Source organism: Triticum aestivum, chromosome 1D (genome assembly GCF_018294505.1).
Source record: "Triticum aestivum cultivar Chinese Spring chromosome 1D, IWGSC CS RefSeq v2.1, whole genome shotgun sequence".
In the NCBI taxonomy this organism is placed as follows: domain Eukaryota; kingdom Viridiplantae; phylum Streptophyta; class Magnoliopsida; order Poales; family Poaceae; genus Triticum; species Triticum aestivum.
In genome coordinates, this window is record NC_057796.1 from 59,017,109 (window position 1) to 59,089,197 (window position 72,089).

The following is a 72,089-nucleotide window of genomic DNA, read 5'->3' on the forward strand; positions in this document are numbered from 1 at the left end:
TCTCTCTCTTTGGATCTCAATACAAAGTTCTCCTCGATCTTCTTGGAGATCTGTTCGATGTAACTCTTTTTAGGGTGTGTTTGTCGAGATCCGATGAATTGTGGGTTTATGATCAAGATTATCTATGAACAATGTTTGAATCTTCTCTGAATTCTTTTATGTATGATTGGTTATCTTTGCAAGTCTCTTCGAATTATCAGTTTGGTTTGGCCTACTAGATTCATCTTTCTTGCAATGGGAGAAGCCCTTAACTTTGGGTTCAATCTTGCATTGCTCGATCCCAGTGACAGTAGGGGAAACGACACGTATTGTATTGTTGCCATCGAGGATAAAAAGATGGGGTTTATATCATATTGCTTGAGTTTATCCCTCTACATCATGTCATCTTACCTAATGTGTTACTCTGTTCTTATGAACTTAATACTCTAGATGCATGCTGGATAATGGTCGATGTGTGGAGTAATAGTAGTAGATGCAGGCAGGAGTCGGTCTACTTGTTGCGGACGTGATGCCTATATACATGATCATGCCTAGATATTCTCATAACTATGCTCAATTCTATCAATTGCTCGACAGTAATTTGTTCACCCACCGTAATACTTATGCTATCTTGAGAGAAGCCACTAGTGAAACCTATGGCCCCCGGGTCTATTTTCCATCATATTAATCTTCGTCAACTAGCTATTTCTGGTGTCGTTTATTTTGCAATCTTTAATTTCAATCTTTATCATAAAAATACCAAAAATATTATCTTATCATCTCTATCAGATCTCACTTTTGCAAGTGGCCGTGAAGGGATTTACAACCCCTTTATCGCGGTTGCAAGGTTCTTATTTGTTTGTGTAGGTAGAAGGGACTTGCGTGTGGCCTCCTACTGGATTGATACCTTGGTTCTCAAAAAATGAGGGAAATACTTACGCTACTTTGCTGCATCACCCTTCCCTCTTCAAGGGAAAAACCAACGCATGCTCAAGAGGTAGCAATCACCCAGTTGGAATATGTGCCGTACTCTTTAGGGAGTTCAACTTCTATCCCTTCAGCGACAAAGTCAGCGAACACCTGGGATTTAATAGCTTGGCGTGGCTTGTATGTTATTTCAAATGGGAAGAGCTCGATAGCATATTTTGCAATGCGGTCGGTGGCGTCTCGATTGTTTATGATGTCATTGAGTGGTACCTCGGAGGCCACCGTGATCGAGCACTCTTGAAAGTAGTGTCACAGCTTCCGAGATGCCATGAAAACCGCATATGCTATCTTTTGATAGTGCGGGTATCGGGATTTGCATGGTTTGAGAACCTCCGATACATAGTATACTGGTTTTTGGAGTGGGAACTTGTGTCCCTCTTCCTCCCGTTCAACGACGAGCACAACGCTCACGACCTGGTGAGTTGCAGATATGTACAGTAGCATAGGCTCGCCGACGTTAGGTGCGGCAAGGATTGGGTTGTTTGCTAATAAAGTTTTTATTTCTTCCAACCCGGCTGTTGCCGCGTCCGTCCGCTCGAAGTGGTCGGTACGTCTGAGCAGTCGATACAGCGGCAGCGCCTTCTCTCCCAATCTGGAAATAAAGCGGCTCAAGGCTGCCACACACCCAGCTAGCTTTTGGACCTGTTTTAGGTCTGTTGGTTTTGCCAACTGTGACAAGGCTCGGATTTTGGCCGGATTTGCTTCAATTCCTCTATTGGAAACAATGAACCCGAGCAGCTTTCCGGCCGGGACGCTGAAAACGCATTTTTCCAGATTGAGCCGTATGTCATATGTTCGAAGGTTGTCAAATGTGAGGCGTATGTCATCCACCAATGATTCGACATGTTTGGTTTTGATGACCACAGAATCTACATATGCCTCCACCGTCTTGCCAATTTGTTTTTCCAGACATGTTTGAATCGTGCGCTGGTAAGTGGCGCCCGCGTTTTTGAGTCCGAAAGGCATAGTGTTGAAGCAAAAAGGCCCGTACAGAGTAATGGATGCCGTTGTGGCCTGATCGGATTCCTTCATCTTAATCTGATGGTACCCGGAGTATGCATCGAGGAAACACAGTGAATCGTGTCCTGCTGTTGCATCAATAATTTGGTCAATGCAGGGCGGTGGAAAGGGGTCCTTAGGGCAAGCTTTATTGAGGTCTTTGAAATCGACACAAAGGCGCTAGGATTTTGTCCTTCTTTGGCACCATGACCAGGTTTGCTAGCCAGTCCGGGTGTTTTATCTCCCAAATAAACCCGGCTTCAAGTAGCTTGGCTAGCTCCTCCCCCATAGCTTGTCGCTTGGGTTCGGAAAATCTCCGCATCGTTTGCTTAATTGTCTTGAACCACTTTATTATGTTGAGGCCGTGTTCGGCCAGTCTGCGTGGGATTCCTGGCATATCCGAAGGGTGCCAGGCGAAGATGTCCCAATTCTCGTGCAGGAATGCTCTTAGAGCGGCGTCGATCGTCGGATCCAGCTGTGTTCCAATGGATGATGTTTTATTAGGATCCGTCGGGTGGACTTGGAATTTGACTATTTCGTCTGCTGGCTTGAAAGAAGTGGACTTAGGCCTTTTATCGAGGATTACGTCGTCTCTATCCACTGTGGAATGCAGAACGATGAGCTCCTCGGCCGCGAGGGCCTCTGATAGTGCCTCGAGGGCCAGGGATGCAGTTTTGTTTTCGGCGCGAAGTGCTATGTCCGGATCACTGGTGATAGTGATAACTCCGTTGGGCCTGGGCATTTTGAGCTTCATGTACCCGTAATGATGTATGGCTTGAAAGCGTGTGAATGCATCTCGCCCCAACAGGGCGTGATATCCGTTGTTGAAAGGTGTTACCTGGAAGATTAACTCTTCGGACATGTAGTTCTCAGGCGTGCCGAATACCACATCAAGTTTAATTTTTCCCGAGCATCGTGCTTCTCGACTGGGGATAATGCCTCTAAAGGTTGTACTGCTCTGCTCGATGCGGCTGTTGTCCATTTGCATTTTATCGAGCGTGTCCTCATAGATGAGGTTCAATCCGCTGCCACTGTCCATGAGCACTTTAGTGAGCTGAAAGCCGTCCACAACTGGGTTTAAAACTAAAGCGGCTGGTGCTCGGACTGATCGGGCCCGTGGTTCATCAGTAGCATTGAAGGTTATCGCCATATCGTTCCAAGGATTTATTGCGGCTACTTGGTTGACTTCGGTGAGGTCGTGGAGTGCCCTTTTGCGCCGATTATTTGAAGAAAAGGTCTCGTAGACCATAAATACGTTGAGATCGTTATCCTCCGAGGAGTACTTCTCTGGGGTAGTGTTGGTGAGGATGGCCTCGCCGCTCTTAGCCACCTGCCGGAGTATCCAACATGCGTGAAGGCTATGTGTTGGTTCAGAATTCAGCACCATGTGTATCTGACAAGGCTTGTCGAGCCATTCATCAAGGATAGTTTTGTGTCCTGTTAAGGGCTTAATTTTCTTGTCCGTGGAGTGATGATCAGGTGTTCCATGAGGGTGCATCCCTTTTTCCCGACCGGTGGGTGGCTTAAAGGCCGGTGGTTCCCACCGAGCTGTCTGGGCTTTCCAGGCGCTTTCCATTGCGCAGTACTCCTGTACTATGTGTGCTAAATCTGCAAAGTGCAGTATGCGTCGTCGGCTGGGGGCATTCAGGATCCCCTCGTTCGTACAGTTGCGGCAAAAGACTGAAATCGCATCGTCGTCGCATCAACCTTTGATCTTGTTTTTAACAAGTAGGAATCTAGCCCAAAAGTGATGGACTGTTTCCTGAGGTTGCTGCCGCACATACATTAAGTCGCATATGTCCGGGGGACCGGAATTTCTTGGAGAGTATTGCATGTGGTGGGTGGGTGGGTTTAAATCCAAACCCTGACCCACTGTGGAATCCAGAATTTGAAGAATTTCTGAGGTCATCGGCCCAGAATCCGGGGTGTCCTGGGGGTTTTTAGGCTCAACGTCTAGTTCTATGGTCGGAGGACAGAGGGTCTTTTCCCAAAGATAGGTATCCGGCTCGCAGGGCTCGGAGATCCGAACATAGCTTGTTCTCATCACAGGGGGAGAAGTATCTTTGGCTTGTTCTTCCACAACCGCTACCAGATGGGTGATCGATGGGGACCTGATTTCCCTCTTGTCGGGTTTAAGCCCGATCAGATCATAGTCTGTTGCGACCCCCAGGGCGGCGATGCAATCTAGCAGTTCATTCAAAGATGCGATATCTGCCAGATCCATCTTGTCGGAGTGTTCAATGCTAATGCGGAGATGATTTTCGGTAGTTTGGGGGACCGGCTTTGGCTTAATGGCCGAGCGGGCGCCCATGGTAAAACTGCCAAGCTGGAGGATCTGCCCAGGAGCTAGGGCCCTTCCAGAGGTGATTTTGTCGTTGAAGACAAGGCGAGCCATCGATCCTTTTATCGACGACACAGAGGAACTCTCAATGAAAGCACCAATGTCGGTGTCAAAATCGGCCGATCTCGGGTAGGGGGTCCCGAACTATGCGTCTGAGGATCGAAGGTAGCAGGAGGCAGGGGGCACGATGTTTACCCAGGTTCGGGCCCTCTTAATGGAGGTAATACCCTACTTCCTGCTTGATTGACTTTGATGAGTATAGGGGTTACAAGAGTTGATCTACCTCGAGATCGTAATGGCTAAACCCTAGATGTCTAGCCTGTACGATTATGATTGCCTCCATGGACTAAACCCTCCGGTTTATATAGACACCGGAGGGGCCGAGGGTTGTATAGAGTCGGTTTACAAAGAAAGGAAACTACACGTCCGGCCGCCAAGCTTGTTGTCCACGCCACGGAAAGTCCCATCCGGACACGGGGGGAAGTCTTCTATCGTGTATCTTCATGGCCCATCAGTCCAGCCCATGTCACATAGCCCAGATGCCCGAGGACCCCCCTTATCCAGGATTCCCTCAATGATCCCTCACTCAAATTTCAATGTATAAGTGTTATCCCTGACTATGCACCGTTGCGATAGTTTGTCGTGCGGAGACACCACGTGATGATTGGGTGTGATAAGCTTTACGTTCACATACAACGGGTGCAAGACAATTTTGCACATGCAGAATACTCAGGTTAAACTTGACGAGCCTGATACATCTCCAACGTATCTATAATTTATGAAGTATTCATGCTATTATATTATCCATCTTAGATGTTTTATATGCATTTATATGCTATTTTATATGATTTTTGGGACTAACCTATTAACCTAGAGCCCAGTACCAGTTTCTGTTTTCCCTTGTTTTTGAGTTTTACAGAAAAGGAATACCAAACAGAGTCCAATTGACGTGCCAATTTTTGTTGTTTTTTCATGGACCAAAAGAAGCCCCTCGAGCAAAAGAGTTGGGCCAGAAGAGTCCCGGGTTGTCCACGAGGGTGGGGGGCACGCCCACCCCCTGGGCGTGGGCCCCTCCCTCGTGGACGACTCGGAGACCCCCCCTGACGTGAAACCAACGCCAAAAATTCCTATAAATACAGAAACACCCAGAAAATAACCTAGATCGGAAGTTCCGCCGCCGCAAGTCTCTCTAGCCACGAGAAATCAATCTAGGCCCTCTCGGGCACCCTGCCGGAGGGGGTCGTCATCGCCGGAGGCAATGGAGGACGATCCCGGAGGGGCCATCATCGCCATGAAGGCCAAGGACCAGAGGGAGAACCTCTCCCCATCTAGGGGTGAGGCCATGGAGGAGGAAGCACAAGGGGGAGAACCTCTCCTCCTCTCTCTTGGTGGCACCGGAGTGCCATTGGGAGGGGAATCATCGCCGCGGTGATCGTCTTCATCAACATCACCATCATCATAACCATCCTCATCTATTTTATGCGGTCCACTCTCCCGCACCCCGCTATAATCCCTACTTGAACATGGTGCTTTATGCCCCATATTATGATCCAATGATGTGTTGCCATCCTATGATGTTTTGAGTAGATATCCTTTGTCTTTGGGTTGATTGATGATCTTGATTGGTATGAGTTGTATGATTTATCATTGGTGTTGTCCTATGGTGCTCTCCGTGTTGCGCAAGCATGAGGGACTCCCACTGTAGGGTGTTGCAATACGTTCATGATTCGCTTATAGTGGGTTGGTGAGTGACTGAAACACAAACCCGAGTAAGGGGGTTGTTGCGTATGGGATTAAAGAGGACTTGATGCTTTAATGCTATGATTGGGTTTTACCTTAATGATCTTTAGTAGTTGCAGATGCTTGCTAGAGTTCCAATCATAAGTGCATATGATCCAAGATGAGAAAGTATGTTAGCTTACGCCTCTCCCTCATATGAAATTGCAATAGTGATTACCGGTCGTATTAACAATTGCCTAGGACAATTCCGCACACCGATCCATCATTATTCCACACTCGCTATTTATAATATTTAGTAGTATATTCTAACTTTATGATAACAGCACCTACTTTTATATTTTAGCTCTCTGATACCATGCAAAGTTATCCTCTTCATACCCACAACGTAGTTTTATTTCTCGTTTCTAGTTGGAAGCAAACGTTCGGTGTACATAGAGTCGTATCAGTGGCAGATAGGACTAGAGATAATATTGATCTTACCTTTAGCTCCTTGTGGGTTCGACACTCCATACTTATCACTTCCACCTTTGGGAATTGCTACGATGATTCCCTACACTTGGGGATTATCAAGCTCTTTTCTGGCGCCGTTGCCGGGGAGCAATAGCGTGGGGTTGATATTCTCGTGTGTGCTTGTTTGCTTTCTTCACTAAGTAGATTTTGTTTTTCATTTTTGTTTCAGTTTAGTTGTGGGTGAACATACAAAAAAATTTCAGAATGAAAATACAAAAAAAAAATTACTTGCCTAAAAAGTTTTTCAAAAAGAGAAGTGATTGGAAAGTTATGCATTGAAGAAGTGAGGGTCGACCTTGAGCACTTGTGTTCATGCTCACGGAAACAATGTAGAATTTTTCATGGAAGTTTCTCTGTAAATAATTATCCCTTGTATATATCCTTTGTATTATAAAAATAATGTGCCAAGCTTTGGTTTTAGGATGATTAGATTGCTTGTTTACTATGTGCAGAACAAAAACAGAAACTTTGGCTGTAGCGCGTGATTTTACATTTTTTACTGGAAGGTCAAATGGGTCTGAAACTTTTTGCACTTTACTTCTGTACAAAATTTTCAAATTGTCAAATTTATTTCATAATGTTTTGAGTTACATAATTTACTAAACTTCCTGATTACTACAGACTGCCCTGTTTTTGACAGATTCTGTTTTCTATGTGTTGATCGCTTATTTTGATGAATCTATGGGTAGTATCGGGGGGTATGAACCATGGTGAAGTTAGAATACAGTAGATAAACTGCTAATATGAAATTGGAATGAGTTTGCAACATTACCTAAAGGTAGTGATTTGCTTTAGTATACTAACGGATCTCACAAAGTTTTTGTTAAGTTTTTGTGGATGAAGTGTTCGAAGAATGAGGAGTTACCGATGTGAGAAGAATAAAGAGAGGCAAGAGTTCAAGCTTGGGGATGACCAAGGCACCCCAAGTAAATATTCCAAGGATACTCAAGCATCTAAGCTTGGGGATGCCCCAGTTGGCATCCCATCTTTCTTCTTCAACAATTATCGGTATACCTCGGTTTTTGTTTTGTTCACATGATTTGTGTCCTTTGTGTTTTTCTTTTTCTTTAAGAACCATGCTAGTATGAGATGTCCCTTCATCAATTTATAGAATGATTCATGTGCTTCACTTACATCTTTTGAGTATGACCTTATAGAATGCTCTTTGTGCTTCACTTAAATCTTTTGAGTATGGTTTTATAGAATGCTTCATGTGCTTCACTTATATATTTTGAGCTTGGATATTGGTTAGTCTATATTAATTGTACAATGCTCCATGAAATTCACTTATATATTTTGGAGTATGAATAATACTATCATCTAAAGCGGGTTTGGAAGAGTGTCAACTTTAGGAATTAGTGACCCCACTATTCCGAATGAGAAGAATTTTGCTTATGTGGAGAGTAGAAAATTCTCTATGCTTGTAGATCATGAAAAGAATGCTTTATGTGATGGTTATATTGATGAATTCATTCATGATGCTACTGAAAAATATTATGAGGGAGGAATATATGCTTGTAGGAGTTGCAATAATATAAAGTTTCCTCTCTATGTGCTTAAAGTTTTTAAGTTATACTTGTTTTGCCTTCCTATGCTAGTTGATTCTTGTTCCTATGAATTATGTTCTCAAAAAATCCCTAGGCATAGGAATTGGGTTAGATTTAAATGTGCTAGTCATATTCTTCATGATGCTCTCTTTATGTTTCAATTCTTTTCTTTTATGTGAGCATCATTGAAATCATCATGCCTAGCTAAAAGGCATTAAAGAAAAGCGCTTGTTGGGAGACAACCCAATATTTACCCTTACTGTTTTTGTGTGTATACATGATTTAGCTACTGTATTAATAATGTTTGATAGCTTTTGTTTCAATAAAGTGCCAAGTAAGACCTTTGGGAAGACTTGGGTGAAAGTTAATTGTGATCTTGCTGTAAAAAACAGAAACTTTGCACTCATGAGATTAGCCGTCATTTTTTACAGAAGAGTGATTTTGAGTTGATTCTTTTTGCAGAAGATTAATAGACAAATTCCTCACGTCCACAAATTTATTTCATAATTTTTGGACTATCATAAGTATGGTTGCTGTTCAGATCATTACAGACTGTTCTGTTTCTGACAGATTCTGTTTTCATCGCATAGTTTGCTTGTTTTCTAGTTTCTATGGCTTATATTTCTCAATATAAATTGTAGAAATGATATGGTACAGTAGGAATTGTGTGAGAACAATTATGAACTTTGTCTTTGACAGTACCAAAGTGAATGGTTTGCTCTTTATCATACTAACCTATCTCACAAAGTTCCGTTAAGTTTTGTGTGATTGAAGTTTTCAAGCTTTGGGTGAGATATCGATATGAGGAGAATAAGGAGTGGAAAGGCCCTAAGCTTGGGGATGCCCAAGGCACCCCAAGTTAATATTCAAGGACGACTCAAGCGCCTAAGCTTGGGGATGCCCCGGAAGGCATCCCCTCTTTCGTCTTCAAAACTATCGGTATACCTTACTCGAAGCTATATTTTTATTCGTCACATGAGATGTGTTTTGCTTGGAGCGTATTTTCAATTTTACTTGATGTTCATTGGATCTGAAATCTTGAATGAAATAGAATCCTCCCATGGCTAGTTAATTATTTGCCTACTCAGTGTTCTTCACTTATATCTTTTTGGAGTAGTTTGTCATTTACTCACGTGCTTCATGTACATCCTATGAGTAAATGGTTGAATGAATTGAATAGTATAAATCTGAATTTATATATGTTTCATATGCTTATAACATGGGGAGTAATGACTTCACACATAATAAGTATAGGTAGTAAACTTATTGAAAGTTAGCAAATGCAGAATTGGTCACTTGAACAATTCATGAAAGAATATTGAAGGAAGAGATATTTCACATATAAATATACTATCTTGGACATCTTTTGTAATTGTGAGCACTCATTAAAATATGACATGCTAAAAGGTTGATGTTGGACAAGGAATACAACGTAGGGTTATGTTTTCTTATATCCGAAATAAAGTATATTGTCATGGATCATCCAACATGCTGAGCTTGCCTTTTCCCCTCATGCTAGCCAAATTCTTTGCACCAAGTAGTGATACTACTTGTGCTTCCGAATATCCCTTAAACTAGTTTTTCCATGAGAGTACACCATACCTACCTACGGATTGAGTAAGATCCTTCAAGTAAAAATTGCTCTCTAAATATGTATGATCTATTAGTGCGAAGAAAATAAGCTTTATACGAACTTGTGATAGGGAAGAAATAAAAGCGACGGACTGCATAATAAAGGTCTTTATCACAAGAGGCAATATAAAGTGACGTTCTTTTGCATTAAGATTTTGTGCATCCAACCATAAAAGCGCATGACAACCTCTACTTCCCTCTGCGAAGGGCCTATCTTTTACTTTTACCTTCTACCCTTATACAAGAGTCATGGTGATTTTCACCTTTCCTTTTTACACTTTTTCCTTTGGCAAGCATTTTGCGTTGGAGCGATCCGGATATACATATCCACTTGGATGTAGGTTTTCATAAATTATTATTGTTGACATTACCCTTGAGGTAAACGGTTGGGAGGCGAAACTATAAGCCCCTATCTTTCTCTGTGTCCGATTAAAACTTTGAACCCATAAATATCACATGAGTGTTAGCAATTGTGAAAGATTAAATGATAGTTGAGTATGTGGAGTTTGCAGAATCAAAGCTCTTACATCGAGCCTTCCCGAAAATAAGATGAATTGCAATTGTTTGATGACTAAGAGCACTGTTTGTTAGTTTTCAAGAAAGTTTATGATCTAAACATGTGAATAGCTTGTTACTTGATCATCAAAAGTTTTATGAGATGAGCTACTGTTATGACATATAATGATGCTAGAAAAGGTGATTGAAATTATCATTGATCAAACTTGTGCACCTGCTAGCATTCACACTTCATAAATTATTTCTTTTATCATTTACCTACTCGAGGACGAGCAGGAATTAAGCTTGGGGATGCTGATACATCTCCAACGTATCTATAATTTATGAAGTATTCATGCTATTATATTATCCATCTTAGATGTTTTATATGCATTTATATGCTATTTTATATGATTTTTGGGACTAACCTATTAACCTAGAGCCCAATGCCAGTTTCTGTTTTTTCCTTGTTTTTGAGTTTTACAAAAAAGGAATACCAAACGGAGTCCAGTTGATGTGCCAATTTTTGTTGATTTTTTATGGACCAAAAGAAGCCCCTGGAGCAAAAGAGTTGGGCCAGAAGAGTCCCGGGCTGTCCACGAGGGTGGGGGCGTGCCCACCCCCCTGGGCGTGGGCCCCTGCCTCGTGGACGACTCGGAGACCCCCCTGGCGTGAAACCAACGCCGAAAATTCCTATAAATACAGAAACCCCCAGAAAATAACCTAGATAGGAAGTTCCGCCGCCGCAAGTCTCTGTAGCCATGAGAAATCAAACTAGGCCCTCTCTGGCACCCTGCCGGAGGGGGCCATCATCACTGGAGGCAATGGAGGAGGATCCCGGAGGGGCCATCATCGCCATGAAGGCCAAGGACCAGAGGGAGAACCTCTCCCCATCTAGGGGGGAGGCCATGGAGGAGGAAGCACAAGGGGGAGAACCTCTCCTCCTCTCTCTCGGTGGCACCGGAGTGCCATCGGGAGGGGAATCATCGCCGCGGTGATCGTCTTCATCAACATCACCATCATCATCACCATCCTCATCTATTTTATGCGGTCCACTCTCCCGCACCCCGCTATAATCCCTACTTGAACATGGTGCTTTATGCCACATATTATGATCCAATGATGTGTTGCCATCCTATGATGTTTTGAGTAGATATCCTTTGTCTTTGGGTTGATTGATGATCTAGATTGGTATGAGTTGTATGTTCTATTATTGGTGCTGTCCTATAGTGCTCTCCGTGTCGCGCAAGCGTGAGGGGCTCCCGCTGTAGGGTGTTGCAATACGTTCATGATTCGCTTATAGTGGGTTGGTGAGTGACTGAAACACAAACCCGAGTAAGGGGGTTGTTGCGTATGGGAATAAAGAGGACTTGATGCTTTAATGCTATGGTTGGGTTTTACCTTAATGATCTTTAGTAGTTGCGGATGCTTGCTAGAGTTCCAATCATAAGTGCATATGATCCAAGATGAGAAAGTATGTTAGCTTACGCCTCTCCCTCATATGAAATTGCAATAGTGATTACCGGTCCTATTAACAATTGCCTAGGACAATTCCGCACACCGATCCATCATTATTCCACACTCGCTATTTATAATATTTATTAGTATATTCTAACTTTATGATAACAGCACCTACTTTTCTATTTCAGCTCTCCGATACCATGCAAAGTTATCCTCTTCATACCCACAACGTAGTTTTATTTCTCGTTTCTAGTTGGAAGCAAACGTTCGGTGTACGTAGAGTCGTATCAGTGGCAGATAGGACTTGAGAGAATATTGATCTTACCTTTAGCTCCTTGTGGGTTCGACACTCCATACTTATCACTTCCACCTTTGGGAATTGCTACGATGATTCCCTGCACTTGGGGATTATCAGAGCCTAGCATGTACGGACATGGCCTCGGAACACTGGAGACCGAAAGGTCGAACGTGAATCATATAGTAGATATGATCAACATAGAGATGTTCACCATTGAAAACTACTCCATCTCATGTGATGATCGGACATGGTTTAGTTGATCTAGATCACGTGATCATTTAGATGACTCGAGGGATGGCTATCTAAGTGGGAGTTCTTAAGTAATATGATTAATTGAAATTAATTTATCATGAACTTAGTCATGATAGTATTTGCATATCTATGGTGTAGATCAATAGCTCATGTTTAGCTCCATGTTTTATTTTTGATATGTTCCTAGAGAAAACTAAGTTGAAAGATGATGGTAGCAATGATGCGGACTGGGTCCATGATCTGAGGATTATCCTCATTGCTGCACAGAAGAATTATGTCCTTGATACACCGCTAGGTGACAGACCTATTCCAGGAGCAGATGCCAACGTTGTGAATGTTTGAAAAGCTCGGTATGATGACTACTAGATAGTTTAGTGCACCATGCTTTATGGCGTAGAACCAGGACTTCAAAATGTTTTGAATGCCACGGAGCATATGAGATGTTCCAAGAGTTGAAATTGGTATTTCAGACTCATGCCCGGGGTAAGAGGTATGAGACCTCTGACAAGTACTTTGCCTACAAGATGGAGGAGAATAGCTCAGCTAGTGAGCATGTGCTCAGAATGTCTGGGTACTACAATCGCTTGAATCAAGTGGGATTTAATCTTCCAGATAAGTTAGTGATTGACAGAGTTCTCTAGTCACTATCACCAAGTTACTAGAACTTTGTGATGAACTATAATATGCAAGGAATAACGAAAACGATTCCCAAGCTCTCCGCGATGCTGAAATCGGCGAAGGTAGAAATCAAGAAATAGCATCAAATGTTGATGGTTTAACAAGAAACTTGTTTCAATAAAAAGGGCAAGGGAAAGAAAGGGAACTTCAAAAATAATGGAAAGCAAGTTGTCACTCCCATAAAGAAGCCCAAAGCTAGACCCAAGCCTGAAACTGAGTGCTTCTACTGCAAAGGAAATGGTCAACGGAAGCGGAGCTGCCCCAAATATTTAGCGGATAAGAAGGATGGCAAAGAGCACAAAGGTATATTTGATATACAGGTTATTGATGTGTATTTTACTAGTGTTCATAGTAGCCCCTGGGTATTTGATACATGTTCAGTTGCTAAGATTAGTAACTCAAAACAGGAGTTACAAAATGAACAGAGACTAGTTGAGGGCGAGGTGACGATGTGTGTTGGAAGTGATTCCAAGGTTGATAAGATCACCATCGCATACTCCCTCTACCTTCTGGATTAGTGTTGAACCTAAATAAATGTTATTTGGTGTTTGCGTTAAGCATGAATATGATTAGATGATTTTTATTGCAATAGGTTATTCATTTAAATCAAGGGAATAATTGTTGTTCTGTTTACATGAATAAAACCTTCTATTGTCATACACCCAACGTAAATGGTTTATTGAATCTCGATCATAGTAATACACATATTCATAATATTGATGTCAAAAGATCAAAGTTGATAATGATAGTGCAACATACTTGTGGCATTGTCATTTTGGTCATATTGGCGTAAAGCGCATGAAGAAACTCCATGCAGATGGACTTTTGGAATCACTTGATTATGAATCATTTGATGCTTGCGAACCATGTATCATGGGCAAGATGACTAAAACTCCGTTCTCCGAAACAATGGAGCGAGCCACTGACTTATTGGAAATAATACATACCGATGTATGCGGTCCGATGAGTGTTGAGGCTCGTGGCGGGTATCGTTATTTTCTGACCTTCACAGATGATTTGAGCAGATATGGGTATATCTACTTGATGAAACACAAGTTTGAAACATTTGAAAAGTTCAAAGAATTTCAGAGTGAAGTGGAGAATCATCATAACAAGAAAATAAAGTTTTTACGATCTGATCGCGGATGCGAATATTCGAGTTACGAGTTTAGCCTTCATTTAAAACAATGTGGAATAGTTTCACAACTCACGCCACCTGGAACACCACAGCGTAATGGTGTGTCCGAATGTCGTAACCGTACTTTATTAGATATGGTGCGGTCTATGATGTCTCTTACCAATTTACCGCTATCGTTTTGGGGTTATGCATTAGATACAGCTGCATTCACGTTAAATAGGGCACCGTCTAAATCCGTTGAGACGGTACCGTATGAATTATGGTTTGGCAAGAAACCTAAGTTGTCGTTTCTTAAAGTTTGGGGTTGCGATGCTTATGTGAAAAAGCTTCAGCCTGATAAGCTCGAACCCAAATCGGAGAAGTGCGTCTTCATAGGATACCCAAAAGAAACTGTTGGGTACACCTTCTATCACAGATCCAAAGGCAAGATCTTTGTTGCTAAGAATGGATCCTTTCTAGAGAAGGAGTTTCTCTCAAAAGAAGTGAGTGGGAGGAATGTAGAACTTGATGAGGTAACTGTACCTTCTCTCGAATTGGAAACTAGTTCATCATAGAAAACCATTCCAGTGATGCCTACACAAACTAGAGAGGAAGCTAACGATAATGATCATGGAACTTCGGATCAAGTTACTACCGAACCTCTTAGGTCAACCAGAGCACGTTCCGCACTAGAGTGGTACGGTAATCCTTTTCTGGAAGTCATGTTACTAGACCATGGCGAACCTATGAACTATGAGGAAGCAATGATGAGCCCAGATTCCGCAAAATGGCTTGAGGCCATGAAATCTGAGATAGGATCCATGTATGAGAACAAAGTGTGGACTTTGGTGGACTTGCCCAATGATCGGCAAGCCATTGAGAATAAATGGATCTTCAAGAGGAAGACAGACGCTGATGGTAGTGTTACTATCTGCAAAGCTCGACTTGTCGCAAAAGGTTTTTCGACAAGTTCAAGGTGTTGACTATGATGAGATTTTCTCGCTCGTAGCGGTGCTTAAGTCTGTCTAAATCATGTTAGCAATTGCCACATTTTATGAAATCTGGGAAATGGATGTAAAAACTGCATTCCTTAATGGATTTACTAAAGAAGAGTTGTATATGATGTAACCAAAAGGTTTTGTCGATCCTAAAGGTGCTAACAAAGTGTGCAAACTCCAGCGATTCATCTATGGACTGGTGCAAGCATCTCGGAGTTGGAATATACGCTTTGATAAGGTGATCAAAGCATATGGTTTTATACAGACTTATGATGAAGCCTGTATTTACAAGAAAGTGAGTGGGAGCTCTGTAGCATTTCTAATATTATACGTGGATGACATATTATTGATTGGAAATGATATAGAATTTCTGGATAGCATAAAAGGATACTTGAATAAGAGTTTTTCAATGAAAGACCTCGGTGAAGCTGCTTATATATATTGGGCATCAAGATCTATAGGGATAGATCGAGACGCTCAATAGGACTTTCACAAAGCACATACCTTGACAAGATTTTGAAGAGGTTCAAAATAGATCAGTCAAGGAAAGGGTTCTTGCCTGTACTTTAAGGCGTGAAGTTGAGTAAAGACTCAAAACCCGACCATGGCAGAAGATAAAGAAAGAATGAAAGTCATTTCCTATGCCTCAGCCATAGGTATGCCATGCTGTGTACCAGACCTATTGTGTACCTTGCCATGAGTTTGGCACGGGGGTACAATAGTGATCCAGGAGTAGATCACTGGACAGCGGTCAAAATTGTCCTTAAAGGACTAAGGAAATATTTCTCGGTAATGGAGTTGATAAAGAGTTCGTCGGAAAGTGTTACATCGATGCAAGCTTTGACACCGATCCGGATGACTCTAAGTCTCGACCTGCATACATATTGAAAGTGGGAGCAATTAGCTAAAGTAGCTCCATGCAAAGCATTGTAGACATAGAAATTTGCAAAATACATACGGATCTAAATGTGGCACACCCGTTGACTAAACTTCTCTCACAAGCAAAACATGATCACATGTTAGTACTCTTTGGGTGTTAATCACAGAGCGATGTGAACTAGATAATTGACTCTAGTAAACCCTTTGGGTGTTGGTCACATGGCGATGTGAACTGTGGGTGTTAGTCACATAAAGATGTGAACTATTGGCGTTTAATCACATGGCGATGTGAACTAGATTATTGACTCTAGTGCAAGTGGGAGACTGAAGGGAATATGCCCTAGAGGCAATAATAAAGTTGTTATTTTATATTTCCTTATATCATGATAAATCTTTATTATTCATGCTAGAATTTTATTAACCGGAAACTTGATACATGTGTGGATACATAGACAATACACAGTGTCCCTAGTAAAGCCTCTACTAGACTAGCTCGTTAATCAAAGATGGTTTTCCTAACCATAGACATGAGTTGTCATTTGATGAACGGGATCACATCATTAGGAGAATGATTTGATGGACAAGACCCATCCATTAGCTTAGCATAATGATCGTTAAGTTTTATTGCTATTGCTTTCTTCATGTCATATACATATTCCTTTGACTATGAGATTATGCAACTCTCGGATACCGGAGGAATACCTTGTGTGCTATCAAATGTCACAACATAACTGGGTGATTATAAAGATGCTCTACAGGTATCTCCAAAGGTGTTTGTTGGGTTGGCATAGATCAAGATTAGGATTTTTCACTCCGAGTATCGGAGAGGTATCTCTAGGCCCTCTCGGTAATTGATAACCCACAAGTATAGGGGATCAATTGTAGCCTCTTTCGATAAGTAAGAGTGTCGAACCCAATGAGGAGCTAAAGGTAGAACAAATATTCCCTCGAGTTCAATCGACCACCGATACAACTCTACGCACGCTTAACGTTCGCTTTACCTAGAACAAGAATAAAACTAGAAGTACTTTGTAGGTGTAACGGGATAGGTTTGCAAGAATATAAAGAGCACGTAAATAAAAACTAGGGGCTGTTTAGGTAAAGAAGCAATAAATTTAGTATAGCGAGTGTGGAAAAGTGGTGGTAGGAGTTGCAAAATTGTCCCTAAGCAATTGACTACTTTAATAGACTGATAACAAGTTTTATGTGGGAGAGGCCACTGCTAGCATGTCATCCCTGACTTGGAATTCTATAAACTTGTGATTGGAACTATTAGCAAGCATCCGCAACTACTAACATTCATTAAGGTAAAACCCAATCATAGCATTAAGATATGTTGGTCCCCCTTCAATCCCGTATGCATCAATTTCTATGCTAGGTTGAAGCTTCTGTCACTCTTGCCCTCCAATACATAGTCCTATCAACATACAACTAACCCTATGGTGTGATCCACGCGCGCGCTAATATGATGGGCACCAAAGGACAGCAACATAACCACAAGCAAATTAAATCAATCATAGCAATTCACCAATTACCGATAGGACAACGAAAATCTACTCAGACATCATAGGATGGCAACACATCATTGGATAATAATAGGGATAATTAATTTGGTGCCCTTAGTTGTGTCCCACTCGGCAGGTTTACCCCTAGTTTCCGAAAACACTTGTTCCTACCCAAACCACTTTGCCCCTCTTATGCTTTTGCCCTTTGACCGTTTGACCATCACTTTGAAAACTTCGTAAAAAATTCATACTAACTCAGAAAAATTCAAATAAGATATCAAAATGTTCAGAAAAGCATCACCTATATGTGCATGTCATTTGCATTCATGAAAAAAGTGCTGGCTAGTCCCCATCTAAGTTTTAGCTCATATGATCTTAGCATGAACAGTAAAATCTAAAATAATTCTAAAAATTCTAAAAAAAAATTGGTGGCAAACTTTCACCAATGTTTTGAGTGCTTGCCAAGTTTCATAAGGGAATGGCATTCGTGGAAGTCGTGGTAAAAAAAGAAATTTTGGACCATTGATTTTTGTTTTTTTGCCATGACTTCCACGAATGTCATTCCCATATGAAACTTGGCAAGCACTCAAAACATTGGTCAAAGTTTGCCACCAAATTATTTTTAGAATTTTTTGAATTTTTTAGATTTTACTGTTCATGCTAAGATCATAGGTGCTAAAACTAAGATGGGGACTAGCCAACACTTTTTTCATGAATGTAAATGACATGCACATATAGGTGATGCTTTTCTGAACATTTTGATATTTTATTTGAATTTTTCTGAGTTAGTATGAAGTTTTCAAAGTGATGGTCAAACAGTCAAAGGGCAAAAGCATAAGAGGAGCAAAGTGGTTTGGGCAAGAACAAGTGTTTTTGGAAACTAGGGGTAAACCTGCCGAGTGTGACCCAACTAGGGGCATAAGATCAATTATCCCATAATAATATGAAGCATAAAGCACCATGTTCAAGTAGAGGGTACAGCGGGTTGCGGGAGAGTGCACCGTTCTAGATAGATGGGGGAAGGTGATGGAGATTTTGGTGAAGATGACGCAGGTGTTGGTGTAGATTGCGGTGATTTTGATGGCCCCGGCGGCGTTCCGGCGCCACCGGAAGACAGGGGGAGAGGGCCCCCCCTTCTTCTTCTTCTTCTTCCTTGACCTTCTCCCTAGATGGGAGAAGGGTTTACCCTCTCGTCTATGGCCTCCATGGCGGCGGAGGGGCGAGAGCCCCTCCAAGATTGGATATGTCTCTCTGTCTCTCTCTGTTTCTGCGTTCCTGATTCTGCCCTTTCACCGTTTCTTAAATTCCCGGAGATCCGTAACTCCGATTGGGCTAAAATTTGGACACGATTTTTATTCGGATATTGTCTTTCTTGCGGCGAAAGAAGTGCACCAACCGCCTTAGGGGTGGCCATGAGGGCCCAGGGCGCACCTGACCCCCTGGGGCGCCCTCGTGGGCCCCTCGGGCATTGTCTCGCGTTGATTCCACTTCCCAAAATTCACATATGTTCCAAAAATAATGTCCGTCAGTTTTTATCCCGTTTGGACTCCATTTGATATGGATTTTCTGCGAAACAAAAAACATGCAACAAACAGGAACTGGCACTGGGCACTGGATCAATATGTTAGTCCCAAAAATAGTATAAAAAGTTGTCAAAAGTATGTAAAAGTTGTAGAATATTGGCATGGAACAATCAAAAATTATAGATGTGATGGAGACGTATCAGCATCCCCAAGCTTAATTCCTGCTCGTCCTCGAGTAGGTAAATGATAAAAAAGATAATTTTTGATGTGGAATGCTACCTAGCATAATCTTGATCATGTAATCTAATCATGGCATGAATATTAAGACACGAGTGATTCAAAGCAATAGTCTATCATTTGACATTAAGACAATAATACTTCAAGCATACTAATAAAGCAATCATGTCTTTTCAAAACAACATGGCCAAAGAAAGTTATCCCTACAAAATCATATGGTCTGGCTATGCTCCATCTTCACCACACAAAATATTCAAATCATGCACAACCCTGATGACAAGCCAATCAATTGTTTCATAATTTTGACGTTCTCAAACCTTTTCAACTTTAATGCAGTACATGAGCGTGAGCCATGGACATAGCACTATAGGTGGAATAGAATATGATGGTGGAGGTTGTGTGGAGAAGACAAAAAGGGAGAAAGTCTCACATTGACGCAGCTAATCAACGGGTTGTGGAGATGCCCATCAATTGATGTTAATGTGAGGAGTAGGGATTGCCATGCAACGGATGCACTAGAGCTATAAGTGTATGAAAGCTCAAACTGAAACTAAGTGGGTGTGCATCCAACTTGCTTGCTCATGAAGACCTAGGGCGTTTGAGGAAGCCCATCGTTGGAATATATAAGCCAAGTTCTATAATGAAAATTCCCACTAGTATATGAAAGTGATAACTCAAGAGACTCTCTATATGAAGAACATGGTGCTACTCTGAAGCACAAGTGTGGTAAAAGGATAGTAACATTGTCCCTTCTCTCTTTTTCTCTCTTTTTTTCTTTTTTTCTTTTTTTTTCTTTTTTTTTCTTTTTTTGTAGGCTTCTTTGGCCTCTCTTTTTTTGGGGGCTTCTTTGGACACTTTTATTTTGATAACCTCACATGGGACAATGTTCTAATAGTGATGATCATCACACTTTTATTTACTTACAACTCAATATTACAACTCGATACTAGAACAAAGATATGACTCTATATGAATGCATGTGGCAGTGTACTGGGATGTGCAATGATCTAGCGTAGCAATGACATCAAAAAACAGACAAGCCATGAAAACATCATGCTAGCTATCTTACGATCATGCAAAGCAATATGACAATAAATGCTCAAGTCATGTATATGATGATGATGGAAGTTGCATGGCAATATACCCTGGAATGGCTATGGAAATGCCATGATAGGTAGGTATGGTGGCTGTTTTGAGGAAGATATAAGGAGGCTTATGTGTGATAGAGCGTATCGTATCACGGGGCTTGGATGCACCGGCGAAGTTTGCACCAACTCTCGAGGTGAGAAAGGGCAATGCACGGTACCGAAGAGGATAGCAATGATGGAAGGGTGAGAGTGCGTATAATCCATGGACTCAACATTAGTCATAAAGAACTCACATACTTATTGCAAAAATCTATTAGCCATCAAAACAAAGTACTACGCGCATGCTCCTAGGGGGGATAGATTGGTAGGAAAAGACCATCTCTCGTCCCCGACCGCCACTCATAAGGAAGACAATCAATAAATACCTCATGCTCCAACTTGTTTACATGACGGTTCACCATACGTGCATGCTATGGGAATCACAAACTTCAACACAAGTATTTCTACAATCCACAACTACCCACTAGCATGACTCTAATATCACCATCTTTATATCGCAAAACTATTGCAAGGAATCAAACATATCATATTCAGTGATCTACAAGTTTTATGTAGGATTTTATGACTAACCATGTGAATGACCAATTCCTGTCATCTCTCTAAATAGATATAAGTGAAGCAAGAGAGTTTAATTCTTTCTACAAAAGATATACCCACGCTCTAACAAGTATAAGTGAAGTAAAAGAGCATTCCACAAATGGCGGTTTTCTATGTGAAGAGAAACAGGCAATCCAAACTTCAAATGATATAAGTGAAGCACATGAAGCATTCTATAAAGCCATACTCAAAAGATATAAGTGAAGTGCAACCATTCTATAAATCAACCAAGGACTCTCATATCGGTACTTGTTGAAGAAAGATGGGATGCCTTCCGGGGCATCCCCAAGCTTAGACACTTGAATATCCTTGAATATGTACTTGGGGTGCCTTGGGAATCCCCAAGCTTAAGCTCATGCCTCTCCTCCTTCTCCTCACATCGAGACCTCCTCGATCTTCGAACACTTCATCCACAGAAAACTCAACAGAAAGCTCGGTAAGATCCGTTAGTATAATAAAGCAAATCACTACTCTAAGTACTGTTGCAAACCAATTCATATTTTGTTTTTGCATTGTATATACTGTAATATAACTTTTCCATGGCTTAATCCACTGATACAAATCGATAGTTTCATCAATACAAGCAAACTATGCATCAAAAACAGAATCTGTCTTAAACAGGACAGTCTGTAGTAATCTGAACATTCACCATACTTCTGTTACTCCAAAAATTCTGAAAAAATTAGGAAAAATAAAAATTTGAATAGAAAGATAGTGCAAAAAGTTTCAAAATCGTTTGATGTTCCAGTAAAAAAGGTAAAATCGCGCACTATAGCCAAAGTTTCTGTTTTGCACCGCACAAACCAACAAGCAATGTAAACATCCTAAAGGCAAATCTTGGCACATTATTTTTGTATTTAAACTTTATAAAAGCACACAACAGAAATAAATGACTCTCTAAAACTTCCAGGTTGTCTCCCTGGCAGCGCTTTCTTTAAAGCCATTAAGCTAGGCATATAGTGCTCAGGTAATGGATCCACCCGGATCCCAAGGTATATCAAAGCCAATTTTAATTAACTATGATTTGTGATTTAGTAGTGAGCACAAAGTAACATATATCATGCAACAACGAAGTCTAACTCTCTTCCTATGCATCGGCATGTCATAAAATAACAATTCATGCCCACATAGTAAAGGCCAATGCATAGTATAAACAGTTTCTTGCAATTTTATCATATTGGAAACATGGAGAGGCGGAGATGTAGTTCCTCTCTCATAATAATTGCAAGTAGGAGCAGCAAGCACATGCATATTATATCTATCAGAATTATCATGTGTAGTAGTAAAATGCAACCCATCAATATAATCCTTAATAAGGGCAAACTTCTCCGATATAGTGTAGTCGGGAGAATTCAAAAAGATAATAGGACTATCATGCGTGGGTGCAATAGCAACAATTTCATGTTTAACATAAGGAACTATAGCAAGTTCATCTCCATAAGCATAATTCATATTGGCATCTTGGCCACAATCATAGCAAGCATCATCAAAAAGGGATGTTTCAAACGAATCAACGGGATCATAGCAATCATCCTTCGGTAGGAACGAAGGGAAATTAAACAATGTATGAGTTGAAGACTTACTCTCATTAGAAGTTGGGCACGGGTAGCTAATCCAATCTTCCTCCTTTTGTTCTTCGCTCTCCTCATCATCTTTTTCATCCAATGAGCTCACAGTTTCATCAATTTCTTCTTCCATAGACTCCTGCAAAATATTAGTCTCTTCTCGGACACCGGAGACTTTCTCAATAAATTCATCAATATCATAATTGTATTTATAATTCTCATAGCAATATTTAAGTATAGCGAAATTTTCAGGTCTGTAAACATCATCATCAAGATTTTCACACTCTTTAAACAAAGATTCAATTTCATAAGCACCCATAAAAGCAACGAATTCTTCTATTTGTTCCACATCATAGTAATCATATATACCATTAGCATAAGAAGCCAAGGTTTTATCATCATTAAATTTGCATGAAAAGGGAAGGTGTGGAGCCTTCATCCTAGAGCAACAAGTGTAATCATATCTCAAGCATAATTGCCGAGCATATCAATGCAACATATAAATTTGATCCCATAATAGTTTCCCTTTTTAAGTCAAGCGATAATCCCTAAAGTATTCACGTTGATCCAACGTATCTCCCATAACATAATTGAATGGGGTTTTCTCAGGATTATTAAAGTAGTACATAATATCTTTCACATAATGAGCATCGAGGGTTTTAGGAGGTTCCCCATCTCCATGAGTAGCAAGTAAACCTATTTTTTTTGGTATTTTTTGTTCCATATCCATAACTAAAGATAGAGAACAACTTAGAACAGCAAATAAAAATTACTTAGCGATAAAGCAAACAAGCACACACGAGAATATTCACCCCACGCTATAACTCCCCGCCAACGGCACCAGGAAAAGGTCTTGATAACCCACAAGTATAGGGGATCAATTGTAGCCTCTTTCGATAAGTAAGAGTGTCGAACCCAACGAGGAGCTAAAGGTAGAACAAATATTCCCTCAAGTTCTATTAACCACCGATACAACTCTGCACATGCTTAACGTTCGCTTTACCTAGAACAAGTATAAAACTAGAAGTACTTTGTAGGTGTAACGGGATAGGTTTGCAAGAATATAAAGAGCACGTAAATAAAAACTAGGGGCTGTTTAGGTAAAGAAGCAATAAATTTAGTACAGCAAGTATGGAAAAGTGGTGGTAGGAGTTGCGAAATTGTCCCTAAGCAATTGACTACTTTACTGGACCGATAGCAAGTTTTATGTGGGAGAGGCCACTGCTAGCATGTCATCCCTCACTTGGAATTCTATGCACTTATGATTGGAACTATTAGCAAGCATCCCCCACTACTAACATTCATTAAGGTAAACCCCAATCATAGCATTAAGATATATTGGTCCCCCTTCAATCTCGTATGCATCAATTTCTATGCTAGGTTGAAGCTTCTGTCACTCTTGCCCTCCAATACATAGTCCTATCAACACACAACTAACCCTATGGTGTGATCCACGCGCGCGCTAATATGATGGGCACCAAAGGACAGCAACATAACCACAGGCAAATTAAATCAATCATAGCAATTCACCAATTACCGATAGGACAACGAAAATCTACTCAGATATCATATGATGGCAACACATCATTGGATAATAATATGAAGCATAAAGCACCATGTTCAAGTAGAGGGTACAGTGTGTTGCGGGAGAGTGGACCACTATAGATAGATGGGGGAACATGATGGAGATGTTGGTGAAGATGACGGAGGTGTTGGTGTAGATTGCGGTGATGATGATGGCCCCGGCGGTGTTCCGGCACCACCGGAAGAGAGGGGGAGAGGGCCCCCCTTCTTCTTATTCTTCCTTGACCTTCTCCCTAGATGGGATAAGGGTTTCCCCTCTGGTCCATGGCCTCCATGGTGGCGGAGGGGCGAGAGCCCCACCGAGATTGGATCTGTCTCTCTGTCTCTCTCTGTTTCTGCGTTCCTGATTCTGACCTTTCACCGTTTCTTAAATTCCCGGAGATCCGTAACTCTGATTGGGCTGAAATTTGGACACGATTTTTATCCGGATATTGGATTTCTTGCGGGGAAAGAAGGGCACCAACCTCCTTACGGGGTGTCCACGAGGGCCCAGGGCACGCCCCTCACCCCCATGGGCCCCTCGGGCATCGTCTCGCGTTGATTCCACTTCCCAAAATTCACATATATTCCAAAAATAATCTCCGTCAGTTTTTATCCCGTTTGGACTCCGTTTGATATGGATTTTCTGCAAAACAAAAAACATGCAACAAACAGGAACTGGCACTGGGCACTGGATCAATATGTTAGTCCCAAAAATAGTATAAAAAGTTGCCAAAAGTATGTAAAAGTTGTAGAATATTGGCATGGAACAATCAAAAATTATAGATACGACAGAGACGTATCAGCAATGCACATCATAATAAGCCTTGCAAGCAATGTGACTAATGAGTTAGTTGTGGGATGATGCATTACGGATCGAGTAAAGAGACTTGCCGGTAACGAGATTGAACTAGGTATGAAGATACCGACGATCGAATCTCGGGCAAGTAACATACCGATGACAAAGGGAATAACGTATGTTGTCATTACGGTTTGAACAATAAAGATCTTCGTAGAATATGTAGGAACCAATATGAGCATCCAAGTTCTGCTGTTGGTTATTGGCTGGAGAGGTGTCTCGGTCATGTCTGCATAGTTCTCGAACGCGTAGGGTCCGCACGCTTAACGTTCGATGACGATTTTGTATTATATGAGTTATGTGATTTGGTGATTGAATGTTGTTCGGAGTCCCGAATGAGATCATGAACATGACAAGGAGTCTCGAAATGCTCAAGAGGTAATGATCCATATATAGGACCATAGTATTCGGACACCGGAAGTGTTCTGGGGGTACCGGGTACGTATCGGGTAACCGGAAGGGGTTCTGGGCAACCCCCGGCAAGCTATATGGGCCTAATGGGCCAAGAGGGGAAACCCACCAGCCACAAAGGGGCTGGTGCGCCGCCACCATATGGGCTTGCCAAATTGGAGAAGGAAAGGGGAAGAAGGAAACAAAAAAAGGAATAGGATTCCCCCTTCCTCCTCTTCCCTTCCTACTCCGAATAGGAATAGGAAAGGGGGGCGAATTGGGAGGACCCCAAGTAGGATTCCTCCTACTTGGGGCGCCCCCTTGGCTGCGTCTCCTCCCCTCCAACCTATATATATGTGGGGGGGCACCGCTAGAACACACAACCAACAATTGTTAGCCGTGTGCGGCGCCCCCCTCCACAGTTTACGCCTCCAGTCATATCTTTGTAGTGCTTAGGCGAAGCCCTGCGCGGATCACTTCACCATCACCATCACAACGCCGCCGTGCTGATGGAACTCTCCCTCAACACTTTGCTGGATCAAGAGTTCAAGGGTCGTCATCGAGCTGAACGTGTGCAGAACTCGGAGGTGCCGTACGTTCGGTGCTTGATCGGTCGGAACGAGAAGAAGTTCGACTACATCAACCGCGTTGTCAAATGCTTCCGCTTTCGGTCTACGAGGGTACGCGGACACACTCTCTCCCTCTCGTTGCTATGCATCTCCTTGATAGATCTTGCATGAGTGTAGGAAATTTTTTGAAATTGCATGCTACGTTTCCCAACATGAAGATGAAATTATTTCCGTTTTCTTTGGGTGATTCTGCAAAAAATTGGTTTTCTTGTTTGCCTCGTAATAGTATCGATTCTTGGAATAAGTGCAAAGATGCTTTTATCACTAAGTATTTTCCTCCCGCAAAAATCATTTCCCTTAGAACCCAGATCATGAATTTCAAGCAACTTGAACATGAGCATGTTGCACAATCTTGGCTTAAATCTTTGGATGATCACACACAAAAATTATGCGGGGTTGAATTTTGTTTCTCGTAATCTTCTAGATTGCGCCGCGGGTGGTGATACGTCCATTTTGCATCATGCTTTTATATCGATATTTATTGCATTATGGGTTGTTATTACACGTTATGTCACAATACTTATGCCTATTCTCTCTTATTTTACAAGGTTTACATGAAGAGGGAGAATGCCGGCAGCTGGAATTCTGGGCTGGAAAAGGAGCAAATATTGGAGACCTATTCTGCATAGCTCCAAAAGTCCTGAAACTTCACAGAAGTCATTTTTGGAATTAATAAAAAATACTGGCGAAAGAAAGTATCAGAGGGGGCCCACACCCTGGCCACGAGGGTGGGGGCGCGCCCTACCCCCTGGGCGCGCCCCTGCCTTGTGGGCCCCCTGGCAGGTCTCCGGTGCCCATCTTCTGCTATATGAAGTCTGTTACCCTGGAAAAAATCATAAGCAAGCTTTCGGGAAGAAACTCTGCCGCCACAAGGCGGAACCTTGGCGGAACCAATCTAGGGCTCCGGCAGAGCTGTTCTGCCGGGGAAACTTCCCTCCGAGAGGGGGAAATCATCGCCATCGTCATCACCAACGATCCTCTCATCGGGAGGGGGTCAATCTCCATCAACATCTTCACCAGCACCGTCTCCTCTCAAACCCTAGTTCATCTCTTGTATCCAATCTTTGTCCCAAAGCCTCAGATTGGTACCTGTGGGTTGCTAGTAGTGTTGATTACTCCTTGTAGTTGATGCTAGTTGGTTTACTTGGTGGAAGATCATAGTTCAGATCCATTATGCATATTAATACCCCTCTGATTATGAACATGAATATGATTTGTGAGTAGTTATGTTTGTTCCTGAGGACATGGGAGAAGTCTTGTTATTAGTAGTCATGTGAATTTGGTATTCGTTCGATATTTTGATGAGATGTATGTTGTCTCTCCTCTAGTGGTGTTATGTGAACGTCGACTACATGACACTTCACCATTATTTGGGCCTAGAGGAAGGCATTGGGAAGTAATAAGTAGATGATGGGTTGCTAGAGTGACAGAAGCTTAAACCCAAGTTTATGAGTTGCTTCGTAAGGGGCTGATTTGGATCCATATGTTTCATTCTATGGTTAGGTTTACCTTAATACTTCTTTTGTAGTTGCGGATGCTTGAAATTGGGGTTAATCATAAGTGGGATATTTTTCCAAGAAAGGAAAGCACCCAAGCACCGGTCCACCCACATACCCAATTATCAAAGTAACGAACGCGAATCATATGAGCATGATGAAACCTAGCTTGACGATAATTCCCATGTGTCCTCGGGAGCGTTTTCCTTCATATAAGAGTTTGTCCAGGCTTGTCCTTTGCTACAAAAAGGATTGTGCCATCTTGCTGCACTTTATTTACACTTGTTACTTGTTACCCGTTACAAATTACCTTATCACAAAACTATCTGTTACCGATAATTTCAGTGCTTGCAGAGAATACCTTGCTGAAAACCGCTTATCATTTCCTTCCGCTCCTCGTTGGGTTCGACACTCTTACTTATCGAAAGGACTACGATAGATCCCCTATACTTGTTGGTCATCAAGACTCTTTTCTGGCGCCGTTACCGGGGAGTGAAGCGCCTTTGGTAGGTGGAATTTGGTAAGGAAAAATTTATATAGTGTGCTGAAATTTACCGTCACTTGTTACTATGGAAAACAATCCTTTGAGGGGTTTGTTCGGGGTATCTTCACCTCGTACGGAACCACAATTATCTACCCCTCAATCTACTGAAAATGTTTACGTTGAAATTCCTTCGGGTATGATAGAGAAACTGCTAGCTAATCCTTTTGCAGGTGATGGAACATTGCATCCCGATTTACACTTAATCTATGTGGATGAAGTTTGTGGATTATTTAAGCTTGCAGGTATGCCCGATGATGTTATCAAGAAGAAGGTCTTCCCTTTATCTTTGAAGGGAGAGGCATTGACATGGTATAGGCTATGTGATGATATGGGATCATGGGACTACAAACGATTGAAATTGGAATTTCATCAGAAGTTTTACCCTATGCATCTTGTTCATCGTGATCGTAATTATATATATAATTTTTGGCCTCGCGAAGGAGAAAGCATCACTCAAGCTTGGGGGAGGCTTAAGTCAATGTTATATTCATGCCCCAATCATGAGCTCTCAAGAGAAATGATTATTCAAAATTTTTATGCTCGGCTCTCTCTCAATAATCGCTCCATGCTCGATACTTCTTGTACTGGCTCTTTTATGATGAAGACTATTGAATTCAAATGGGATTTATTGGAAAGAATAAAACGCAACTCTAAAGACTAGGACCTCGACGAAGGTAAGGAGTCAGGTATAACACCTAAGTTTGATTGTGTTAAATCTTTTATGGATACCGATGTTTTCCGTGAATTTAGCACTAAATATGGATTTGACTCTGAGATAGTAGCTTCTTTCTGTGAATCTTTTTCTACTCATGTTGATCTCCCTAAGGATAAGTGGTTTAAATATAATCCTCCCATTGAAGTAAAAGTAGTTGCACCTATTAAAGTTGAAGAAAAGACTATCAGTTATAATGATCCTATTGTTCCTACTGCTTATGTTGAGAAACCACCTTTCCCTGTTAGAATAAAGGATCATGCTAAAGCTTCAACTGTAGTCAACAAAAGTAATATTAGGACACACAAACCTCCTGAGCAAGATAAAGTTGAACCTAATATCGCTATGGTGATCTCTTGACTGATAATATCGATGGGCATGTTATTTACTTCTGTGATGAGACTGCTAGAATTGCTAAACCTGGTGCTAAAGATAAACATAGACCTGTGGTAGGCATGCCTGTTATTTCTGTTAAAATAGGAGAGCATTGTTATCATGGCTTGTGTGATATGGGTGCTAGTGCTAGTGCAATACCTCATTCTTTATACAAAGAAATTATGCTTGATATTGCACCTGCTGAGATAGAGGAAATTGATGTTACAATTAAGCTTGCCAATAGAGATACCATTTCACCAATCGGAATTGTTAGAGATGTTGAAGTCTTGTGTGGGAAAGTTAAATATCCTGCTGATTTTCTTGTTGTTGGTTCCCCACAAGATAGCTTTTGTCCCATCATATTTGGTAGACCCTTCTTGAACACTGTTAATGCTAGGATAGACTGCGAAAAGGACACTGTTACTATTGGTTTGGGTGATATGTCTCATGAGTTTAATTTTGCTAAATTTCGTAGACAACCCCGTGATGAGGAATTGCCTAGCAAAGATGAAATTATTGGTCTTGCTTCTATTGTCGTGCCTCCTAGTGATCCTTTAGAACAATATTTGTTAGACCATGAAAATGATATGTTCATGAATGAAAGAAGGGAAATAGATGAAGTATTCTTTAAACAAGGACCTATTCAGAAACACAACTTGCCTGTTGAAATCCTAGGGGATCCTCCTCCACCCAAGGGTGAACCCGTGTTTGAGCTTAAACCATTACCTGATACTCTTAAATATGCTTATCTCGATGAAAAGAAGATATATCATGTTATTATTAGTGCTAACCTTTCAGAGCATGAAGAAGAGAAATTATTGAAAACTCTAAAGAAGCACCGTGCTGCTATTGGATATACTCTTGATGATCTTAAGGGCATTAGTCCCACTTTATGTCAACACAAAATAAATTTGGAGAAAGATGCCAAACCAGTGATTGATCACCAACGACGGCTAAATCCTAAGATGAAAGAAGTGGTAAGAAAGGAAATATTAAAGCTCCTTGAAGTAGGTATAATTTATCCTGTTGCTGATAGTCAGTGGGTAAGCCCTGTGAGTTGTGTCCCTAAGAAGGGAGGTATTACTGTCGTTCCTAATGATAAAGATGAATTGATTCCGCAAAGAATTATTACAGGTTATAGAATGGTAATTGATTTCCGCAAATTAAATAAAGCTACTAAAAAGGATCATTACCCTTTGCCTTTCATTGATCAAATGCTAGAAAGATTATCCAAACATACACATTTTTGCTTTCTATATGGTTACTCGGGTTTCTCTCAAATACATGTGTCAGCTGATGATCAAGAAAAGACCACTTTTACTTGCAGTTTCGGTACCTTTGCTTATAGACGTATGCCTTTTGGTTTATGTAATGCACCTGCTACCTTTCAAAGATGCATGATGGCTACCTTTTGGTTTATGTAATGCACCTGCTACCTTGATCGAGTTTTGCAGAGATGTGAAGAAACTAACCTTTTCTTGAATTGGGAGAAGTGCCACTTTATGGTTAATGAAGGTATTGTCTTGGGGCATAAAATTTCTGAAAGAGGTATTGAAGTTGACAAAGCTAAAGTTGATGCTATTGAAAAGATGCCGTGTCCCAAGGACATTAAAGGTATAAGAAGTTTCCTTGGTCATGCTGGTTTTTATAGGAGGTACATTAAGGACTTCTCAAAAATTTCTCGGCCTCTGACTAACCTATTACAAAAAGATATACCTTTTGTCTTTGATGATGATTGTGTGGAAGCATTTGAAATACTTAAGAAAGCATTAATTTCTGCACCTATTGTTCAGCCACCTGATTGGAATTTACCTTTCGAAATTATGTGTGATGCTAGTGATTATGTTGTTGGTGCTGTTCTAGGACAAAGAGTTGATAAGAAATTAAATGTTATTCAATATGCTAGTAAAACTCTAGACAATGCCCAGAGAAATTATGCTACTACTGAAAAAGAATTTTTAGCAGTTGTTTTTGCTTGTGATAAGTTCAGAACTTATATTGTTGATTCTAAAGTAACGATTCACACTGATCATGCTGCTATCAAATACCTTATGGAAAAGAAAGATGCTAAGCCTAGACTTATTAGATGGGTTCTCTTGCTACAAGAATTTGATTTTCATATTATTGATAGAAAGGGAGCCGAGAACCCCGTTGCAGACAATTTGTCTAGGTTAGAGAATGTTCTTGATGGCCCACTACCTATTGATGATAGCTTTCCTGATGAACAATTAACTGTCATAAATGCTTCTCGTACTGCTCCATGGTATGCTGTACATTGTTGCTAAATTTATACCGCCTAGTTTCACATACCAGCAAAAGAAAAAGTTTTTCTATGATTTGAGACATTATTTCCAGGATGACCCACATCTTTATAAAGAAGGAGTAGATGGTGTTATTAGAAATTGTATGCCTGAGCATGAACAGGAACAGATCCTACGGAAGTGTCACTCCGAAGCTTATGGAGGACACCACGCTGGAGATAGAACTGCACATAAGGTATTGCAATCCGGTTTTTATTGGCCTACTCTCTTCAAAGATGCCCATAAGTTTGTCTTATCTTGTGATGAATGTCAAATAATTGGTAATATTAGTAGACGTCAAGAAATACCTGTGAATTATTCACTTGTTATTGAACCATTTGATGTTTGGGGCTTTGATTATATGGGACTGTTTCCTTCCTCTAATGGATATACACATATTTTAGTTGATGTTGATTATGTTACTAAGTGGGTAGAAGCTATTCCAACTAGTAGTGCTGATCATAACACCTCTATTAAGATGCTTAAAGAAGTTATTTTTCCGAGGTTTGGAGTCCCTAGATATTTAATGACTGATGGTGGTTCACATTTTATTCATGGTGCTTTTCATAAAATGCTTGCTAAGTACGATGTCAATCATAGAATTGCATCTCCATATCACCCACAGTCTAGTGGTCAAGTAGAATTGAGTAATAGAGAGCTGAAATTAATTTTGCAAAAGACTGTTAATAGATCTAGAAAGAATTGGTCCAAGAAACTTGATGATGCATTATGGGCATATAGAACTGCATATAAAAATCCTATGGGTACGTCTCCGTATAAAATGGTTTATGGAAAAGCATGTCACTTACCTCTCGAACTAGAACATAAGGCATATTGGGCCATTAAAGAGCTCAATTATGATTTCAAACCTGCCGGTGAGAAGAGGCTTTTTGACATTAGCTCACTTGATTAATGGAGAAACCAGGCTTATGAGAATGCCAAACTGTTTAAAGAAAAAGTTAAAAGATGGCATGACAAAAGGATACAAAAGCGTGAGTTTAATGTAGGTGATTATGTGTTGCTATTCAACTCTCGTTTAAGGTTTTTTGCAGGAAAACTTCTCTCTAAATGGGAAGGTCCTTACGTTATCGAGGAGTTCTATCGTTCTGGTGCCATAAAAATCAACAACTTTGAAGGCACAAATCCGAAGGTGGTGAACGGTCAAACAATCAAACATTATATTTCAGGTAATCCTATAAATGTTGAAACCAATATTATTGAAACCGTAACCCCGGAGGAATACATAAGGGATACTTTCCAGAATGTTTCAAACTCCGAAAAGGAATAGGTATGTGGTACGGTAAGTAAACCGACTCCAAAACAGTTCTAATGGCAATTTTTCTCCGTTTTGGAATATTTAAGAAAATAGGAAAATAAGAAGTAGTCCGGGAAGGACACGAGGCTTCCACGAGGGTGGGAGGCGCGCCCTACCCCCCTGGGCTCCCCCCTGCCTCGTGGGCACCTCGTGTGCCCTCCGGACTCCGTTTTCTTGCACGATACTTCGTTTGGTCGGTAAAAATCATTATATAATCTCCCAAAGGTTTTGACCACCATATCACGCAAATATCCTCTGCTTTTGTTTTGAGCTGTTTCTGCCGCAGGTTAGAGCAAGATGTCTTCTCAAGAGTCAGTCGGGGAGAGTCGGGTGTCTCATCCGACACCAGGTCCAGGGGCAAACAGCGATGCCTATCACTTTGGGCCCTCAACGGAGGAAGAGATGGAAGCTGACTTGAAAAGGATAGATGCCATGGAAGAGGATCAAGAAGTTACTTCTCGTTTCCGGGTAGGATTCACGATGGGGCTACAGAGCTCAGCTATCCCAAACTCGGTCATCCCCTCCAATGTTAAATTTCTCTCCTATGAAAATATGAAAAGGAGTGTTACTTGTTCTCCCGCAGCTATGCAGCATCCATGGGTACAAGTAGCTTTAACCGTCATGGGTAAGCTTCGTAAGGAAATAATGGATCTTAAGCGGCAAGTCAACAAGCTCGAGGAGGAGAATCGTATCCTGAGGGGTATCATAGCCAAGAATATCACATCTTTAACTCCAAAGAAGGAGACATAACCACATGGGTATGGGCACTCCCCTTGGCAACTGCCAAGCTTGGGGGAGGTGCCCCGATATCGTATCACCATCACACTCCTATCTTTACCTTTTTCTTAGTTCGGTCCTTTTGGTAATATCTTGATCTAGTAGAATAAAGTTTTAGTATGATTTAGTATTGAGTTTTGCCTTATGATCCTTCTATGTAATCGAGTCCGTGAGCTATATATAATAAAGATTAGTGTTGAGTCAAGGGCTTGATTATCTTGCTGTGATCTTGAGGGAATTAAAGAAAAGAGAAAGAATAAAAAGAAATAAAAGAGATCATATTGATCTTATGGAGAGTAATGACTTCACATAGAATGAGTGATGAATAAAAATTGATGAGAGTTGACAAACCCAGTTTTGGTCATCGTTGCAATTAATAGGAAGTAATAAAGAAAGAGAGGTTTTCACATATAAATATACTATATTGGACATCTTTTATGATTGTGAGCACTCATTAAAATATGACATGCTAAAGAGTTGATGTTGGACAAGGAAGACAACGTAATGGGTTATGTTTTCTTATATCCGAAATAAAGTATATTGTCATGGTTCATCCAACATGTTGAGCTTGCCTTTCTCCCTCATGCTAGCCAATTCTTTGCACCAAGTAGAGATACTACATGTGCTTCCGAATATCCTTAAACCAGTTTTGCCATGAGTGTCCACCATATCTACCTATGGATTGAGTAAGATCCTTCAAGTAAGTTGTCATCGGTGCATGCAATAAAAATTGCTCTCTAAATATGTATGATTTATTAGTGTGGAGAAAATAAGCTTTATATGATCTTGTGATGTGGAAGAAATAAAAGCGAGGGACTGCATAATAAAGGTCCATATCACAAGTGGCAATATAAAGTGACGTTCTTTTGCATTAAGATTTCGTGCATCCAACCATCAAAGCGCATGACAACCTCTGCTTCCCTCTGCGAAGGACCTATCTTTTACTTTTACCTTATGCAAGAGTCACGGTGATCTTCACCTTTCCTTTTTACATTTTATCCTTTTGCAAGCACATTGTGTTGGAAAGATCCTGATATATATATATATATATATATATCCAATTGGATATAAGTTAGTATGAGCTATTATTGTTGACATTACCCTTGAGGTAAAAGGTTGGGAGGCGAAACTATAAGCCCCTATCTTTCTCTGTGCCCGATTAAAACTCCGTAACCACAAGTATTGCGTGAGTGTTAGCAATTGTGAAAGACTAAATGATAGTTGAGTATGTGGACTTGCTGAAAAGCTCTTATATTGACTCTTTCCGATGTTATGATAAATTGCAATTGCTTCAATGACTGAGATTATAGTTTGTTGGTTCTCAATAAAGTTTCTGATTCATACTTTACATTGTGAATAGATTGTTACTTGAGCATAAGAAATCATATGACAATATCCATATATCTTGCTGTTATAAGAATAATCATGATGCCCTCATGTCCATATTTTATTTTATCAATACCTCTACCTCTAAACATGTGGACATATTTAGCGTTATCGGCTTCCGCTTGAGGACAAGTGAGGTCTAAACTTGGGGGAGTTGATACGTCCATTTTGCATCATGCTTTTATATCGATATTTATTGCATTATGGGCTGTTATTACACGTTATGTCACAATACTTATGCCTATTCTCTCTTATTTTACAAGCTTTACATGAAGAGGGAGAATGTCGGCAGCTGGAATTCTGGGCTGGAAAACGAGCAAATATTAGAGACCTATTCTGCACAGCTCCAAAAGTCCTGAAACTTCACGGAAGTCATTTTTGGAATTAATAAAAAATACTGGCGAAAGAAAGTACCAGAGGGGGCCCACACCCTGGCCACGAGGGTGGGGGGCACGCCCTACCCCCTGGGCGCACTCCCCTGCCTCGTGGGCCCCCTGGCAGGCCTCTGGTGCCCATCTTCTGCTATATGAAGTCTTTTACCCTGGAAAAAATCATAAGCAAGCTTTCGGGAAGAAACTCCGCCGCCACAAGGCGGAACCTTGGCGGAACCAATCTAGGGCTCCGGCAGAGCTATTCTGCCGGGGAAACTTCCCTCCGAGAGGGGGAAATCATCGTCATCACCAAGGATTGTCTCATCGGGAAGGGGGTCAATCAACATCTTCACCAGCACCATCTCCTCTCAAACCCTAGTTCATCTCTTGTATCCAATCTTTGTCCCAAAGCCTCAGATTGGTACCTGTGGGTTGCTAGTAGTGTTGATTACTCCTTGTAGTTGATGCTAGTTGGTTTACTTAGTGGAAGATCATATGTTCAGATCCATTATGCATATTAATACCCCTCTGATTATGAACATGAATATGATTTGTGAGTAGTTACGTTTGTTCCTGAGGACATGGGAGAAGTCTTGCTATTAGTAGTCATGTGAATTTGGTATTCGTTCGATATTTTGATGAGATGTATGTTGTCTCTCCTCTAGTGGTGTTATGTGAACGTCGACTACATGACACTTCACCATTATTTGGGCCTAGAGGAAGGCATTGGGAAGTAATAAGTAGATGATGGGTTGCTAGAGTGACAGAAGCTTAAACCCTAGTTTATGAGTTGCTTCGTAAGGGGCTGATTTCGATCCATATGTTTCATGCTATGGTTAGGTTTACCTTAATACTTCTTTTGTAGTTGCGGGTGCTTGCAATAGGGGTTAATCATAAGTGGGATGTTTTTCCAAGAAAGGACAGCACCCAAGCACCGGTCCACCCACATACCAAATTATCAAAGTAACGAACGCGAATCATATGAGCATGATGAAACCTAGCTTGATGATAATTCCCATGTGTCCTCGGGAGCGTTTTCCTTCATATAAGAGTTTGTCCAGGCTTGTCCTTTGCTACAAAAAGGATTGGGCCATCTTGCTGCACTTTATTTACAATTGTTACTTGTTACCCGTTACAAATTACCTTATCACAAAACTATCTGTTATCGATAATTTCAGTGCTTGCAGAGAATACCTTGCTGAAAACCGCTTATCATTTCCTTCTGCCCCTCGTTGGGTTCGACACTCTTACTTATCAAAAGGACTACGATAGATCCCCTATACTTGTGGGTCATCAGGTGGGACTTTTATGGAAATTACTCCGGGTGAAGCCACCAAATTGCTTGATAATATTATGGCAAATTATTCACAATGGCATACCGAAAGAGCTCCTACTAGTAAAAAGGTTAATTTGGTTGAAGAAATTTCTTCTTTGAGTGAAAAAGTCGATGCTCTTATGAAATTGGTTGCTAGTAAAAGTGCTCCTATTGATTTCAATGATATGCCTTTGTCTACTTTGATTGAGCAAAATAGTGATGGCGTAGATGTGAATTTTATCTCGCGAAACAATTTTAATAACAATGCTTATAGAGGTAATTTTAATCCTAGGCCTTTTCCTAGTAATTCCTCTAATAATTATGGTAATTCCTATAGAAATCCTTCTTATAATAATAATAGAAACACCTCTGATCTTGAGAATAATATTAAAGAATTTATCAACACTCAAAAAGTTTTCAACACTACAATGGAAGAAAAGTTGAATAAGATTGATGATTTGTCTAGAAGTGTTGATAGAATTTCTCATGATGTAGAAAATCTCAAGATGAAAATTTTTGTGCCTAAAGTTGAGGAATCAATTAAAGCTCTTTATGTTTCTATGGATGAAAGTAAGAAAAGAACCGCTATGCTTAGAGCTAAAAGAGAATTTTTAGAAAAAGCGTTTTCTAGTGATTACTTTCGTAAAAGTGATGAAGATCTTAAAACGATTGGTGTTTTTTCTATTGATTCCTTGTTTAGTAAAGATAAGATTGATGAAAAAGGGACTGGAGAAGAGTCAACTTTTGCTAGAAGGCATCCCGATAATTCAGAGTGTGAAAATCTTGTTGAGAAAATTGATGAAAGTGGGTTCGGAAGAGTGTCAACTCTAGGTAAAAACAATCCAACATATTTGGAGAGTGTTCAATCTTATAAACTTTTTGATAAAAGTGGGCTTGGAGAGGTCCTGACTTTATTTGATGATAATCCCACTATTTTGGAAGAGTGTCAACTTTGCATGTGTGTGGATCATGAAGAGAAAATTTTATATGATAGCTACATTGTTGAATTTGATCATGATCCTACATGTAATTATTATGAGAGAGTAAAATATGGTTGTAGAAATTTTCATGTTATTAAATTTCCTCTCGTTATGTTGAGATTGTCAATGTTTTATTCCTTTCCTCTGCATATGCTAGTTTTTGCTTGCCTTGATAATTTGTTTGCTTATAAAATGCCTATTCATAGGAAGCATGTTAGACTTAAATTTTTGTCACATGTTTCATGATGCTCTATTTGCATTTCAATTCTTATCTTTCGTGTGAGCATCATTGAAATCTTATGCCTAGCTAGGGGGCGTAAAACGATAGCGCTCGTTGGGGGGCAACCCAATGAATAAAATTTATTTTTGCTTTTTGATTTTTGTTCTTGAGTGTTTGCAAAATTATGCTACTGTTATGATTGTGTTTTTTGTGTTTTAATTAGTGTCTGTGCCAAGTAAAGCCTTTAGGATCTTCTTCGGTGATAGTTGTTTGATCTTGTTGAAAAACAGAAACTTTGCGCTCACGAAAACAATTCTCATTTTTAACCAGAGCGTGATAAAATACCAATTCTTTTTGCATAAGATTAAAATACAAATTTCTCAGGTTTTCCTAATTTCTTAAGATTTTTGGAGTTTCAGAAGTATTCAAAATATCCAGATACTACAGAATGTTCTGTTTTTCACAGATTCTGTTTTCTTTGTGTTGTGTGCTTGTTTTGATGATTCTATGGTTTTCTTTGATGAGTTTTCACCATAGAAAAGTTGGAATACAGTAGATATAATGCAAGAATAAAATATTATTTGGTTTGCTACAGTAATTATAGTAGTGATTTGTTTTCTTATACTAACGGATCTCACGAAGGTTTTGTTGAGTTTTGTGTGATTGAAGTTTTCAAGTTTTGGGTTATCTTATGATGGATGAAGGAATAAGGAGTAAGAATATCCTAAGCTTGTGGATGCCCATGGAACCCCAAGTTATTATCCGAAGAGAAGCAAGCAACTAAGCTTGGGGATGCCCCGAGTGGCATCCCCTCTTTCTTCTAACGACCATCGGTACTTTACTCGAAGCTATATTTTTATTCGTCACATACTATGTGTTTTCCTTGGAGCATCTTGTATGATATGAGTCTTTGCTTGTTTTGCTTTGTGTTTTTAGACTTGATTCCTTGCTGGACACACCTATTTGAGAGAGCCGAAATTATACCATGACTTGTTAGAATTGCTCTCTATGCTTCACTTAAATTTTTATGAGCTATGGACTTGCTCTAGTGCTTCACTTATATATTTTTGAGCATGCTGTGCTTTAGTATTTTTGAACAAATGCTCACTTGCTTCACTTAGATTTATTTGAGAGTTAGTAAAAAAATTCAAGAAATTCTCTCTTGCTTCACTTAAATTAATTTGAGAGAAAGAAATATTATGCTCATGATCTTCACTTATATTTGTTTGAGCTTATCAAAAGCAACACATAAAAATTAGTTCCAAAGTGATAGATATCCAAGAAGGATATAATAAAAACTTTCATGAAGATCATTGGACAAAATAAACTTGATTCCTTGTAATAGTTTTGAGATATGATGATGCGATATGTGAGTCATGTTGATGAGTAATTGTGCTTTAGTAAGAATATTGGTGTTAAGGTTTGTGATTCCCTATGCAAGCACGAAAATCAATAGTCATGAATGAAATTACATCCTCCTTGTGGTGCATTATTCGGTGTTAATTATGCTGAATGCTTGCTTATGAGATTATTCGTTTCTTGGTTGGTCGCTTCTCAATCTTTTGCTAGCCTTCATTTTGCACTAAGTATGATCACTACTTGTGCATCCAAAATCCTTTAAACCAGTTTTGCCACATGAGTCCACTATACCTACCTATATGCGGTATCTTTTGCCGTTCTAAGCAAATTTGTATGTGCCATCTCTAATTTTCAAAATAAACTTCTCTTTTGTGTGTTCGTGTTGCTCGCGAGGCGGTGAGGGGTGACTAATATTTTCCATGCTAGGTGTGTTATTCTCAAGATGAGTGTTTATTCACTTGTCGTTGCACGAGAGTAAGGCAAGGTAATAGGGATGCCCAGTCCCGAAATGAAAAATGAATTTACTTTATGTTGTCAAATAATAAATTCCTTGGTAACTGTTGGTATGGAAGGCACCCATGGATACGGTTAGCTATGGAAAGTGAAAGTATGGTGGAAAAAGGAATAAACTTTAATTTATGTTTGGGAACCGCCTATGATATATCTAGCATGGAAAGTGTTGGGAGCTCTAAGTCGTTTTCATTGGTGGGAAAAGTATGCCTCTCAAAATGTTTTTATCTCTCAATTTTTGCTTTGAGCTCTGGCACCTCTACAAATCCCTACTTCCTCTGCGAAGGGCCTTTCTTTTACTTTATGCAGTTTTTTTATTTGAGTCTCCATCTTCTCTTATAAAGCACCAACTAGGGGGCACTATGATCGTACTTGAGCATTGGGTGTAGCTAATATGCGAGTGTGTTTCGTGAATGAATCAATGATTGAGCATGATGGGCTAGGGATAACTTATTTTAGCGTTGATATTTTGAAAGACATGGTTGCTTGTTGGTATGCTTGAGTATTTAAGTTATCATGTCAAAACTAGACTATTGCTTTGTACAATATAAAATTCCAAATGTCCATGCTATAGAGAAAAGAATATGAGATGACATGTTAGGCAGCATTCCACATCAAAAATTCTGTTTTTATCACTTACCTACTCGGGGACGAGCAGGAATTAAGCTTGGGGATGTTGATACGTCTCCAACGTATCTATAATTTTTGATTGTTCCATGCTCTTATGTTATCATTCTTAGATGTTTTATAATCATTTTATATCATTTTTTGGTACTAACCTATTGACATAGTTCCAAGTGCCAGTTGCTGTTTTCTGCATGTTTTTCACATCGCAGGAAATCAATACCAAACACAGCAAAACTTTTTGTGGATTTTTTTGGACCAGAAGACATCCAGTGGGCCAGAGAATCACCTGGGGGTGCTCCGAGGGGAGCACAACCCACCAGGGCGCCTAGGGTCCCAGGCGCTCCCAGGTGGGTTGTGCCCACCATGGGTGCCCCCTGAACCGCCTCTTTGCTCTATAAATACCCCAATATTCCAGAAACCCTAGTGTTGGGGAACGTAGGATGCAATTTCAAAAAAATTCCAACGATCACGCAAGATCTATGTAGGAGATGTATAGCAACGAGAGCGGGAGAGTGTGTGTCCACGTACCCTCGTAGACCGAAAGCAGAAGCGTTAGGTTAACGCGATTGATGTAGTCGAACGTCTTCACGATCCAACCGATCTAGTGCCGAACATACGCCACCTCCGAGTTCAGCACACATTCAGCTTGATGACGTCCCTCGAACTCTTGATCCAGCAGAGGGTCGAGGGAGAATTTCGTTAGCACAACGGCGTGGTGACGGTGATGGTGATGTGGTCCGCGCAGGGCTTCGCCTAAGCACTACGATGCTATGACCGGAGGAGCAAACTGTGGAGAGAGACGCCGCACTCGGCTTGGAACAATTGTTGTTTCTCCAAGGGGTGCCCTGCCCACGTATATAAAGGAGGGAGAGGAGGAGGCCGGCCACCAGGGGCGCGCCTTAGGGGGGAAACCGACCAGGACTCCCAATCCTAGTCGGCCCCCTTTCCTTTCTATCGGAGGGGAAAAGGGAGGGAGAGGGAGAGGGAAAGAGGAAAGGGGGGCCACGCCCCCTCCCCCTTGTCCAATTCATACTCCCTTGGGGGGGCAACACCCTACGGGCTCCCCTCTCTTTCTCCCCTATGGCCCATGAAGGCCCATTACTTCCCGGGGGGTTCCGGTAACCCCTCGGTTCCCCGATAAATATTCGAAACGTCCCGAAACCATTCCAGTGTCCGAATACCTTCGTCCAATATATTAATATTTACCTATCAACCATTTCGAGACTCCTCGTCATGTCCGTGATCTCATCCGGGAGTCTGAACAATCTGCGGTCACCAAAACACATAACTCATAATACAAATCGTCATCAAACGTTAAGCGTGCGGACCCTACGGGTTCGAGAACTATGTAGACATGACCGAGACACATCTCCGATCAATAACCAACAGCGGAACCTGGATGCTCATATTGGTTCCTACATATTCTACGAAGATCTTTATTGGTCAAACCGCAATAACAACATACGCCATTCCCTTTGTCATCGGTATGTTACTTTGCTGAGATTTGATCGTCGGTATCATCATACCTAGTTCAATCTCATTACCGGCAAGTCTATTTACTCGTTCTGTAATGCATCATCCCGTAACTAACTCATTAGTCACATTGCTTGCAAGGCTTATAGTGATGTGCATTACCGAGTGGTGCCCAGAGATACCTCTCCGATACTCGGAGTGACAAATCCTAATCTCGATCTATGCCAACCCAACAAACACCTTCGGAGACACCTGCAGAGCATCTTTATAATCACTCAGTACGTTGTGATGTTTGATAGCACACAAGGTGTTCCTCCGGTATTCGGGAGTTGCATAATCTCATAGTCAAAGGAATATGTATAAGTCATGAAGAAAGCAATAGCAATAAAACTTAACGATAATTATGCTAAGCTAACGGATGGGTCTTGTCCATCACATCATTCTCCTAATGATGTGATCCCATTCATCCAATGAGAACACATGTCTATGGTCAGGAAACTTAACCATCTTTGATTAACGAGCTAGTCAAGTAGAGGCATACTAGGGCCATTCTGTTTTGTCTATGTATTCACACATGTATCAAGTTTCCAGTTAATACAATTCTAGCATGAATAATAAACATTTATCATGATATAAGGAATTATAAATAACAACTTTATTATTGCCTCTAGAGCATATTTCCTTCAGTCTCGCACTTGCACTAGAGTCAATAATCTAGATTACATTGTAATGATTCTAACAACCATGGAGTCTTGGTGCTGCTTGAAGCTATGTCGGTATTTCCCCAAAGAGAAGGGATGATGCAGCACAACAGCGGTAGGTATTTCCCTCATATGTGAAACTAAGCTTATCGAACCAGTAGGAGAACCAAGCAACACAACGTAAACAGCCCCTGCACACAGATAACAAATCCTCGCAACCCGACGTGTTAAAGGGGGTTGTCAATCCCTTCAGCGTACGGCGCCTCAAGATAGGCAAACAGACGTGAGATAAATTGTAGTAGATTGATAGATCGAACACCAAATAAAATAAATAAGAATAAATTGTAGCAAGGTATTTTTGTATTTTTGGTTTAATAGATCTGAAAATAAAAGCAAAGGAAAATAGATCGCAAAGGCAAATAATATGAGAAACAGACCCGGGGGCCGTAGGTTTCACTAGTGGCTTCTCTCGAGAAAAATAGAAAACAGTGGGTGAACAAATTACAGTTAGGCAATTGATAGAACTTCAAATAATCATGACGATATCCAGGCACATTACATAGGCATCACGTCCAAGATTAGTAGACCGACTCCTGCGTGCATCTACTACTATTACTCCACACATCGACCGCTATCCAGCATGCATCTAGTGTATTAAGTTCATGGAGAAACGGAGTAACGCAATAAGAACGATGACATGATGTAGACAAGATCTATCTATGTAGAGATAGACCTCGTCGTTTTATCCTTAGTAGCAACGACACATACGTGTCGGTTCCCTTTCTGTCACTGGGATAAAGCACCGTAAGATCGAACCACTACAAAGCACCTCTTCCGATTGCAAGATAAATAGATCAAGTTGGCCAAACAAAACCCAAATATCGGAGAAGAAATATGAGGCTATAAGTAATCATGCATAAAAGAGATCAAAGAAACTCAAATACTTTCATGGATATAAAAAGATAGATCTGATCATAAACTCAAAGTTCATCGATCCCAACAAACACACCGCAAAAGAGTTACATCATATGGATCTCCAAGAGACCATTGTATTGAGAATTCAGCAAGAGAGAGAAAGCCATCTAGCTACTAACTACGGACCTGAAGGTCTAAAAAAACTACTCACTCATCATCGGAGAGGCACCAATGGAGGTGGTGAACCCCATCCGAGATGGTGTCTAGATTGGATCTGGTGGTTCTGGACTCTGCGGTGGCTGGATCAATATTTTGTCGACTCCCCTAGGGTTTCTGTAATATTGGTGTATTTATAGAGCAAAGAGGCGGTCCGGGGGGCACCCGAGGTGGGCACAACCCACCAAGGCGCGCCTAGGCATCCTGGCGTGCCCTGGTGGGTTGTGCTCTCCTTGGACCACCCCCAGGCGCAGCCAGGGCCATTATGTGTCTTCTGGTCCAAAAAAATCTCCGTAAAGTTTCGTTGCGTTTGGACTGTGTTTGGTATTGATTTCCTGTTATGTAAAAAACATGCAGAAAACAACAACTGGCACTAGGCACTATTTCAACAAGTTAGTACCAAAAAATGACTATAAAATGATTATAAAACTTCCAAGATTGATAATATAATAGCATGGAACAATCAAAAATTATAGATACGTTGGAGACGTATCAGCATCCCCAAGATTAACTCTTACTCGTCCTCGAGTAGGTAAGTGATAAAAATAGAATTTTTTTGATGTGGAATGCTGCCTATCATGTCATATCATATTTCTTTCTTTGTAGCATGGACATTTGGACTTTTATATTGTTCAAAGCAATAGTCTAGTTTTGACATGATAATTTAAATACTCAAGCATATCAACAAGCAACCATGTCTTTCAAAATAGCAACGCTTAAATAAGTTATCCCTGCCCATTATGCTCAAACATTGATCCATTCACGAAACACACTTGCATATTAGCTACAACCAATATTCAAGTACGATCAAATTGCCTCCTAGTTGGTGCTTTTATAAGAGAAGATGGAGACTCAAATTCAAAAATAAAAATTGCATAAATTAAAAGAAAGGCCTTCATAGAGGGAAGTAGGGATTCATAGAGGTGCCAGAGCTCAAAGCGAAACACTTGGAGATAAAAACATTTTGGGAGGTATATCCTTCCCACCAACGAAAACGACTTAGAGTTCCCAACACTTTCCATGCTAGATATATCATAGGCGGTTCCCAAACAGAAAATAAAGTTTATTCCTTTTTTAACCATACTTTCACTTTCCATGGCTAACCGTATCCACGGGTGCCTTCCATACCAACACTTTCCAAGGAATTTAATATTTGACAACATAAAGTAAAACCATTTTTCATTTCGGGACTGGGCATCCCTAATACCTTTGCCTTACTCTTATGCAACAACAAGTGAATAAGCACTCATCTTGAGAATAACACATCTAACATGGAAAATATTAGCCACCCCTCACCGCTCCGCGAGTGAAACGAACACACAAAAGAGAAGTTTATTTTGAAAATTGGAGATGGAACATACAAATTTGCTTAGAACAGCAAAAGAATACCACATATAGGTAGATATAGTGGACTCATGTGGCAAAACTGGTTTAAAGGTTTTTGGATGCACAAGTAGATCATACTTAGTGCAAAATGAAGGCTAGCAAAAAGATTGAGAAGCGACCAACCAAGAAACGGATAATCTCATAAGCGAGCATTAAGCATAATTAACACCGAATAATGCACCAAAAGTATGATATAATTTCCTTGCATAATTATTAACTTTTGTGCTTGCATAGGGAATCACAAACCTTAACACCAATATTCTTACTAAAGCATAATTACTCATCAACATAACTCACATATCACATCATCATACCTCAAAACTATTACTAAGAATCAAGTTTATTTTGTCCAATGGTTTTCATGAAAGTTTTTATTATATCCCTCTTGGATATCTATCACTTTGGGACTAATTTTTATGTGTTGCTTTTGATAAGCTCAAACAAATATAAGTGAAGATCATGAGCATAATTTTTCTTTCTTTCTCTCAAATTAATTTAAGTGAAGCAAGAGAGAATTTCTCGAAAATTTTACTAACTCTCAAATAAATCTAAGTGAAGCAAGAGAGCATTTCTTTAAAAATACTAAGGCACACCATGCTCAAAAAGATATAAGTGAAGCACTAGAGCAAGTCCATAGCTCATAAGAAAATTAAGTGAAGCATAGAGAGCGATTCTAACAAGTCATGACATAATTTTGGCTCTCTCAAATAGGTGTTGTTGGAAATATGCCCTAGAGGCAATAATAAAATGGTTATTATTATATTTCCTTGTTCATAATAATTATGTATTGTTCATGCTATAATTGTGTTATCCGGTAATCGTAATACATGTGTGAACACATAGACCATAACATGTCCCTAGTGAGCCTCTAGTTGACTAGCTCGTTGACCAATAGATGGTTACTGTTTCCCGACCATGGACATTGGATGTCATTGATAACGGGATCACATCATTAGGAGAATGATGTGATGGACAAGACCCAATCCTAAGCATAGCTCTAGATCGTGTAGTTCGTTTGCTAAAGCTTTTCTAATGTCAAGTATCATTTCCTTAGACCATGAGATCGTGCAACTCCCGGATACCGTAAGGATGCTTTGGGTGTACCAAACGTCACAACGTAACTAAGTGACTATAAAGGTGCACTACAGGTATCTCCGAAAGTGTCTGTTGGGTTGGCACGGATCAAGACTCGGATTTGTCACTCCGTATGACGGAGAGGTATCTCTGGGCCCACTCGGTAATGCATCATCATAATGAGCTCAATGTGACTAAGTAGTTAGTCATGGGATCATGCATTACGGAACGAGTAAAGTGACTTCCCGGTAACGAGATTGAACGAGGTATTGGGATACCGACGATCGAATCTCGGGCAAGTAACGTACCGATTGACAAAGGGAATTGTGTACGGGATTGCTTGAATCCTCGACATCATGGTTCATTCGATGAGATCATCGTGGAACGTGTGGGAGCCAACATGGGTATCTAGATCCTGCTGTTGGTTATTGGCTAGAGAGGTGTCTCGGTCATGTCTGCATGATTCCCGAACCCGTAGGGTCTACACACTTAAGGTTCGGTGACGCTAGAGTTGTAGAGATATTAGTATGCGGTTAACTGAAAGTTGTTCGGAGTCCCAGATGAGATCCCAGACGTCACGAGGAGTTCCAGAATGGTCCGGAGGTAAAGATTTATATATAGGAAGTCCAGTTTCGGCCACCGGGAGAGTTTCGGGGGTCACTGGTATTGTACCGGGACCACCGGAAGGGTCCCGGGGATCCACCGGGTGGGGCCACCTATCCCGGAGGGCCCCATGGGCTGAAGTGGCATGGGAACCAGCCCCTGGTGGGCTGGTGCGCCCCACCCAATGGCCCAAGGCGCCTAGGGTTGGAAACCATAGGGGGTCGTTGCCCCCCGAGGGGCCGCCGCCCCCTGTAGATGGGATCTCCAAGGGGGCATGCGCCCCCCCCCCCTAGCCCCTATATATAGTGGAGGGGAGGGAGGGCGGCCACACCCTAAGCCCTGGTGCCTCCCTCTCCCTCCCGTGAGACCTCTTCCTCCAGTAGCGCTTGGCGAAGCCCTGCTGGAATCCCGCTGCTTCCACCACCACGCCGTCGTGCTGCTGGATCTCCATCCACTTCTCCTTCCCCCTTGCTGGATCAAGAAGGAGGAGACGTCTCCGCTCCATACGTGTGTTGAACGCGGAGGTGCCGTCCGTTCGGCGCTAGGATCATCGGTGATTTGGATCACGACGAGTACGACTCCATCAACCCCGTTCTCTTGAATGCTTCCGCTCGCGATCTACAAGGGTATGTAGATGCACTCCTCTCTCTCTTGTTGCTAGATGACTCCATAGATTGATCTTGGTGATGCGTAGAAATTTTTTAATTTCTGCTACGATCCCCAACAGTGGCATCGTGAGCTAGGTCTATGCGTAGTTTCTATGCACGAGTAGAACACAAGTTGTTGTGTGCGTCGATTTTATCAATTTACTTGCCGTTACTAGTCTTATCTTGATTCGGCGGCATCGTGGGATGAAGCGGCCCGGACCGACCTTACACGTACGCTTACGTGAGACAGGTTCCACCGACTGACATGCACTAGTTGCATAAGGTGGCTAGCGAGTGTCTGTCTCTCCCACTTTAGTCGGTTCGGATTCGATGAAAGGGTCCTTATGAAGGGTAAATAGAAATTGGCATATCATGTTGTGGTTTTGGCATAGGTAAGAAACGTTCTTGCTAGAAACCTATAGCAGCCACGTAAAAATTTGCAACAACAATTAGAGGACGTCTAACTTGTTTTTGCAGCATGTGTCATGTGATGTGATATGGCCAGAAGAATGTGATGAATGATATATGTGATGTATGAGATTGATCATGTTCTTGTAATAGGAATCACGACTTGCATGTCGATGAGTATGACAACCGGCAGGAGCCATAGGAGTTGTCTTAATTTATTTATGACCTGCGTGTCAACTGAAACGTCATGTAATTACTTTACTTTATTGCTAACCGTTAGCCATAGTAGTAGAAGTAATAGTTGGCGATACAACTTCATGAAGACATGATGATGGAGATCATGGTGTCATGCCGGTGACAATGATGAACATGGCGCCCCGAAGATGGAGATCAAAAGGAGCAAAATGATATTGGCCATATCATGTCACTATTTGATTGCATGTGATGTTTATCATGTTTTACATCTTATTTGCTTAGAACGAAGGTAGCATAAATAAGATGATCCCTCGCCAAAATTTCAAGAAAGTGTTCCCCCTAATTGTGCACCGTTGCGAAGGTTCGTTGTTCCGAAGCACCACGTGATGATCGGGTGTGATAGGTTCTAACGTTCGCATACAACAGGTGTAAGCCAGATTTACACACGCAATACACTTAGGTTGACTTGACGAGCCTAGCATGTACAGACATGGCCTCGGAACACAAGAGACCGAAAGGTCGAACATGAGTCGTATAGCAGATACGATCAACATGAAGATGTTCACCGATGATGACTAGTCCGTCTCACGTGATGATCGGACACGGCCTAGTTGACTCGGATCATGTATCACTTAGATGACTAGAGGGATGTCTGTCTGAGTGGGAGTTCATTAATAATTTGATTAGATGAACTTAATTATCATGAACTTAGTCTAAAATCTTTACAATATGTCTTGTAGATCAAATGGCCCACGCTAATGTCAACCTCAACTTCAACACGTTCCTAGAGAAAACCAAGCTGAAAGATGATGGTAGCAACTATACGGACTGGGTCCGGAACTTGAGGATCATCCTCATAGCTACCAAGAAAGCATATGTCCTTGAAGCACCGCTAGGTGAAGCACCCGTCCCAGCAAACCAAGATGTTATGAACGCTTGGCAAACACGTGTTGATGATTACTCGCTGGTTCAGTGCGGCATGCTTTACAGCTTAGAACCGGGGCTCCAAAAGCGTTTCGAGCAGCACGGAGCATATGAGATGTTCCAAGAGCTGAAAATGGTTTTCCAAGCTCATGCCCGGGTCGAGAGATATGAAGTCTCCGACAAGTTCTACAGTTGTAAGATGGAGGAGAATAGTTTCGTCAGCGAACACATACTTAAAATGTCAGGGTTGCACAACCGCTTGTCTCAGCTGGGAGTTCATCTCCTGGATGACACGGTCGTTGATAGAATCCTTCAGTCGCTTCCACCTAGCTACAAGAGCTTTGTGATGAACTTCAATAGCAGGGGATGGAAAAGACCATTCCTGAGGTATATTCAATGATGAAATTAGCGGAGGTGGAGATCAAAAAGGAACATCAAGTGTTGATGGTGAATAAAACCACTAAGTTCAAGAAAGGCAAGGGTAAGAAGAACTTCAAGAAAGACGGCAAGGGAGTTGCCGCGCCCGGTAAGCAAGCTGCCGGGAAGAAGACAAAGAATGGACCAAGCCTGAGACTGAGTGCTTTTATTGCAAGGGAAACGGTCACTGGAAGTGGAACTACCCCAAGTACTTAGCGGATAAGAAGGCCGGCAATACCAAAGGTATATGTGATATACATGTTATTGATGTGTACCTAACTAGCGCTCGTAGTAGCTCCTGGGTATTTGATACTGGTGCGGTTGCTCATATTTGTAACTCAAAGCAGGAGCTGCGGAATAAGCGGAGACTGGCGAAGGACGAGGTGACGATGCGCGTCGGGAATGGTTCCAAGGTCGATGTGATCGCCGTCGGCACGCTACCTCTACATTTACCTACGGGATTAGTTTTAAACCTCAATAATTGTTATTTAGTGCCAGCTTTGAGCATGAACATTGTATCTGGATCTCGTTTGATGCAATATGGCTACTCATTTAAATCCGAGAATAATGGTTGTTCTATTTATATGAGAGATATGTTTTATGGTCATGCCCCGCTGGTCAATGGTTTATTCTTAATGAATCTCGAACGTGATGTTACACATATTCATAGTGTGAATGCCAAGAAATGTAAGGTTGATAATGACAGTCCCACATACTTGTGGCACTGCCGCCTTGGTCACATTGGTGTCAAACACATGAAGAAACTCCATGCAGATGGACTTTTGGAGTCTCTTGATTATGAATCATTTGACACGTGCGAACCATGCCTCATGGGAAAAATGACCAAGACTCCATTCTCCAGAACAATGGAGCGAGCAACCAACTTATTGGAAATCATACATACTGATGTGTGCGGTCCAATGAGCGTTGAGGCTCGCGGTGGCTATCGTTATGTTCTCACCCTCACTAATGACTTGAGTAGATATGGGTATGTCTACTTAATGAAACACAAGTCTGAGACCTTTGAAAAGTTCAAGGAATTTCAGAGTGAGGTTGAAAATCAACGTGATAGGAAAATAAAGTTCTTACGATCCGATCGTGAAGGGGAATATTTGAGTCACGAATTTGGCACACACTTAAGGAAATGTGGAATCGTTTCACAACTCACGCCGCCTGGAACACCTCAGCGTAATGGTGTGTCCGAACGTCGTAATCGCACTCTATTGGATATGGTGCGATCTATGATATCTCTTACCGATCTACCGCTATCATTTTGGGGTTATGCTTTAAAGACTGCCGCATTCACTTTAAATAGGGCTCCATCAAAATCCGTTGAGACGACACCGTATGAATTATGGTTTGGAAAGAAACCTAAGTTGTCATTTCTTAAAGTTTGGGGATGCGATGCTTATGTCAAGAAACTTCAACCTGAAAAGCTCAAACCCAAGTCCGAAAATGCGTCTTCATAGGATACCCTAAGGAAACCATTGGGTATACCTTCTACCTCAGATTCGAAGGCAAGATCTTCGTTGCCAAGAACGGGTCCTTTCTGGAGAAAGAGTTTCTCTCAAAAGAAGTAAGTGGGAGGAAAGTGGAACTTGATGAGATGACCCCTCTCGAACCAGAAAGTAGCGCGGCACAAGAAAATGTTTCTGTGGTGCCTGCACCGACTAGAGAGGAAGTTAATGATGACGATCATGATCAAGTTACCACTGAACTTCGTAGGTCCACAAGGACACGTTCCGCACTAGAGTGGTACGGCAACCCTGTCCTGGAAATCATGTTGTTGGACAACAGTGAACCTTCGAACTATGAAGAAGCAATGGCAGGCCCAGATTCCAACAAATGGCTTGAAGCCATGCAATCCGAGATAGGATCCATGTATGAAAACAAAGTATGGACTTTGACAGACTTGCCCGATGATCGGCGAGCGATAGAAAATAAATGGATCTTTAAGAAGAAGACGGACGCGGATGGAAATGTTACCATCTATAAAGCTCGACTTGTCGCTAAGGGTTATCGACAAGTTCAAGGAGTTGACTACGATGAGACCTTCTCACCCGTAGCGAAGCTGAAGTCCGACAGAATCATGTTAGCAATTGCCGCATTCTACGATTATGAAATATGGCAAATGGATGTCAAAACGGCATTCCTTAACGGCTTCCTTAAGGAAGAATTGTATATGATGCAGCCGGAAGGTTTTGTCGATCCTAAGAATGCTGACAAAGTATACAAGCTCCAGCGCTCAATCTATGGGCTGGTGCAGGCATCTCGGAGTTGGAACATTCGCTTTGATGAGATGATCAAAGCGTTTGGGTTTACACAGACTTATGGAGAAGCCTGTGTTTACAAGAAAGTGAGTGGGAGCTCTATAGCATTTCTCATATTATATGTGGATGACATACTATTGATGGGAAATGATATAGAATTCTTGGAAAGCATAAAGGCCTACTTGAATAAGTGTTTTTCAATGAAGGACCTTGGAGAAGCTGCTTACATATTAGGCATCAAGATCTATAGAGATAGATCGAGACGCCTCATAGGTCTTTCACAAAGCACATACCTTGACAAGATATTGAAGAAGTTCAATATGGATCAGTCCAAGAAGGGGTTCTTGCCTGTATTGCAAGGCGTGAAATTGAGCACGGCTCAATGCCCGACCATGGCAGAAGATAGAGAAAAGATGAGTGTCGTCCCCTATGCCTCAGCCATAGGGTCTATTATGTATGCCATGCTGTGGACCAGACCTGATGTAAACCTTGCCGTAAGTTTGGTAGGAAGGTACCAAAGTAATCCCGGCATGGAACACTGGACAGCAGTCAAGAACATCCTGAAGTACCTGAAAAGGACTAAGGATATGTTTCTCGTTTATGGAGGTGACGAAGACCTCGTCGTAAAGGGTTACGTCGATTCTAGCTTCGACACGGATCTGGATGACTCTAAGTTACAAACCGGATACGTGTATATTTTGAATGGTGGGGCAGTCAGCTGGTGCAGTTGCAAGCAAAGCGTCGTGGCGGGATCTACATGTGAAGCGGAGTACATGGCAGCCTCGGAGGCAGCACATGAAGCAATCTGGATGAAGGAGTTCATTGCCGACCTAGGAGTTATTCCCAATGCTGACTCTCTTCTGTGACAACACTGGAGCTATTGCCCTTGCCAAGGAGCCCAGGTTTCACGAGAAGACCAGGCACATCAAGCGTCGCTTCAACTCCATTCGTGAAAATGTTCAAAATGGAAACATAGATATTTTTAAAGTGCATACGGATTTGAATGTCGCAGATCCGTTGACTAAACCTCTTCCACGGGCGAAACATGATCAACACCAGAACTCTATGGGTCTACGCTTCATCACAATGTAACTCGATTATTGACTCTAGTGCAAGTGGGAGACTATTGGAAATATGCCCTAGAGGCAATAATAAAATGGTTATTATTTCCTTGTTCATAATAATTATCTATTGTTCATGCTATAATTGTGTTATCCGGAAATCGTAATACATGTGTGAACACATAGACCATAACATGTCCCTAGTGAGCCTCTAGTTGACTAGCTCGTTGATCAATAGATGGTTACGGTTTCCTGACCATGGACATTGGATGTCATTGATAACGGGATCACATCATTAGGAGAATGATGTGATGGACAAGACCCAATCCTAAGCATAGCTCTAGATCGTGTAGTTCGTTTGCTAAAGCTTTTCTAATGTCAAGTATCATTTCCTTAGACCATGAGATCGTGCAACTCCCGGATACCGTAAGGATGCTTTGGGTGTACCAAACGTCACAACATAACTAAGTGACTATAAAGGTGCACTACAGGTATCACTGAAAGTGTCTGTTGGGTTGGCACGGATCGAGACTCAGATTTGTCACTCCGTATGACGGAGAGGTATCTCTGGGCCCACTCAGTAATGCATCATCATAATGAGCACAATGTGACTAAGTAGTTAGTCACGGGATCATGCATTACGGAACGAGTAAAGTGACTTGCCAGTAACGAGATTGAACGAGGTATTGGGACACTGACGATCGAATCTCGGGCAAGTAACGTACCGATTGACAAAGGGAATTGTGTACGGGATTGCTTGAATCCTCGACATCGTGGTTCATCCGATGAGATCATCGTGGAACGTGTGGGAGCCAACATGGGTATCCAGATCCCGCTGTTGGTTATTGGCTAGAGAGGTGTCTCGGTCATGTCTGCATGATTCCCGAACCCGTAGGGTCTACACACTTAAGGTTCGGTGACGCTAGAGTTGTAGAGATATTAGTATGCGGTTAAGCGAAAGTTGTTCGGAGTCCCGGATGAGATCTCGGACGTCACGAGGAGTTCTGGAATGGTCCGGAGGTAAAGATTTATATATAGGAAGTCCAGTTTCGGCCACCGGGAGAGTTTCGGGTGTCACTGGTATTGTACCGGGACCACCGGAAGGGTCCCGGGGGTCCACCGGGTGGGGCCACCTATCCTGGAGGGCGTGATGGGCTGAAGTGGCGTGGGAACCAGCCCCTGGTGGGCTGGTGCGCCCCACCCAATGGCCCAAGGCGCCTAGGGTTGGAAACCCAAGGGGGCCGTTGCCCCCCGAGGGGGCATGCACCCCCTGGTTGGGAACCCTAAGGGGGTCGTTGCCCCCCGAGGGGCCGCCGCCCCCCTCTAGATGGGATCTCCAAGGGGGCATGTGCCCCCCCTAGCCCCTATATATAGTGGAGGGGAGGGAGGGCAGCCACACCCTAAGCCCTGGCGCCTCCCTCTCCCTCCCGTGACACCTCTTCCTCCTCCAGTAGCGCTTGGCGAAGCCCTGCTGGAATCCCGCTGCTTCCACCACCACGCCGTCGTGCTGCTGGATCTCCATCAACTTCTCCTTCCCCCTTGCTGGATCAAGAAGGAGGAGACGTCTCCGCTCTGTACGTGTGTTGAACGCGGAGGTGTCGTCCGTTCGGCGCTAGGATCGTCGGTGATTTGGATCACGACGAGTACGACTCCATCAACCCTGTTCTCTTGAACGCTTCCGCTCGCGATCTACAAGGGTATGGAGATGCACTCCTCTCTCTCTCTCGTTGCTAGATGGCTCCATAGATTGATCTTGGTGATGCGTAGAAAATTTTTAATTTCTGCTACGATCCCCAACAGGTGTCTCCAGCAAGGAATCAAGACTTAAAACACAAAATGAAAGAAGCAAAGAATCATAACATACAAGACACTCCAAGAAAAACACATAGTATGTGACGAATAAAAATATAGCTTCGAGTAAAATACCGATGGTCGTTAGAAGAAAGAGGGGATGCCACTCGGGTCATCCCCAAGCTTAGCTGTTTTCTCATTTTTGGATAATAGCTTGGGATGCCGAGGCATCCCCACGCTTAGGCTCTTCTTACTCCTTATTCCTTCATCCATAGTAAGATAACCCAAAACTTGAAAACTTCAATCACACAAAACTCAACAAAACCTTCATGAGATCCGTTAGTAAAAGAAAGCAAATCACTACTATAATTACTGTACCAAACCAATTCATATTAGTTTTTGCATTATATCTACTGTATTCCAACTTTTCTATGGAAAAAACTCATCAAAGAAAACCATAGGGCCATCAAAACAAGCACACAACGCAAAGAAAACAGAATCTGTCAAAATAGAATAGTCTGTAGCAATCTGACTATTTCAAAAACTTCTGGAACTCCAAAATTTTTGAAAATTAGGACGCCCTGAGAAATTTGTATATTAATATACTGCAAAAAGAATTGGCATTTTAGCACGCTCTGGTAAAAAATGAGAATTGTTTTCGTGAGCGCAAAGTTTCTGTTTTTCAGCAAAATCAAACAACTATCACCCAAGAAGATCCTAAAGGCTTTACTTGGCACAAACACTAATTAAAACATAAAAACACAATCATAATAGTAGCATAATTGTGCAAACACTCAAGAACAGAAAGCAAAAATAAATTTTATTCATTGGGTTGCCTCCCAACAAGCGCTATAGTTTTACGCCCTTAGCTAGGCATAAAGCAAGGATCTAAGTTTTTTCATCCTTCTTCCTAATTTTCTTAGAGGTGTTTTCATCATGGGGTTTTGTAAACACAACATAAAACATATTATCCATAGAAACCTTAGCATTTCTAAGTTGGTTTTCATCATAACCCCTTTGATTTCCCGCAACAATCCAAGAGTGATGTTGATTAACATTATTGAAAACTTGTTGGATTATATCTAAAATGGGGACTTCCTTTTTAAGATACTCATCAAAGATTTTATTATCTGCAAGCAAATGTCTTAGCGCATAATCACTATCGTAAAGGATTTCATCTATCACGGGTTTTCATGATTCATACCATAAATATCAAAGATTTCCCTAGCTTCCCATATTATGTAGTCAAACTCATTCATAAGAACGAGAGTGGCCAACTTTTTATCCCTAGGATTCTTTATAATGGGAAGCTCAAAAAAATCTTTGCAGAGTAGGATGGGTACGAATAAATTTACTTTGAAGTTTCAGAACTAGTGCTGAAATAGCATCCGCATAAGATCTAGTAGTTTTAAGTATAGGATCATCATCAAGACTTAGATTCCCAACACAATTGAAAAATTATTGGATACGTTCTTTTCCCATAACGTTCTCCCAAGATAAAAAAATTAGCATCCAGATTGCCCGTACGTCCAATCTTAGGAGTTCGGCCATCATCTGTTCATGCCACACTGAAATCACTCATGATTGCAAGCAAAGGATAGATCTGACGAGAAAACAGCGAACGAAAAAGAGAGGCGAATAGAACGGCAAATTTTTGTGAAGTGGGGGAGAGGAAAACGAGAGGCAAATGGCAAATAATGTAAATTGCGAGGAGATGAGATTTGTGATTAGGACCCTAGTATATGTGAAGATCCTCCCCGGCAACGGCACCAGAAATTCCTTTTGATGCGGCTTGAAGCTACGTCGGTATTTCCCCAAAGAGGAAGGGATGATGTAGCACAGCAGCGGTAGGTATTTCCCTCAGATGTGAAACCAAGGTTATCGAACCAGTAGGAGAACCAAGCAACACAACGTAAACAGCCCCTGCACACAGATAACAAATCCTCGCAACCCGGCGTGTTGAAGGGGTTGTCAATCCCTTCCGGGTACGGCGCCTCAAGATAGGCAAACGGACGTGAGATAAATTGTAGTAGATTAATAGATCGAACACCAAATAAAATAAATAAGAGTAAATTGCAGCAAGGAATTTTTGTATTTTTGGTTTAATAGATTTGAAAATAAAAGCAAAGGAAAATAGATCGCAAAGGAAAATAATATGAGAAAGAGAACCGGGGGCCGTAGGTTTCACTAGTGGCTTCTCTCGAGAAAAATAGCAAACGGTGGGTGAACAAATTACTGTTAAGTGATATGTCTCCAATGTATCTATATTTTTGATTGCTCCATGCTATTATATATTTTGTTTTGGATGTTTAATGGGCTTTATTATACACTTTTATATTATTTTTGGGACTAACCTACTAACCCAAGGCCCAGTGCAAATTACTGTTTCTTTGCCTATTTCAGTGTTTCGCAGAAAAGGAATATCAAATGGAGTCCAAAAGGAATGAAACCTTCGGCAGCGTGATTTTTGGAACTACTTATGCTACTTTCCTGCATCACCCTTTCCTCTTCAAGGGAAAAACCAACGCATGCTCAAGAGGTAGCAAAAAGGATTTCTGGCGCCGTTGCCGGGGAGTCTACGCACAAGTCAAGACATACCAAGTACCCTTTTCAAACTCTTATATCTCGCATTACATTATTTGCCATTTGCCTCTCGTTTTCGTCTCCCCCACTTCACCCTTGCCGTTTTATTCACCCTCTTTTTCCGTTCTCCTCTTTTTCGCTTGCTTCTTGTTTGCTTGTGTGTTGGATTTCTTGCTTGTCACGATGGCTCAAGATAATACTAAATTGTGTGACTTTGCCAATACCAACAACAATGATTTTCTTAGCACTCCGATTGCTCCTCTTACCGATGCTGAATCTTGTGAAATTAATGTTGCTTTGCTGAATCCTGTCATGAAAGATCAATTCGCTGGCCTTCCTAGTGAAGATGCCGCTACCCATCTAAATAGCTTTGTGGATTTGTGTGATATGCAAAAGAAGAAACATGTGGACAATGATATTGTTAAACTGAAGCTATTTCCGTTTTCGCTTAGAGATCGTGCTAAAACTTGGTTTTCGCCTTTGCCTAAATATAGTATTGATTCTTGGAATAAGTGCAAAGATGCTTTTATCTCTTAAGTATTTTCCTCCCGCTAAGATCATCTCTCTTAGAAACGATATTATGAATTTTAAGCAACTTGATCATGAACATGTTGCACAAGCTTGGGAGAGGATGAAATTAATGATACGTAATTGCCCTACACATGGTTTGAATTTACGGATGATTATACAAAAAATTTATGCCAGATTGAATTTTGCTTCTAGAAATCTTTTAGATTCGGCCACGGGAGGCACTTTTATGGAAATCACCTTAGGAGAAGCTACTAAACTCCTAGATAATATTATGGTTAATTATTCTCAATGGCACACTAAAAGATCTACTAGTAAAAGGTGCATGCAATTGAAGAGATTAATGTTTTGAGTGGAAAGATGGATGAACTTATGAAATTGTTTGCTAATAAGAGTGTTTCTTCTAATCCCAACAATATGCCTTTGTCTACCTTGATTGAGAATAATAATGAATCTATGGATGTGAATTTTGTTGGTAGGAACAATTTTGGTAACAACGCTTATAGAGGAAATTTTAATCCTAGGCCGTATCCTAGTAATTCCTTTAATAATTATGGTAATTCCTACAACAACTCTTATGGAAATTTTAATAAGATGCCCTCTGATTTTGAGACTAGTGTTAAAGAAATTATGATTTCTCAAAAGAATTTCAATGCTTTGCTTGAAGAAAAATTGCCTAAGATTGATGAATTGGCTAGGAACGTGGATAGAATTTCTCTTGATGTTGATTCTTTGAAACTTAGATCTATTCCACCTAAGCATGATATCAATGAGTCTCTCAAAGCCATGAGAATTTCCATTGATGAGTGCAAAGAAAGAACCGCTAGGATGCGTGCTAAGAAAGATTGCTTTATACAAGCGTGTTCTTCTAGTTTTCATGATAATAAGGATGAAGATCTAAAAGTGAATGATGTTTATCCTATTAAATCTTTGTTTTGCAATATGAATCTTGATAATTATGGGACTGGAGATGAGTCCACTTTAGTTAAAAGGCGTCCCAATGATTCAGAGTTTTTAGATCTTGATGCAAAAATTGGTAAAAGTGGGACTGAAGAGGTCAAAACTTTAGATAGCAATGAACCCACTATCTTGGATTTCAAGGAATTTAATTATGATAATTGTTCTTTAATAGATTGTATTTCCTTGTTGCAATCCGTGCTAAATTCTCCGAATGCTTATAGCCAAAATAAGGCTTTTACCAAACATATCGTTGATGCTTTTAGTGCAATCTTATGAAGAAAAGCTTGAATTGGAAGTTTCTATCCCTAGAAAAATTTATGATGAGTGGGAACCTACTATTAAAATTAAAATTAAAGATCATGAATGCTATGCTTTGTGTGATTTGGGTGCTAGTGTTTCCACGATTCCAAAAACTTTGTGTGATTTGTTGGGTTTCCGTGAATTTGATGATTGTTCTTTAAACTTGCACCTTGCGGATTCCACCATTAAGAAACCTATGGGAAGAATTAATGATGTTCTTATTTTTTCAAATAGGAATTATGTGCCCGTAGATTTCATTGTTCTTGATATGAGTGCAATCCTTCATGTCCTATTATTCTTGGTAGACCTTTCCTTAGAACGATTGGTGCAATTATTGATATGAAGGAAGGGAATATTAGATTCCAATTTCCATTAAGGAAAGGCATGGAACACTTTCCTAGAAAGAAAATTAAATTACCTTATGAATCTATCATGAGAGCCACTTATGGATTGCATGCCAAAGATGGCAATACCTAGATCTATCCTTGCCTTTATGCCTAGCTAGGGGCGTTAAACGATAGCGCTTGTTGGGAGGCAACCCAATTTTATTTTTGTTTCTTGGTTTTTGGTTCTGTTTAGGAATAAATAATCCATATATCTTCTGGTTAGATGTGTTTTTGTGTTTTATTTAGTGTTTGTGCCAAGTAGAACCTTTGGGAAGACTTGGGTGAAGTCTTTTTGATCTTGCTGTAAAAAACAGAAACTTTAGCGTTCACGAGATTAGTTACAACTTTTTACTGGAGAGTTCTATTTAGTTGATTATTTTTGAAGATGATTAATAGATAAATGCCTCACGTCCATAAATTTATTTTATAATTTTTGGAGTTCCAGAAGTTTGCCTTAGGTTCAGATTACTACAGACTGTTCTGTTTTTGACAGATTCTGTTTTTCGTGTGTTGTTTGCTTATTTTGATGAATCTATGGCTAGTATCGGAGGTTATGAACCATAGAGAAGTTGGAATACAGTAGGTTTAACACCAATATAAATAAGGAATGAGTTCATTACAGTACCTTGAAGTGGTGTTTTGTTTTCTTTCGCTAACGGAGCTCACGAGATTTTCTGTTAAGTTTTGTGTTGTGAAGTTTTCAAGTTTTGGGTAAAGATTTGATGGATTATGGAACAAGGAGTGGCAAGAGCCTAAGCTTGAGGATTCCCAAGGAACCCCAAGGTAAATCTAAGGACAACCCAAAATCCTAAGCTTGGGGATGCCCCGGAAGGCATCCCCTCTTTTGTCTTCGTCCACAGGTAACTTTACTTGGAGCTATATTTTTATTCACCACATGATATGTGTTTTGCTTGGAGCGTCTTGTATGATTTGATTCTTTGATTTTTAGTTCACCACAATCATCCTTGCTGTACACACCTTTTGAGAGAGACACACATTATTCGGAATTTATTAGAATACTCTATGTGCTTCACTTATATCTTTTGAGTTAGACAATTTTGTTCTAGTGCTTCACTTATATCTTTTAGAGCACGGTGGTGGTTTTATTTTATAGAAATTATTGATCTCTCATGCTTCACTTATATTATTTTGAGAGTCATTTAGAACAGCATGGTAATTTGCTTTGGTTATAAAATTAGTCCTAATATGATAGGCATCCAAGATAAAAACAGTGCATTGAATACTAAGAGAAGTTTGATACTTGATAGTTGTTTTGAGATATAAAGGTGGTAATATTAAAGTTGTGCTAGTTGAGTAGTTGTGAATTTGAGAAATACTTGTGTTGAAGTTTGCAAGTCCCATAGCATGCACGTATGGTAAACGTTGTGTGACAAATTTGAAACATGAGGTGTTCTTTGATTGTCATCCTTATGAGTGGCGGTCGGGGATGAGCGATGGTCTTTTCCTACCAATCTATCCCCCTAGGAGCATGCGCGTAGTGCTTGGTTTTTGATGACTTGTAGATTTTTGCAATAAGTATGTGAGTTCTTTATGACTAATGTTGAGTCCGTGGATTATACGCACTCTCAACCTTCCATCATTGCTAGCCTCTTCGGTACCGTGCATTGCCCTTTCTCACCTTCAGAGTTGGTGCAAACTTCGCTGGTGCATCCAAACCCCGTGATACGATACGCTCTATCACACATAAACCTCCTTATATCTTCCTCAAAACAGCCACCATACCTACCTATTATGGCATTTCCATAGCCATTCCGAGATATATTGCCATGCAACTTTCCACCGTTCCGTTTATTATGACACGCTTCATCATTGTCATATTGCCTTGCATGAACATGTAGTTGACATCGTATTTGTTGGCAAAGCCACCATGCATATTATTTCATACATGTCACTCTTGATTCATTGCCCTTCCCAGTACACCGCCGGAGGCATTCATATAGAGTCATACTTTGTTCTAGTATCGAGTTGTAATCATCGAGTTGTAAATAAATAGAAGTGTGATGATCATCATTAATAGAGCATTGTCCCGAAAAAAGAGAAAGGCCAAATAAAAAAAGAAAGGCCCAAAAAAATAAAAAAAAGAGGGACAATGCTACTATCCTTTTCCACACTTGTGCTTTAAAGTAGCACCATGATCTTTATGATAGAGAGTCTCTTGTTTTGTCACTTTCATATACTAGTGGGAATTTTTCATTATAGAACTTGGCTTGTATATTCCAATGATGGGCTTCCTCAAATGCCCTAGGTCTTCATGAGCAAGCAAGTTGGATGCACACCCACTTAGTTTCTTTTGTTGAGTTTTCATACATTTATAGCTCTAGTGCATCCGTTGCATGGCAATCCCTACTCCTTGCATTGACATCAATTGATGGGCATCTCCCTAGCCCATTGATTAGCCGCGTCAATGTGAGACTTCCTCCTTTTTTGTCTTCTCCACACAACCCCCATCATTATATTCTATTCCACCCATAATGCTATATCCATGGCTCACGCTCATGTATTGCGTGAAAGTTGAAAAAAGTTTGAGATTACTAAAGTATGAAACAATTGCTTGGCTTGTCATCGGGGTTGTGCAAGATGAGAGCATTTTGTGTGACAAAAATGAAGCGTGGCCAAACTATATGATTTTGTAGGGATGAGCTTTCTTTGGCTATGTTATTTTGAGAAGACATGATTGCTTAGTTAGTATGCTTGAAGTATTATTATTTTTATGTCAATATTAAACTTTTATCTTGAATCTTTCGGATCTGAACATTCATGCCACAATAAAGAAAATTACATTGAAGAATATGCTAAGTAGCATTCCACATCAAAAATTCTGTTTTTATCATTTACCTACTCGAGGACGAGCAGGAATTAAGCTTGGGGATGCTTGATACGTCTCCAACGTATCTATAATTATTTATTGCTCCATGCTATTATATATTCTGTTTTGGATGTTTAATGGGCTTTATTATACACTTTTATGTTATTTTTGGGACTAACCTACTAACCCAAGGCCCAGCGCAAATTGCTGTTTTTTTGCCTATTTCAGTGTTTCGCAGAAAAGGAATATCAAACAGAGTCCAAATGGAATGAAACCTTCGGGAGCATGATTTTTGGAACAAACGTGATCTAGAGGACTTGGAGTGGACGTCAAGAAACCAACAAGGACCCTGGGCGCGCCCCCCACCCTCGTGGGCCCCTCGTGGCTCCACCGACCTACTTCTTCCTCCTATATATACTTACGTACCCCGAAACCATCCAGGAGCACCACGAAACCCTATTTCCACCGCCGCAACCTTCTGTACCCGTGAGATCCCATCTTGGGGCCTTTTCCAGCGCTCCGCCGGAGGGGGCATCGATCACGGAGGACTTCTACATCAACACCATAGCCTCTCCGATGATGTGTGAGTAGTTTACCACAGACCTTCGGGTCCATAGTTATTAGCTAGATGGCTTCTTCTCTCTCTTTGGATCTTAATACAAAGTTCTCCTCGATCTTCTTGGAGATCTATTCGATGTAACTCTTTTTGCAGTGTGTTTGTCGAGATCCTGAATTGTGGGTTTATGATCAAGATTATCTATGAACAATATTTGAATCTTCTCTGAATTCTTTTATGTATGATTTGGTTATCTTTGCAAGTCTGTTCGAATTATCAGTTTGGTTTGGCCTACTAGATTGATCTTTCTTGCAATGGGAGAAGTGCTTAGCTTTGGGTTCAATCTTGCGTTGCTCGATCCCAGTGACAGTAGGGGAACGACACGTATTGTATTGTTGCCATCGAGGATAAAAAGATGGGGTTTATATCATATTTCTTGAGTTTATCCCTCTACATCATGTCATCTTACCTAATGCGTTACTCTGTTCTTATGAACTTAATACTCTAGAGGCATGCTGGATAGCGATCGATGTGTGGAGTAATAGTAGTAGATGCAAGCAGGAGTCAGTCTACTTGTTGCGGACGTGATGCCTATATACATGATCATGCCTAGATATTCTCATAATTATGCACTTTTCTATCAATTGCTCGACAGTAATTTGTTCTCCCACCATAATACTTATGCTATCTTGAGAGAAGCCACTAGTGAAACCTATGGCCCCCGGGTCTATTTTCCATCATATTAATCTCCCGACAACAAGCTATTTCTGTCGCCGTTTATTTTGCAATCTTTACTTTTAATCTTTATCATAAAAATACCAAAAAAAATATCTTATCATCTCTATCAGATCTCACTTTTGCAAGTGGCCGTGAAGGGATTGACAACCCCTTTATCGTGTTGGTTGCAAGGTTCTTATTTGTTTGTGTAGGTACGAGGGACTTGCGTGTGGCCTCCTACTGGATTCATACCTTGGTTCTCAAAAACTGAGGGAAAAACTTACGCTACCTTGCTGCATCACCCTTTCCTCTTCAAGGGAAAAACCAATGCATGCTCAAGAGGTAGCATTAGGCAATTGATAGAACTTCAAATAATCATGACAATATCCAGGCAATGATCATTAAATAGGCATCACGTCCAAGATTAGTAGACCGACTCCTGCCTGCATCTACTACTATTACTCCACACATCAACCGCTATCCAGCATGCATCTAGTGTATTAAGTTCATGGAGAAATGGAGTAACGCAATAAGAACGATGACATGATGTAGACAAGATCTATCTATGTAGAGATAGACCCCATCGTTTTATCCTTAGTAGCAACGATACATACGTGTCGGTTCCCTTTCTGTCACTGGGATCAAGCACCGTAAGATCAAACCCACTACAAAGCACCTCTTCCCATTGCAAGATAAATAGATCAAGTTGGCCAAACAAAACCCAAATATCGGAGAAGAAATACGAGGCTATAAGTAAACATGCATAAAAGAGATCAAAGAAACTCAAATACTTTCATGGATATAAAAATATAGATCTGATCATAAACTCAAAGTTCATCGATCCCAACAAACACACCGCAAAAGAGTTACATCATATGGATCTCCAAGAGACCATTGTATTGAGAATTCAGTGAGAGAGAGAAAGACATCTAGCTACTAACTACGGACCCGAAGGTCTATAAAGAACTACTCACACATCATCGGAGAGGCACCAATGGAGGTGGTGAACCCCATCCGAGATGGTGTCTAGATTGGATCTGGTGGTTCTGGACTCTGCGGCGGCTGGATCAATATTTCGTCGACTCCCCTAGGACTTCTGGAATATTGGGGTATTTATAGAGCAAAGAGGCGGTCCGGGGGGCACCCGAGGTGGGCACAACCCACCAGGGAGCGTCTGGGCCTCCTAGTGGGTTGTGCTCTCCTCGGAGCACTGATGTCGCTTGAAGCTACGTCGGTATTTCCCCAAAGAGGAAGGGATGATGCAGCACAACGGCGGTAGGTATTTCCCTCATATATGAAACCAAGGTTATCGAACCAGTAGGAGAACCAAGCAACACAATGTAAACAGCCCTTGCACACAAATAACAACCACTCGCAACCCGACGTGTTAAAGGGGTTGACAATCCCTTTCGGGTAACGGCGCTAGAAATGGTGCGTGGACGGGAGAAAGTTGTAATAGATTGAATAAATAGATCGCAGATAAAATAAAGTGCAGCAAAGTATTTTTTGTATTTTTAGTTTAATAGATCTGAAAATAAATGCAAGATAAAAGTAGATCGCAAAGGCAAATATATGAGAAAGAAGACCGGGGGGGCGTAGGTTTCACAAGTGGCTTCTCTTGAGAAAAATAGCAAACGGTGGGTAAACAAATTACTATTGGGCAATTGATAGAACTTTAAATAATCATGACGATATCTAGGCAATGATCACTATATAGGCATCACGTCCAAGATTAGTAGCCCGACTACTGCCTGCATCTACTACTATTACTCCACACATCGACCGCTATCCAGCATGCATCTAGTGTATTAAGTTCATGTAGAAACGGAGTAATGCAATAAGAACGATGACATGATGTAGACAAGATCTATATGTAGAGATAGACCCCATCACTTTATCCTTAGTAGCAACGATACATACGTGTCGGTTCCCTTTCTGTCACTAGGATCAAGCACCGTAAGATCGAACCCACTACAAAGCACCTCTTCCCATTGCAAGATAAATAGATCAAGTTGGCCAAACAAAACCCAAATATCGGAGAAGAAATACGAGGCTATAAGCAATCATGCATATAAGAGATCAAAGAAACTCAAATAACTTTCATGGATATAAAAAGATATAACTGATCATAAACTCAAAGTTCATTAGATCCCAACAAACACATGCAAAAGAGTTACATCATATGTATCTCCAAGAGACCATTGTATTGAGAATCCAGCGAGAGAGAGATAGCCATCTAGCTACTAACTATGGACCCGAAGGTCTACAAAGAACTACTCACGCATCATCGGAGAGGCACCAATGGAGGTGGTGGACCCCATCCGAGATGGTGCCTAGATTGGATCTGGTGGTTCTGGACTCTGTGGCGGCTGGATAAATATTTCATCGATGCCGTTAGGGTTTCTGGAATATTGGGGTATTTATAGAGCAAAGAGGCGGTCCGGGGGCACCCGAGGTGGGCACAACCCACCAGGGCGCGCCTGGGCCTCCTGGCGCGCCCTGGTGGGTTGTGCCCCCCTCGGGGCACCCCCAGGTGCAGCCAGGGCCCGTTGTGTTCCTTCTGGCCCATAAAAATTCCCCGTAAAGTTTCGGGGCATTTGGACTCCGTCTGATATTGATTTTCTGCGATGTAAAAAACATGGAAAAAACAGCAACTGGCACTTGCGCTATGTCAATAGATTAGTACCAAAAAATGATATTAAATGACTATAAATGATTGTAAAACATCCAAGATTGATAATATAACAACATGGAACAATCAAAAATTATAGATATGTTGGAGACGTATCAAGCACCCCCAGGCGCAGCCAGGGCCTTCTGGTCCAAAAAAATCTCCGTAAAGTTTCGTTGCGTTTGGACTCCTTTTGGTATTGATTTCCTGCGATGTAAAAAACATGCAGAAAACAGCAAATAGCACTTGGCACTATGTCAATAGGTTAGTACCAAAAAATGATATAAAATGACTATAAAATGATTATAAAACATCCAAGATTGATAATATAACAGCATGGAACAATCAAAAATTATAGATATGTTGGAGACGTATCAATCATGTTTTGCTCATGGAAGAGGCTTAGTCAACGGGTCTGCAACATTCAGATCCGTATGTATTTTGCAAATCCCTATGTCTCCCTCCTTGACTTGATCGCGGATGGAGTTGAAGCGTCTCTTGATGTGTTTGGTTCTCTTGTCAAATCTGGATTCCTTCGCTAAGGTAATTGCTCCAGTATTCTCACAAAAGATTTTCATTGGACCCGATGCACTAGGTATTACACCTAGATCATATATGAACTCCTTCATCCAGACTCCTTCATTTGCTGCTTTCGAAGCAGTTATGTACTCCGCTTCACACGTAGATCCCGCCACGACGCTCTGCTTGGAACTGCACCAACTAATAGCTCCACCATTCAATATAAATACGTATTCGGGTTGCGACTTAGAGTCATCCGGATCAGTGTTAAAGCTAGCATCGACGTAACCATTTACGACAAGCTCTTTGTCACCCCCATAAACGAGAAACATATCCTTAGTCCTTTTCAGGTATTTCAGGATGTTCTTGACCGCTGTCCAGTGATCCACTCCTGGATTACTTTGGTACCTCCCTGCTAAACTTATAGCAAGGCACACATCAGGTCTGGTACACAACATTGCATACATGATAAAACCTATGGCTGGGGCATAGGGAATGACTTTCATTTTCTCTCTATCTTCTGCATTGGTCGGGCATTGAGTCTGACTCAACTTCACACCTTGTAACACAGGCAAGAACCCTTTCTTTGACTGATCCATTTTGAACTTCTTCAAAACTTTATCAAGGTATGTGCTTTGTGAAAGTCCAATTAAGCGTCTTGATCTATCTCTATAGATATTGATGCCCAATAAATACGCAGCTTCACCGAGGTCTTTCATTGAAAAATTCTTATTCAAATATCCTTTTATGCTATCCAGAAATTCTATATCATTTCAAATCAACAATATGTCATCCACATATAATATTAGAAATGCTAGAGAGCTCCCACTCACTTTCTTGTAAATAGAGGCTTCTCCAAAAGTTTGTATAAAACCATATGCTTTGATCACACTATCAGAGCGTATATTCCAACTCCGAGAGGCTTGCACCCATCCATAAATGGGTCGCTGGAGCTTGCACACTTTGTTAGCACCTTTAGGATCGACAAAACCTTCTGGTTCCATCATATACAACTCTTCTTTAAGAAATCCATTAAGGAATGCAGTTTTGACATCCATTTGACAAATTTCATAATCATAAAATGCAGCAATTGCTAACATGATTCGGACAGACTTAAGCATCGCTATGGGTGAGAAGGTCTCATCATAGTCAACTCCTTGAACTTGTCAAAAACCTTTCGCAACAAGTCGAGCTTTGTAGACAATAATATTACAATCAGCGTCAGTCTTCTTCTTGAAGATCCATTTATTTTCTATGGCTAGCCGATCATCGGGCAAGTCAACCAAAGTCCACACTTTGTTCTCATATATGGATCCCATCTCAAATTTCATGGCCTCAAGACATTTCGCGGAATCTGGGCTCATCATCGCTTCCTCATAGTTCGTAGGTTCATCATGGTCTAGTAACATGACTTCCATAATAGGATTACCGTACCACTCTGGTGCGGAACGTACTCTAGTTGACCTACGAGGTTCGGTAGTAACTTGATCTGAAGTTTCATGATCATCATTATTAACTTCCTCACTAATTGGTGTAGGCATCACTGGAAATGATTTCTGTGATGAACTACTTTCCAATTCGAGAGAAGGTACAACTACCTCATCAATTTCTACTTTCCTCCCACTCACTTCTTTCGAGAGAAACTCCTTCTCTAGAAAGGATCCATTCTTAGCAACGAATATCTTGCCTTCGGATTTGTGATAGAAGGTGTACCCAACAGTTTCCTTTGGGTATCCTATGAAGATGCATTTCTCCAATTTGGGATCGAGCTTATCAGGCTGAAGCTTTTTCACGTAAGCATCACAACCCCAAACTTTAAGAAACGACAGCTTAGGTTTCTTGCTAAACCACAGTTCATATGGTGTCGTCTCAACGGATTTAGATGGTGCCCTATTTAACGTGAATGCAACCGCCTCTAAAGCATAACCCCAAAACGATAGTGGTAAATCAGTAAGAGACATCATAGATCGCACCATATCTAATAAAGTACGATTACGACATTCGGACACACCATTACGCTCTGGTGTTCCAGGTGGCGTGAGTTGCGAAACTATTCCACATTGTTTCAAATGAAGACCAAACTCATAACTCAAATATTCGCCTCCGCGATCAGATCATAGAAACTTTATGTAGATATACCCATAATGATACCCGCCGCGAGCCTCAACACTCATCGAACTGCATACATCAGTATGTATTATTTCCAATAAGTCAGTGGCTTGCTCCATTGTTCCGGAGAACGGAGTTTTAGTCATCTTGCCATGAGGCATGGTTCGCAAGCATCCAGTGATTCATAATCAAGTGATTCCAAAAGCCCATCAGCATGGAGTTTCTTCATGCGCTTTACACCAATATGACCTAAATGGCAGTGCCACAAATAAGTTGCCCTATCATTATTAACTTTGCATCTTTTGGCTTCAATATTATGATTATGTGTATCACTACGATCGAGATTCAACAAAAATAGACCACTCATCAAGGGTGCATGACCGTAAAAGATATTACTCATATAAACAGAACAACCATTATTCTCTGATTTAAATGAATAACCGTCTCGCATCAAACAAGATCTAGATATAATGCTCATGCTCAACGCTGGCACCAAATAACAATTATTCAGGTCTAAAACTAATCCCGAAGGTAGATGTAGAGGTAGCGTGCCGACAGCGATCACATCGAGCTTGGAACCATTTCCGACGCGCATCATCACCTCGTCCTTAGCCAATCTTCGTTTAATCTGTAGCCCCTGTTTCGAGTTGCAAATATGAGCAACAGAACCAGTATCAAATACCCAGGCGCTACTACGAGCATTAGTATGGTACACATCAATAACATGTATATCAAATATACCTTTCACTTTTCCATCCTTCTTATCCGCCAAATACTTGGGGCAGTTCCACTTCTAGTGACCAGTGCCTTTGCAGTAGAAGCACTCAGTTTCACACATAGGTCCAGACTTGGGCTTCTTCCCAGGAGCAGCAACTTGATTGTTATTCTTCTTGAAGTTCCCCTTCTTCCCTTTGCCCTTTTTCTTGAAACTAGTGGTCTTGTTAACCATCAACACTTGATGCTCCTTCTTGATTTCTACCTCCGCAGCCTTTACCATTGCGAAGAGCTAGGGATTTTTTTTTCATCCCTTGCATATTATAGTTCATCACGAAGCCTTTATAGCTTGGTGGAAGTGATTGAAGAACTCTGTCAATGACACTATCATCCGGAAGATTAACTCCCAGCTGAGTCAAGTGGTTATGGTACCCCCAGACATTCTGAGTATGTGTTCACTAACAGAACTGTTCTCCTCCATCTTGCAGCTATAGAACTTGTTGGAGACTTCATCTCTCTCAGCTCGGGCATTTGCTTGAAATATTAACTTCAACTCTTGGAACATCTCATGTGCTCCATGACGTTCAAAACGGCTTTGAAGTCCTGATTCTAAGTCGTAAAGCATGACACACTGAACTATCGAGTAGTCATCAGATTTAGCTTGCCAGACGTTCATAACTGCTCCTGAAGTAGGCCTTGCACCTGGCGGTGCTTCCAGGATGTAATTCTTCTGTGCAGCAATGAGGATAATCCTCAAGTTACGGACCCAGTCCGTGTAGTTGCTACCATCATCTTTCAACTCAGCTTTCTCTAGGAACGCATTAAAATTCAAGGGAACGGTAGCACGGGCTATTGATCTACAACAACATAGATATGCAAAAACTATCAGGACTAAGTTCATGATAAATTAATGTTTAATTAATCATATTACTTAAGAACTCCCACTTAAATAGACATCCCTCTAGTCATCTAAATGATCACGTGATCCATATCAACTAAACCATGTCTGATCATCACGTGAGATGGAGTAGTTTTCAATGGTGAACATCTCTATGTTGATCATATCTACTATATGATTTACGTTCGACATTTCGGTCTCAGTGTTCCGAGGCCATATTTGCATATGCTAGGCTCGTCAAGTTTAACCCGAGTATTCTGCACTTGCAAAACTGTCTTACACCCGTTGTATGTGAACGTAGAGCTTATCACACCCAATCATCATGTGGTGTCTCGGCACGATGAACTGTAGCAACGGTGCATACTCAGGGAGAACACTTATACCTTGAAATTTAGTGAGGATCATCTTATAATGCTACCGCCATACTAAGCAAAATAAGATGCATAAAAGATAAACATCACATGCAATCAAAATATGTGACATGATATGGCCATCATCATCTTGTGCCTTTGATCTCCATCTCCAAAGCACCGTTATGGTCTCCTTTTATCGTCACTGGCTTGACACCTTGATCTCCATTGTAGCGTCGTTGTCGTCTCGCCAACTATTGCTTCTACAACTATCGCTACCGCATAGTGATAAAGTAAAGCTATTACATGGCGACTGCAATTCATACAATAAAGCAACAACCATAAGGCTCCTGCCAGTTGCTGATAACTTTTACAAAACATGATCATCTCATACAACAACGTATATCTCATCATGTCTTGACCATATCACATCACAACATGCCCTGCAAAAACAAGTTAGATGTCCTCTACTTTGTTGTTGCAAGTTTTTACGTGGCTGCTACGGGCTTCTAGCAAGAACCGTTCTTATCTACGCATCAAAACCACAATGATTTTTCGTCAAGTGGGTTGTTTTAACCTTCAACAAGGACCGGCCGTAGTCAAATTCGATTCAACTAAAGTTGGAGAAACAGACACCCGCCAACCACCTTTATGCAAAACAAGTTGCATTTCTGTCGGTGGAACCGGTCTCATGAACGTGGTCATGTAAGGTTGGTCCGGGCCGCTTCATCCAACAATACCGCTGAATCAAAATAAGACGTTGGTGGTAAGCAGTATGACTATTATCGCCAATAACTCTATGTGTTCTACTCCTGCATATCATCTACGCATAGACCTGGCTCGAATGCCACTGTTGGGGAACGTAGTATGCAATTTCAAAAAAATTCCTACAATCACGCAAGATCTTTCTAGGAGATGCATAGCAACGAGAGGGGGAGAGTGTGTCCACGTACCCTCATAGACCAAAAGCAGAAGTGTTAGGTTAACGCGGTTGATGTAGTCGAACGTCTTCACGATCCAACCGATATAGTACCGAACATACGACACCTCCGATTTCAGCACACGTTCAGCTTGATGACGTCCCTCGAACTCTTGATCTAGCAGAGGGTCGAGGGAGAGTTTTGTCAGCCCGACGGCATGGTGACGGTGATGGTGATGTGATCCGTGCAGGGCTTCGCCTAAGCACTACGACGCTATGACCGGAGGAGCAAACTGTGAAGAGAGACGTCGCACACGGCTTGGAACAAAGGTTGTGTCTCCAAGGGGTGCCCTGCCCACCTATATAAAGGAGGGAGAGGAGGAGGCCGGCCACCAGGGGCGCGCCTTAGGGGGGAAACAGACCAGGACTCCCAATCCTAGTCGGTCCCCCCTTTCCTTTCTATCGGAGGGGAAAAGGGAAGGAGAGGGAGAGGGAGAGGAAAAGAGGAAAGGGGGCCACGCCCCCTCCCCCTTGTCCAATTCATACTCCCATGGGGGCGCAACACCCTACGGGCTCCCCTCTCTTTCTCCCCTATGGCCCATGAAGGCCCATTACTTCCCGGGGGGTTCCGGTAACCCCTCGGTTCTCCGATAAATATTTGAAACGTCCCGAAACCATTCCAGTGTCCGAATACCTTCGTCCAATATATCAATATTTACCTATCGACCATTTCGAGACTCCTCGTCATGTCCGTG